Source organism: Phymastichus coffea, unplaced genomic scaffold (genome assembly GCF_024137745.1).
Source record: "Phymastichus coffea isolate CEN01 unplaced genomic scaffold, Cenicafe_Pcof_1.1 PCOF00147, whole genome shotgun sequence".
Lineage (NCBI taxonomy): Eukaryota > Metazoa > Arthropoda > Insecta > Hymenoptera > Eulophidae > Phymastichus > Phymastichus coffea.
In genome coordinates this window covers 71,850-141,753 of record NW_026706958.1, presented here as the reverse complement: position 1 = coordinate 141,753, position 69,904 = coordinate 71,850, and the positions used below count along the sequence as shown (strand labels likewise).

At 35.0% G+C, this 69,904-nt stretch overlaps 8 protein-coding genes and 1 long non-coding RNA gene across 11 annotated transcripts; 4 read left to right on the top strand and 5 right to left on the bottom strand.

Annotated features, from left to right (window-relative positions):
- Positions 1 to 26,701: 26,701 nt before the first annotated feature.
- LOC131672294 (uncharacterized) lies at positions 26,702 to 28,224 on the top strand. Of its 2 annotated transcripts, none has more exons than XR_009302609.1 (3): positions 26,702 to 27,069; positions 27,133 to 27,306; positions 27,387 to 28,224. It is a non-coding gene; the product is annotated as an uncharacterized LOC131672294 (long non-coding RNA). The 2 variants fall into 2 exon arrangements; XR_009302610.1 differs by having other exon boundaries at positions 26,728 to 27,069; positions 27,166 to 27,306.
- A 7,446-nt stretch (positions 28,225 to 35,670) lies between these two features.
- On the top strand, positions 35,671 to 37,626 carry LOC131672292 (protein Peter pan). The gene is made up of 6 exons (XM_058949424.1): positions 35,671 to 35,808; positions 35,890 to 36,170; positions 36,251 to 36,461; positions 36,532 to 36,858; positions 36,932 to 37,262; positions 37,333 to 37,626. The coding sequence occupies exons 1-6, from the start codon at positions 35,791 to 35,793 to the stop codon at positions 37,449 to 37,451; spliced, it is 1,287 nt and encodes a 428-aa protein (XP_058805407.1). The 5' UTR covers positions 35,671 to 35,790; the 3' UTR covers positions 37,452 to 37,626.
- A 114-nt stretch (positions 37,627 to 37,740) lies between these two features.
- LOC131672288 (nuclear pore complex protein Nup85) lies at positions 37,741 to 41,307 on the top strand. 2 transcript variants are annotated; one of them, XM_058949419.1, is made up of 10 exons: positions 37,741 to 37,906; positions 38,085 to 38,190; positions 38,268 to 38,615; positions 38,701 to 39,080; positions 39,141 to 39,469; positions 39,537 to 39,754; positions 39,824 to 40,042; positions 40,117 to 40,216; positions 40,300 to 40,536; positions 40,650 to 41,307. In XM_058949419.1, exons 1-9 carry the CDS (start codon positions 37,877 to 37,879, stop codon positions 40,505 to 40,507), a joined length of 1,938 nt encoding a protein of 645 aa, XP_058805402.1. In that variant the 5' UTR covers positions 37,741 to 37,876; the 3' UTR covers positions 40,508 to 40,536; positions 40,650 to 41,307. The 2 variants fall into 2 exon arrangements, with proteins under 2 accessions (XP_058805402.1, XP_058805401.1); XM_058949418.1 differs by lacking the exon at positions 40,650 to 41,307 and having other exon boundaries at positions 40,300 to 40,600.
- Positions 41,308 to 42,220: 913 nt separating this feature from the next.
- Positions 42,221 to 45,581, top strand: LOC131672284 (regulation of nuclear pre-mRNA domain-containing protein 1B). Its single transcript, XM_058949411.1, has 5 exons — positions 42,221 to 42,824; positions 43,398 to 43,705; positions 43,793 to 43,921; positions 44,191 to 44,466; positions 44,671 to 45,581. The coding sequence occupies exons 1-5, from the start codon at positions 42,674 to 42,676 to the stop codon at positions 44,821 to 44,823; spliced, it is 1,017 nt and encodes a 338-aa protein (XP_058805394.1). The 5' UTR covers positions 42,221 to 42,673; the 3' UTR covers positions 44,824 to 45,581.
- A 134-nt stretch (positions 45,582 to 45,715) lies between these two features.
- LOC131672285 (nuclear envelope phosphatase-regulatory subunit 1 homolog) lies at positions 45,716 to 47,148 on the bottom strand. Its single transcript, XM_058949413.1, has 4 exons — positions 46,956 to 47,148; positions 46,745 to 46,816; positions 46,419 to 46,553; positions 45,716 to 46,333 (listed from the first exon to the last, which is right to left on the bottom strand). Exons 1-4 carry the CDS (start codon positions 46,981 to 46,983, stop codon positions 46,176 to 46,178), a joined length of 393 nt encoding a protein of 130 aa, XP_058805396.1. The 5' UTR covers positions 46,984 to 47,148; the 3' UTR covers positions 45,716 to 46,175.
- A 375-nt stretch (positions 47,149 to 47,523) lies between these two features.
- LOC131672297 (speckle-type POZ protein-like) lies at positions 47,524 to 49,196 on the bottom strand. Its single transcript, XM_058949429.1, has 2 exons — positions 48,058 to 49,196; positions 47,524 to 47,943 (listed from the first exon to the last, which is right to left on the bottom strand). Exons 1-2 carry the CDS (start codon positions 49,111 to 49,113, stop codon positions 47,866 to 47,868), a joined length of 1,134 nt encoding a protein of 377 aa, XP_058805412.1. The 5' UTR covers positions 49,114 to 49,196; the 3' UTR covers positions 47,524 to 47,865.
- Positions 49,197 to 55,682: 6,486 nt separating this feature from the next.
- Positions 55,683 to 58,776, bottom strand: LOC131672296 (odorant receptor 45a-like). Its single transcript, XM_058949428.1, has 8 exons — positions 58,707 to 58,776; positions 57,551 to 57,747; positions 57,101 to 57,323; positions 56,935 to 57,038; positions 56,757 to 56,856; positions 56,436 to 56,546; positions 56,200 to 56,355; positions 55,683 to 55,914 (listed from the first exon to the last, which is right to left on the bottom strand). Exons 2-8 carry the CDS (start codon positions 57,685 to 57,687, stop codon positions 55,846 to 55,848), a joined length of 900 nt encoding a protein of 299 aa, XP_058805411.1. The 5' UTR covers positions 57,688 to 57,747; positions 58,707 to 58,776; the 3' UTR covers positions 55,683 to 55,845.
- Positions 58,777 to 60,789: 2,013 nt separating this feature from the next.
- On the bottom strand, positions 60,790 to 62,953 carry LOC131672295 (odorant receptor 47a-like). Its single transcript, XM_058949427.1, has 9 exons — positions 62,830 to 62,953; positions 62,345 to 62,631; positions 62,022 to 62,218; positions 61,692 to 61,914; positions 61,523 to 61,626; positions 61,360 to 61,459; positions 61,176 to 61,286; positions 60,963 to 61,118; positions 60,790 to 60,860 (listed from the first exon to the last, which is right to left on the bottom strand). Exons 1-9 carry the CDS (start codon positions 62,882 to 62,884, stop codon positions 60,807 to 60,809), a joined length of 1,287 nt encoding a protein of 428 aa, XP_058805410.1. The 5' UTR covers positions 62,885 to 62,953; the 3' UTR covers positions 60,790 to 60,806.
- A 905-nt stretch (positions 62,954 to 63,858) lies between these two features.
- LOC131672301 (thrombospondin type-1 domain-containing protein 4-like) lies at positions 63,859 to 69,311 on the bottom strand. Its single transcript, XM_058949433.1, has 13 exons — positions 69,267 to 69,311; positions 66,756 to 66,903; positions 66,522 to 66,688; positions 66,354 to 66,444; positions 66,239 to 66,290; positions 66,028 to 66,158; positions 65,799 to 65,943; positions 65,326 to 65,596; positions 65,050 to 65,253; positions 64,819 to 64,977; positions 64,575 to 64,751; positions 64,227 to 64,431; positions 63,859 to 64,063 (listed from the first exon to the last, which is right to left on the bottom strand). Exons 1-12 carry the CDS (start codon positions 69,309 to 69,311, stop codon positions 64,234 to 64,236), a joined length of 1,788 nt encoding a protein of 595 aa, XP_058805416.1. The 3' UTR covers positions 63,859 to 64,063; positions 64,227 to 64,233.
- Between the last annotated feature and the right edge of the window lie 593 nt (positions 69,312 to 69,904).

Below are 69,904 nucleotides of genomic sequence, written 5' to 3'. Positions count from 1 at the left end.
GAGTTCCCGTGAAAGATTTCAAGAAGGAGATTTTCAAGGCGAATATCGTTTTTGAGTGGAAACATATTTACATAGAAATGTGATTTAAGACATTGTCAAAGAGCTCAAAGCATCGCGAATATTTCTATTGGCCGCTAGCTATCAAATGTAAATGTAATTTTTTGAGAATAGCTTATACTGTATTTTATTTTTGTATGGAGTTTTATTTTCTTGGTAAATAATCAATTCAAAGATAAAATTTGCAAGCTGATCAATTTAAAATATAAATTATTATTAACTTCCCTATCATCAGATGGAGTTTGACTGCACAATCACGATTTTGATTAATCTCATCAAGAAACTTACCTAATTCGATTTTGCCAAAATTAGATTTGACATAGATTTAGAACAATTTAGACTTTGAATATTAATGAAGTTCCTTGACTTTGAAATAAATTAATTATTTAAAGTAACCTTTAGTAATCACAGTAACAATGTCAACAGATATAAAAACCTTCAAAAATCACTGAATTTACGCGATCAAACTCGTGTTGACTCTTTGTAAACGTACAACAAAAGAAATGAAACGTTTGTCGGAGAACAATATAACAAAACGCAATTGATAGTTGCAGAGCTAGAGACGCAAGCATTTCCTGCAAATCAATGCAATTTATTCCAAAATGTAACGTACATTGTTCGCTATTAAGGGTCGGTTGCCCGTTAAACAGTTATAACTCGTATATTGTTGTTGTTATTATTAGTTCGAGAATTACGTTCGCATACTTGCGCGGTGTTGACTCACTCGATGAGCAGATCGATTTAACAATAGCTGCAACAGAGAGGATTATCGGAAAAAACGACGCCTAACGATAATTCACTCAATTACAATGGATCCACCTAGATAGGCAATGCGACCAACGCTGACGATCGATTGTCGTACAATCCCGTTTACACACAAATTGTTGTTTTGTTGTTATAATACAGGATATAGCATTGCTAGTGTTGTCTTTTAAGTCAAATATTTGACGATATTTTTAATTAATAAATATTCATTTTCACCGTGTAAGATTATTTAGTTGCGAGAATAGCATTTCACACTAAACGAACAAAGGGAGTAAGTCTGGAAATGTTCCCTTGATCAAGTATACCAAGTTTCGTTTAATAAACTAAAATTCGTTCGCCTAATGAAATTTCTACCGTACATTCCGTGTGTAATGAGCGCCAGTCATTAATATTGGTTCACTAATCAAAATGCATAAGTTACTTCACAAAGAAATATTATTATTGGTTGAAATGCTTCGAAAAGCGAAAAGTTTCACGATGCCGAAGTACGTTAAATTACAGAAAATCTGTTTCTACTGTGACATCCTTCGTTTTCTTTTCAGTTCGCAAAAAGTCTAATTACATCTTCACGACTGCAAACAAAAACAGTAAACTCAATTTTCCAGCTCTGTTAAAGAACGCCTTAGTGCTGGTTTGCTTTAAATATTTCTTTCTGTTCTAAGTCTTCCTTGTCCCTTACTAGATTTTTATTCGTTATTCATTACATCAATTAATTGTGATCGATTCCAAGAACAATTTTTAAATACTAAAATATTACTAAGAGATCATATATATTCAGCACAAAAAGATGTAATTACATGGCTCATATAAAACAATAATTCAACGAGGGCATAGTCGAGCTTTCCTGCAGAAAGAGAACAAAAGAGAGAAAAAATTGAGATCTGCCGTGATAGAGAAGAACACACGTCGTATTCGTAGCGAGAAAAAAAGGCAAGAAAGAAAGAAGAAGAAGTATGATCCCGTGTAGAGTTACGAAATTGCCGTTAAAATATTCATGAGCTCGCATGAGACGTCGTGGTGTCTTTCAGCGAGAGGGTGAAATAAAAAAAAATGCGTCCAGTGTAAAATGACCCCACTTTTTTCATGAAACCGAACCGCCGACGTCATATATACTTTGACGTGCTGCGAGGATAGAACTATTTTTTTCTTTTTTACTTGCGTTTGCAATTCTTTTCATCTTGCGTGGGATTTTTTTTTTTCAACTCTACTCCGAGAGATATAAATATGTGCTGCTGTCTCAGTTTTCATTGGAAATGGCCATTTTACAGAAAATAGTCCTTTGCAATATACTGTCGAGTGCACGCTGATAAAAAACCGAAGCACCAGCAGAGAATAAAGGGTTAAGTTACAGCGACGAATTGGAAATTACACTAGAGGTCGTTTAACACAATGTCACGGACGATTCAACTGCGCCCCCTTTCACCCGACAGTTGATAAAGTTGCGGAACAGCAACGAAGTTACACTGCGCGTGCACGACGACGACCTAGTCACCTGCAACTCTGTCATTTACGAGCTTTGATAAGAGGGGAAAGTAATTTTCAAACTGAACCCAGTAGTTGTCAATGCAGCGTTTGACGATATTTTCTCCGCTCGTAGTCCAACTTTTGCCGTGGATTGCAATATACGCGTTTGATCAATACACACCTATTAAACACTGAATTATGCGCTAATTGAGCTGGCCGATATAATTTAGCTCAGCTTTCGCAGTTCTGACGTTATTAATTAGCTTAGCAAGTGCGGATGTATCGATTGGTACGCATACGCACACACGCCGAACTTTGCAGCAAGTTCGCGCTGTTCAAGTATTCAAGCAAACGTGCGCTCATAATTATGGCGTCTTAATTAATTGATTTTGAAATTTGTCAAAACAAAACTTTCCATGGTTTATATCGCAGTTACTTGATCAAACTTCAGATCTTATTGATAGCGACACCAAACTGCAAAGAAATCAGTCTTGTGTGCCTTTTTATTCTGTGAAGAACGACGCGCGAGACTCGTATCCATTGAGAAAAAGAAAGGAAGAAATGGAAGAGGAAAAAGTTTCGCCGAGATTGCTACTACATCAGACTTTTCTTTATTGTCCCACAGGGGATAAACTCTCGGAAGAACTGCGACGTGAAAATTCGATAATCCAAGTACCGATAGCGCTGATATTGGAAATTAACTTTGATTGCGGCTGAAGAGAAGCAAATAATAGGTGAAATCTCTTTCGTACCATTTCGTCATGAATTTTTCATTCTGACACTGTTTCATTTTTCTCTCTCTTTTTTTAAATAATTACGTTGTAAAACACTTCGTTTAAATGGCCTACGTATGAATTTCCATCACACGATGTGCCAGTTAACCTGTATGTGCTCATTTTTTTTATTGTTGCTTAAATATATTTACAATCACGTAAAAATAAACAGTACACTCTACAATATTTATAATCGTAACTCGTAATTAATAGACCAATCGAATGCTCGATTTTATGGAAAGCAATATCTCGGTAGTGTGAAAGCAACTTTAGTAGTAAAACCACACGTATAGTCAGCCGTGACTAGTCCACTCAAGAACTTTACCAAATCAAAATCCAAACTACATATTTCTCCATGAATACATTACAGGAATATACAAACACAGCTATAAATCGTAAATTCGTTTGCACAAAGATAGCTGGCGCATCGGAAATAATTAAATCTACAGCGGTATTCTAAAGTTACGAGAGTGAGAGAGAGAGAGAGTGAGATAGAAACCGACTGCCAACAACTACTCTTGCGATAGTACTACGTCAAGGAAAGCCACTCATTGTCAGTCAGACGCATTGTTGTACAGCACAGTATGCGTTCGCGAAGAGGTCGAGCGAGTATACGACTGATGAATATCTAAACTAGAGATTAGGGCGAATCGTCTTGAGGGATTACTATTTAACTCTGGTCAGTGCCAAACTTTCATTTTGAGTTGATTTTCGTGCATTAATTTTCATCATGGACGTCGTAGTTTTGACTGAAGAATAATTATCAATATTATTTATTTTACGCACCTGCATTTTTTACAACGCATTTCTTTAACGTAGTATCGTTATTTGAATTCTATTTTTCTCCGCTATTTATTTTAGTAAATACGTTCCATATCCGCAACTGATTATTATAAATGCCAAGTGTTTCACACGCAGCAAACAAAATGAACTCGAGCGAGCTTTCCACTTTACACGTGCTCGCAATGCATACAAAGCAATATTTATGATTCGGTACTTTTGCATATACGAAACGTACTCGTGTACATTTCTCTTGCAACGGTTATTTATCCCCCCCCCCCGCGTCTCGTTTAATTTCGTTTTATTTTTGAAATATTTCATTTAGCTTGTACATCACAGGTTTTGAATTCCAATAAAGTATGCAATAGAGGAACTCGAATGTTACGCGATATCCGATGTTACCAATATACACGACGTACTTGCGAGAGTGCATTTGTAGAATTTCAATCGCATGGAAAATCGAAATACAAAAGCAAGGTTCAATGAATTTTTCAAGATTATTGCGTTCGACAGTTGCAAATTATTCCGAAAAGAACATTATTCAGTCGATGCACCGCGAAAATAACGGGCACACACCAGCAGCGTAGCGCTCGAAAAAGAAACGACGACGACGAACCCGCTGCAGCCCTCCGAAAAGTTTCCATTATCCAGTGCAACTGCACGTATCTAGTTTTTGGAGCGAAGCTAATTAATAATCTCCGCTGTTAATTAAGTCACATTAACAAGCGGCCGGGTGTACGCGAAAATGTTACGCTGCTGGGTGACGAAAAAGGCGCACGCGCGCAACGCGATACCCACACACGCGCTACGCGCCACCGAAAGGGTACGAGAGGAAAAAGCTTGTTACTCCCAATTACCGGCCGCTACTGCTGCGCTGCGTTGTCAGAGCAATAAGCGCGAATTGTCGGCTGTTTATTTTCCAGCTTTTACGCAAAGCCAAATTTCATCCGCTGTGGCCGCCACTCAATTTTTTTTATTTTTCCTTTTCTCTTTTATTTTCTTCCTTTGCGCTTGGAATGTGCCGCTTATAAACGGACACAACGATCCACGATCAAATACAGCGAACGCATAAACATAAAGCGATTATGTAGGTGGTCGACTGTCAATGGCTTACCCGCTGGGGAACGTCGTACTGCATAATTGATGTCAACTAAAGCGAACCGTTCGCGCGCGCGTCAATGGTCTTGAATTTTTCTGGCGGTAGTTGATCTTGTACTAAGTGTAGTACATTAACAATATCAATCAAGTTTAAGCTCGTGGTACGCATCAACTAACTGACGACTATATTTATCATATTCGTACATATGTAAATATAATCAGCGTGTAACTCTAAAACCCTATTCACGTCTATGAAAGCACATTCGCATGAATAGCTCGCTCGCGTTCTGTAATATCTTTTGATTGATAGAAATAATTGAGCGTGCAAATTTAATGGCCCAGAGAGCACGAGAGTATGAGAGAGAGAGATGAACGCGAGCGAGCCTCAATAGAGGCATTGTTCAATGGAAATTTGACGAATGAGCCGAGGTAAACCAATAGCACCTCGAATATGACTGACGGGTTTGACATCTATTGATGCGCGCCGTATAATTCAGAATTATAAATTGCCCTTGCTGGATAGTTTTCATTTATTAACAGTTTTTAAAACGGTTATAATTCGTTTACATCGACAGTTAATAATTATTGTGACATGCTGTTATTTGAAATACATTCGCACGTTTTCATCTCGCTGTAACGAGAACTGTCAGTATAAAATTGAAATGGTTTGTATTCCGGTATAAAATGTGAAATAAAGTAGAATAACCATTTGTTGCGATCCCGTTCAATTCGATGACATTTAATATAATCTGTCCATGCCTATCAGTCGGCAATAAAGGGATCGGCAAATTTACACAATCGCAAGGAATATCCGGTGAGATCACGTCGGCAACGAACTCGACAGCCTCGGGGCTGCTGCTGCTGCGGCGGCATCATGTAATAGCCAAATTATCGGAGCGCAAGCTCGGACCAGGGAAATTGGGTTATGAGCTTGTTTATAGGATCGCTAATATTCAAAGGATGCGAGCTTCTATAGATACCTATCAGTACGTGCACGACAATCACAGAGATTAACAAGGAAAATTCAGTTGACGCTCTGGTACGCAAAAAATCTCTGAACTGTTCATCTTTGGATCGTTGATTTTTTTCAGTGAAGCTCCACTCTAAAATATATTTCCAGCTTGACAAGATCACGTACTAGATTTAATAGAAAAAAAATCGAGTGAGAAGCAATTCTGTTTACTTTTTTTTTGTACTCGAACCCGTATAGCTTTTAATGGAAAAATCAAACCAACGAGCGTGTCGCGCGCGGTGGGATGAAAAAAAAAGGAACAGCGAAACCGAAAAACGGCAAGCTGCTGACACGATTCTATTGGGACACTCGTCACCGTCAATAGAATTAATGCAAACACGCCCGCACATACACGCATGAGTATTCGATAGGCGTACCGTGAATTCCGCTGAAATCCGATTCGAACGGGAAGAGAGAGAGAGAGAGAGAGAGAAAATATCACACAATAGCCTATACGAATACAAGTTTCAAATGACTTTTATTCTGATAGTTAGCTACAGATGAAATTCTTTGGTGGATTAAACTGAATGGAAACGGTATATTCCTCGTTAAATCGACAAAAATGGACGCGCTTTTATCGGGACAAAAGGTATTTCATTTCAATTTGGATGGAATTCAGAGCGACAGTGAGAAGCCGAATTTGTAAAAATGTAAATTCGATAGGAGAAACGTGAAAAGCATGAGTTGACTATACACACGCGTAATTAACGACGCCACTCCGAGATATATATATATATATATATATATATATATATATATATATATATATATATAGAGAGAGAGAGAGAGAGAGAGAGAGAGAGAGAGAGAGAGAGAGAGAGAGAGAGATACTTGCTTCGTTAGCCGAAGACGTGCGTCGTGTGAAAACCCGCCGCGCAGATTCCTTGAATTTACTTAGCCTTTACTCGCTTCTCGATACCTGCGTTGATGAAATCCTGTTTCGACTCACCGCTCTGCTCGAAAGTGTATGGGTTTTTCTCTCAAGATTATTGCGTGAGAATATTGAAATTTGTATTTACTCTTGCAGAGAGTCTGATTTGGAAAAGAAGTACGAAGCTGGGGTCAATCGGACGACCGACTGTTTTATGTGCGTGAAAAAATGACGCGAGAACGCTGATATAATGCAGTTTTGGTTGTCGCCTGCTGCAGCGACCGTTGCGGCAAATCAATCGCAACATTTCCTATCTCTATTAGAGTTGAACTAGCGCAAGAGCGAGAGCCAGGGTCACGCTGCGGTAAGCCAAACAAGCTTTTGTTTCCCTAACACATGTTCTGGTTAAATTAAACGTTAGCTATCAATATAAGATGTATATACAGGGTGGCTCGTTTTAATCAACGCACTCGAATATCGAGTATCTCTGTTGCTAAGCCGAAAAAAGAAAACGTTCAGACAAAAGTTATTCAGAACAAAGAGGGTCACTCAACTGCAATAATAATTTTGATTTTGGTGTCAATTTTCAAGGGCATTTAATGATTAAAAGTATTTTTTTAAGTAGGGAACCATATTTCAAAAATTTTATCGCAATTTAATCGAACACTGATTGAATAAATTTTTAGCTTTTCTCGATGTATGAAATGAATTGTATATGTAGGTCGAACAAAATGTTATCTAACGAGTAATACTACCTAATTAATATGACATTTTAATATTTTATTAAATGTTTACCACGTCTTTTAACTTCGGCAACACCCTGTGTATTTAATTACTACGAAAAATAAATAAAAGTTTGATACAACCAGTGAGTGTTCTTTTGCTACGCATAATATGAAGAATTATCTAATTCAATTATACATTGAATATGCACCCCAAACGTGAGAGGCAAGAGGACTCACGACAACCCAATAACCTAAATGTTAAAGGTAGAGATATATGTATATTCGTCATAACGTTGGGATGGAATTCAATATGTAATAAAAGCTAAATATTTAACGAAAATTTAAAACTTATGGAAAAATAATTGGAGGCACGCAGGTTTGGCATTTTTCGGTTAATGTTGAAAATAAACGTCAAACTTTCCGTTAACAGTGTACGGACTGATATTGTAGATTATTGTTCTGTAAATCAGCTCCGAATTTGCATGCGAAATCGTAACATCAATCAGCGAATCGGTTTAGGCTCGCGCTCACGATATCGGAAGCCGTATACAGTTGGTTTTCGCGGATATTACTAATGTAACTTAGATGTACGGTAAACCTGATACACGATACAAATGTTGATCTGAAAACGTGAAATCTACACGAAAGATTAATTAATTAATCTCGCCGTAGGCGTATCCGCGCTCGAATTTGCTTTCGGTGAGACGTTCTTTTTTGCTTTTTCGTCTCCACGGCAATGAAGCAGATTTAACGCCCGCAAACGGCCGTTCGCCGCACGAGAACGTAATTACAAATAGTTTTCAAGTTTTCGCTCTCTCAGCCGTGTTGCTCGAGAACTGGTGCGCGCGCGCGCGCTTTAAAGCGAAAACGCACGAGCGCTTGCACGTTTAGGGTATTTCGCGAAATTCTCTCACGAGCCAAACTGATGCTACGTAACAAATCTAACGATTTATTGTTAGATTGCTTTGGAAATGCATAAGATAGCTGAGAGTGCTTTTTCCTCGATCAGCAGAGCGTAATTTAGCGCATACCGAACGACCAAATAAGGTAAATCCGTTACTTGGCTTGCCATCTTATATGTTGCAAGTATATTTTTTTTTTGGAAAAATCAACATTTTTCGCTAAATTCATTCATTAATCACAAATTATTACGAAAATCGCTATTTTTTTTTATCATTTATGTAACAATTTATTTTATTTTGCGATGAGTTTAAGAGATTCTCTACCGATAAAAATAAGCTATCAAACAACTGTTTCCGTCGTGGGAAAAGCATAGATTACTGGCCATCACGAAAGCTAATTATGATATAGGACAGATGGATCTCAAAACTTGCGTATTAAAAGTCACAGAAAACTTGATTTCGCGAATGAATTGATAACGTAGTAAAAGTTTAAAAAGAACAAAAAGATAGCTTCGAAACCACCAACAAAGCAATTGTATTGTGACCTGGCGATTGTCGAACGAGACCGCATTGCGATTCAGCGATGCGTCCATCGGAACATTCGGCCACGAGAGAAGTCGACGGGATCGCGAATTTCCAAAAGCTCGCGCCGCGTCCGCTCCATAAATCACGAAGAGGAGGAGTACGAGGCGTCATTTTTATCCGCACAGGCAAACACTTGCGCGAAATCGGCCGCGCGCCTGCGGCCATCGCGTACACGCGCAAGCAGGAACCTATGGATCTATTCCCGCCCCGCTAATTCAATTAGCTATTGCAACTCGTTCGACTATGAGCTCTCGTACGCGCGCCTGTGTTCGCGCGGTGTACTCGCGCTTTCTTTTTCTCCCCCATTTCTACCGCCCGTTTGATCAATGCCCAGCTGCGTATTATGCGGAGACGATGTCAAAGCGTCCTCGTAGCACATAAATCAGCGCAACATTCGTTTTGCCGAAAGAGCGCAGCATACAGCATGCAAGGGAATGGAACGGGGGAGGAGAAAGAGCCATGGAAAAGTTTTTAATGATGAATTCACCATGCGAGTCGCATTGCATGGAAATCAAGCGAGCTATTTATCATTTAGCCCTCGATAGCTTGCACGCGCGTGCCACGAGCAGATGAAGCGATATGTGCAGCATATTTTCGTGTCTCTCGTCGGCTGTCGCAAAAAACAACACGACGGACGAGCGCCAATTGTGTTTCCTTCCGACAGGTCATCGCGCGGGGTTGTAGAAAAGCACAGGGTAGCGAATTGTTTGGTGTTTAATATTCTTACGGACGCTCGAGAACCAGCAGAATGACAACAGGTGACGGTGTCAGTGCGTGCTCGGTCTTATAAATAAAACTTTCGATAAAACTTTCCTCTCTCTAGCAAAGTGAACGTATAATAACGCTAAATCAAGAACCATCTTCCGCAGCTCAACAGCCGAATTTTCTAGCGGGAAATCGTATCTATACGCTTTCTCTTTTCAATCGCGAACAATGGCCATTGTACAGCAGCCATAAGTAATATTCGCTTGAAAGGTCCAACGAACGGATAATCCAGAAGACTAACACGTACATCTCGCGGGTAGGTGGCTTCCTATATAATCCCCACAGGGTGAAATGCATATATTTGCTCATAAGCATGTGTAATCAGCGTTTTTGCTTGGTCTGACCGCGCCAACGTTGGATCCCTTAATCCGATATTCAATAATTGCCAATAGCACGTACACATACGGACAAAATTTACTCAAATGCGCAGTGCGCAAACATACGAACGCTCTTGCAACGTGGAAATGCAGCTGATGGCTCTCTACGTGACTATGGTGAATTAATTAATTTTCTTAGCAAAGAGTCGTACAGTCGATTCCTATTTGTTGTAGTGGTCGATGGGTAAATGTCATTTCAATTCCTAATTTTACCTCAATTTCAATAATATCAGACTCGCGTACGTCTAGATATTTCTTTATAAAAATATATTAAAACTATTAAGTAAGCGGTACAAAAAAATCAATTTTCAAGTACAGTAACACATAAACGTGTTCGTTATCAAGCAATTATTGTTAAAAGTTCATCGTAAAATACTAGGCCGTGTTCTATTACTCATCTGCAAACTTCTAACGTAAACGTGAAGTAAAGTAAAAAAGATTTCATGGTCAACCTAATTGCACAGATAAATCTACTTTCAACTAGAAAACATCAACTTAAAAAACGTTTTGCAACAGGTAAATTTGATATTCAATTTAAAAAGGTATCGTATATAAAAATAATATAACCCAATATCAATTATCAAAAGCACTCTGCCGGTTTTACGCATTGATTTGAACGTAAAAATTGAATAACTCAAAATCGCGGAGAACCTACTCGACCGATTCTGGCGGGGCACTACTGACATGCGTCCGACTGTTTCTCTCCGAACCGCGCGGTGCAAGAAAGCGAGAGAGCGCGGCCTTTTCAAATGAATCTTATTGGTTTATACCGGCGACACACGGCCAAAATAGTATTACGAGCGAATGGGTTTCGAGTTTTTCCCCCGAATACACGCCGTTTTGTCTTGATAGCTTTGATAAATACAAAAATTCATCACTGTCCGTGCAGTGGAAATTATGCAGGCGCGCGTGGCGCTGTGGCAGCGCGACGTTTTGAACGATGACATGCTGCGCGCATGGAGCTTTTAATATTTTTCCGTCATTTCCGAAGCTTTTCCACGGGTAGAGTTCAACGTCGTTTTTTATACATATACAAAAATGTACGACGGTCATTTTTAATACTGACGGACTACTTGTAACAACTGACAAAAATAACATGGGAGCGAGATGGAGAAAAAAAAATGTTTCATTTTCTCTCTTACGCGTACGTATATATTCGTTGAAAAGTTCATGAAATATGTAGCGGCATATGTCTCTCGATAAATAACATCATTAAAAACATATTCATATAGATGAAATATTTTTCACGAAATCTCGAGTCAATGCCGCATGTATCACACTGAAATTACTTGTAGACCTAAGTATATTTAGTTAAGCGTACAGTAGTGCGAAAGTATATTTAATCACATGGTTATACGCAATGAATATAAGTCCAGTTATGATCATTATAAATCACGAGTAACAACTTCCATTAAGATAAGAATTTTACGCGTTTACTTCTGACAAGAACTTGGCAGCTACTACTGCGATATGATACTCAACCATTAGTCACTGTCGAGAAAAGTTTTTACGCCTAGAGCGCATATAATTTGTAGTAACAATTATTTTAACAACGTACTGAAAAAGTTGCTTTTAATTGCTTACAACTTTCGTCTGCTTCAGAAATCAATGAATTCTGAAATTTTGAAAAATAAAAAATAAACATTAACACGAACTGAATTTTTCACTATTTTCTCGTTATTTTAATTGACAATTATTTGCTGTTTATTTGAAGATTATGTTTGCTAGTACTTCGCTTAATAATTGCTCACATCTTATGAAAAATGTAAAAAGAACGTTGTTTTATCAAATCTTTTTCCATTTTACATCCCATAATTTATAGGGCGATTAACTGCACTGCTCAGCTACAAGTACCGTCACCAGTTGTCCTTTTCCTCCCTCTCCTTCACGCTTCTTTCGTTTCAGCTTTTCCTCGTCGTAGGATTGTCGAGGCTTTTAATTTACCTCTTAATTCTTTCATTCCTCTTTCAGTAATACTTATTACGTTTAAAGTTTTTATTTGTTTGCCTCTTTCTCTTCACAGCACTTAATTCAAGTCACTATTCGTGCTTTTATTTCGATTGAACTTTCAAACTACGCTTCATTTCCTGCCGATTAAGTAATGACTCTACAGTTTTTCTTTAAAAAAGTAAGCCTCCAGTTAAATGTAAGACCTTTATATTTATAGCCTCAACAAAACTGCCCTTACACGTTCATTTTCTTGAAGAAATAAAAAAATTTTCTTCTTTACAGCTTAACACGTTATGTAAATTTGTTTCAAAAGAATGTATCCTGGAAACGTGTTCTAAAAAAAGACAGCAATATATTCAAACTGCCAAGAGAGTAAGTTGGTGAAAAGATCATAAAACTATCGAATCTTGAAGACTAAATTCCTCGTCTAGACGTACATCTCACCTCAATTTCACCTCTGCCCGTTTCCCTCGAGATCCTCTTTGTTCACCACGCGGAAGCGGCTTCCGCGAGCGCACGTTTCGAGTGAAATTGCGCGGCTTCGGTCGGACGCTGCCGCTGCCGCTGCCGGCAGCAGGCACAGCAGAGGGAGAGAGAGATAGAGAAAAGGCAGGTGCGGCAAGGAAATCCGTCGACTTAATTTTATAAGCGTTCCCGGGGATCCTCTACTATATTCGCTTTTCACAAAAGAAGAAGGAGCAGAAGGAATAAAGATTCGTTTTATACTCGCATGCAGGTGCGAGCTTATTAACATGCCACCACGCGCGAACTCCCCTGGCTATTTATCGCTTCCGCGCGCAGAGTGTGCCGAGTTTACAGCTTGAAAAACTAAAAGTTCGGGACTGAATGCAAATGAAAAGAATTATATTTAGCCTTAATATTCGGATATAAATCTTTGTTATTTTACCGCGGGCAACATTTTTATCTATTAAAATGCGATTCTACTTCGTTAAGTAGTTAAATGACAGTATAACTCTTCCGAAATATAGGGTGAATTAAATTTTCGCTCGTTATTAATTCATTGATCATAATTCGTAATTAAAATTGAGCCACTCGCTTTCCAATAAATAAGCTATCAAATTAATTGAATGTCACCCTGTTTTCAATTGCATATTTATCAATAAATGCCTTCAGTACCATATTTTGTAAACCAATTAACGTGCAATTGTATTTCGCTACTTTCGCACACATTCAAATCATGTAGATTTTTCAACTTTTCATCCTTTTCGATGTGTGAAAAAGGACTAAGGGTAATACACGCCTAACTATGGATTCACGTAAAAACAACACGACCTCAAGAAAATTATAAAAGCGAATTCTTTGTTCTGTAACTACGTCTACATTGATCGTAATCCATACAACAGGCAAACTAGCTTTTGCAATTCATCACGCTTCATAGGCGTTTGACGGTCTTAACTTTGCTCGTTCCGCTCGACGCAAAAATCATGAACTAGACCCTACGCACACAGTAGCACATAGTAGATACTCGGATGCAAAGAATACAAAAAGAGCAGTGAAACGAAGGAGAGAGAAAGAGAGCGATCAGCGTGGAGTTACGATCGGCATCGGAATCAATTTCAAGTTTCGAGAACGGCAAACACGAGCCTCGTAAATATCGGTCTACGCGCTCAACACTTCGGCTCGCAGTTTATTGACACGTGCGCCATGCCACATCGACCTTTTACGGGCCACCGTTATGTCGCCTTTCTCTCTTTTTTTTTATCTTTCCTACAACTCCTAATCGCGATAAGGGGCGATGTAACGAGAAGAGATTTTATTGCAAGGCCGCGAGCTCAGAAATTTATTGCTGGTTCAGAATCACGCCGCGCTTTCATTAACTTTTTTACGACCATAGGAGATGCTCCGAGCGCAAGGCTCCTGGCCTATTGAAATATGCAAAATTGCTACTTGCGAAATCGGCGAAGCTCGAATTTTCATTCCGTTGCCTTTCCATGAAATTACCATCTTCACGTTTGACTTTGCAATTGGAAATTGTAGTTGATTTCGCACATACATATGTATTTTTTTCACATTTCGTTTTGTGAAAATGCCTCCAACGACATTTTAGATAACCTTTTCCGTAATTTGGAAGGGCAACTTCAAAATGAAACAAGATTTTCAAAATTGTTGGCGGTGCATCCGAAGTGAAACATACCAATATGGTGCGCACAATTCCATAACAGCAATAGCTATTGGTCCAACTGAACAATCGACTCGTCAATTAACAAGAGTATAAAGCATTAAATCCCTATGCGAACATTCCATCACAAATGTACATACTCAAAACTGCAAACACAGAAGCAGCCGAGAGGCCAGTAGAAAAATCGAGCGCGGTATACTTTCAAAGATTAATTCGACCAAAAAAAATTGGAGGGGAGGTGGAGTCGGTGAACAATGTTAGAAACAACGAGCTGGAGTGCAATTATTCGAATACTTGGGCATTCGAAGCTACGTGTGTTATACAGAATAATGAAAGCCTCCGTTCAACTCTTCAACTCTCTCTCTCTCTCTCTCTCTCTCTCTTCTATTCCTCTTTGTCAGATGGTGCACGTTTCGTTCGTTTTTCTCCTTTCTTTGTTGCTTCTCATCAAGTATAATTGCTTTTACAATTAACTCCAGAACAAATTAACACATCAAACGTTTCTTTCGCTCTTTTACCTTTTATCTGACTTATTGCCCACAGCCTTTTACATTCAAATTCTGTAGTTCATTTGGTTCAAGTTTTATCGTGGAAAAATAGCGTATAATATTTTAAAGTACATATCACAGCTCTGAGCTCGTTTAATGTTGCGGTCTACTTGAATAAGTTATAAATTAATTCACAGCTAATATAACATAAAATTCTGGAAAATCCGACAAATCGAAATTATTCTACTTACATCTATAAGTGTACGATACCCCCAAAGAGGGTTTACCTCAGATATGCTATATACAAAGCACGATGAATACAATGCGCTATAGTGCCATTTCAAATAGAACACTGACTATGTACACAAGAATGACAAACATTGAAGTACAAATCAGCCTAAAATCCAACGAAATGATCTGTATAGGCACTTGTGTACATGTGTGTACCTGTCGCTTTTGCACCAGAGAGAAAGAAACCTGAGTTGACGAGTTCAATCGACGGTAAAAAGGGCATATCGTAACAATTTTGTGTAATTGTATTACCGACTGATCCGTTGTACATGACACTTGTGTCAGAAACTCTTATAATTTTTTCCCCTAAAGTGGCAGCCGTTCATTTTTCTTTTCTGTAAGCTGCTTTTTCAAAATTTATTATTGGCGTAAGCTATAACATAATTTCTGGATTTATAGGTAAATAAATCCCTATTAAACTTGCCAACACTTTCTAATTAAGTAAATAATTATTAATTTTAATGGCCAAGAGAGCAGAAATGATTTTGAATACGTCGACAAATGTTTTTTATCTAAATTAAACTCAATCGAGAATACAAAACGAAAATAGATGAAGTCATGAAAACCCTGCCACGAAGAGGAAAAAACCAAGGCCATAGCAAAATAACACAAGATGAACAAATCTATAAATATAATAAAAAGAAAAGAGAAGTGCTAATATTTTACAGAGTTTACAAAGTACTCAGGTTAATCATACAAAGAGAAAGAGAGAGAAAGAACGACTAGACTGTTCGCTAACTCAAACTTTTTCTTTTTTTTTCTTTTTCTTTCTTCATAGCCAAATCATTTCCAAGGATAGGCATTTTTATTGGGCCTTACGCGTCGCTGGTTCACTTGCCACAGCCACATTTCCGTAGTGTTTTTCCGTTTCGCTTGCGCTCAACTTGCCTGACGGTCCACGGTTCGGCTTTTCGCCTTCGCCGTTTCCATTTAGGATCAGCTGTGATACTTATTAAACAAGGCTTCCTCATAAGATCTATAGCCTTTAAGGAGTTACCCGTTGAAACTGAAAATTCGGTATCACGGCGACGATCCACACAGAAGTGCGCGTACACGTCCATATACGGTGATGAGCTACGAGAGAGAGAGAGAGACAGAGAGAAATTTTTAAATAAATAAAAATCTCCTATAATCAGGTTTATCGCTTTCCCTTTGTCAGCTAAAATATTCCTCACATTGTATTTTATTCACATGAACTTATTTCATATCGCATTACATTCTCATATTCGTTGATTTACCGCCTAAATCTTATTTGACAACAATATTTTATGCTTAAAACTACGTCGCATTTTTCGAAGCAGAATAATAAGAATATAAGAATAAATTAAAAACCAAGAAAAGCTTTGCGCCGCAAACGCGAACGAAAATGCCTAATTAGAGACAGACCTTAAAAACCTAACGAAAGAGAACGATATTAGCTACACAGACTTAGAATAGTCTACGGCGCACATGCGCGACTCGGTGGATTTTTTCAGTCGAGGGTTCCATTTCTACGACGCAGGTCAGCTCGCCACGTGGTCTTTTTTTTCGAGTGCCTCCAACTCCATATATGCATCTATTTTCCCGTGCCCGCTAATTTAAGTTTTTAACAATTGATGTTAATTTGAAATGAAATTAATTAATAATAATGCAATTATTTCATTTAGTAGCAATCAAATTCAATTGATTGATTAATTAATTACATTAATATATAAAATACATATTACGGTAACTACGCATTGGGATTTCATTATTATATTGAACACGTTAAGTAGACTAGCCGATCCTGTCTAACAAAAAATGTATGAATAAACAAAATCTAATTGGATTATTGCTAGAACGTAATTAACGTAATATTCAATGATATCTACTTTTTCATTTCTTGCGAAACGTTTTCCTTTATTTATAAGATCGCGAATTTTAATTAAATTAAGAGTCAGACAGAAGCATGAAAATAGTAGAAAAACAATTACCAGCAAAAATTGCCTTTATTCGGGCGAAAACTACAAGGAAAGAGCGAGAGAAAGAGAAAAGAAAAGCTTATTTAGTCCACGGGGTTCCTTTCTTTCAAAAGAAATTTTCATCCCTGCTTTTTAAGATGAGCAAAATTACGTCATCCCCGCGCGCTTTAATTAAAAACAGAACTAATTTACAGGTCGTATGAAAGGATGACCCTGTTTTCTTGGCGTTAATTGCTTTATTTATTTATTTTTTTTTTTTTCAAGTTGGCACTCTTCTATCTCTTTTTTTTACTTTGTTTGCTTGTTTTGCTGTTTCAATTAGCCTTTTTTGAAGCTGATTGAATTAATGCGATGTGCAAGCAAGCCGGCTGATTTTTACAAGTTAATTAGTTGAAATTACACAAAATTGATTATATCACTGTCGTCTGCCGTCAAAAGAGGTTGTTCATTATTTTTCACACGAGTCTCTTTTCAGAGTACGCTGTTTTGAACTGCCTGGGCATTCGTTGTTTATAGTTGTACCGACGCGCTAATCAGTGTTTGATCTCTAACATACGACTATACGTGTGCGAAAAACAACATGTTCGTTAACTCGATGTTTGCCATTTATGTGCGTTCCTTAATGATACTTATTTTAGCAATGACAAAATGAAAGAACTGTGATTTTTAACAGTGAAAACTAGTCCCGCTAAAATCGAGCCGCAACATACGTACCGATTAGTATGCAAAGGCGCACACATCTCGACCCTAAGTCGAAGTACAGGCCCTTATAGGTAGCTAACGTCCATGTGAGCGTACACACGTGTGTTTGTGCGAAAGCTCATCGTCGTCTGCAATCTGTCCTCCAGCTGGCACACCATCGAAGGAAGGCACGCTCTCTGACCTTTCGTTAGCCACGTAATTATTCTCGAAGCGTTCGACGTTCACAACTTGCGGACCGAGATCAAACTGTCCACATAAGCTGCGATCGGGTATGTGTATAGCTACATACCCTCCTCTAACTTGCTGTTTTGTATGGGACAGCTCGGTCGTTAGCCTGTTTGGCTCACCTGAATTGAAAGTTAAGCAGCCGACTGGACGTGTTATTGGCCTGGCCGCGATTTTTCCGAAAACAACACAGTACAACGCGCATTTTCAAGTGGAATAAGCACAAATACGGTTGGCTGTAAATGTTACGGTTAGTCGTGTATACTTCAGCTCCTTCAATTCGATTATACGCATCCCAACTGAGAATCTCGAAAACTCCGACGCACGTACAGCAATTTATCACAAAGATGGTCCACCCTCGACATTTAGCGGCTTTCCACTGGTCGCACATTGCCCCACACCGTAGTCAACAAAGTTACACTCATATACAATTGCAAGAGTGATGACAAGTTACACGCCTCGACAATGAAAACCCCGACCTGGTTTTGGAATTTTATGCTAATTAATGGCCGCGTGATTAATAAGGGCAGCTAGAGGTGTTACAATAACGAGGCTTTTCCTGCGTGGCGTAATTGTATGCATGTAAGCTAGGCTGAAACAATGAACGCCGCGCTTTACGTCCGACGAAACGCTCGACACTATGATTTGTGGTTACGCATCTGCGTGGGATAGATGGAATGAGTTTTGTTTTGGACTTGAAAGTTCACGTGTACTTTTTTTTTCGGGAAGAGATTAAAATTAATATGTAAAGTACGAGTTCGTTAGCTGGGCGGTCGATAAATTTTTGAGTCAGAGGCCTTTAGCGAAGCATCCACGAAACAGTAGATCGCGCAGTGACAATAACAAGAAAAAAATATTCACGAGTATGCCAGCGAAACGACTGGATGCAATTTGACGGAGTGAGCGAAAGACGGGAGACGAGGAGGTCCGCTCTTGGGTTGGGTTAAAGGACAATCAAAATCAGAGACACGCTCTTTGGGCGTCGATCAGAATGATGAAATCCTTCGAGACGGCGGCGTGACCAAAACAATGTCCTCCTTTCGATAGATATATACGCAGGCACAGTGAATTATAGTGCCATTGTTGGCGCGCGTCGATAATTAAACGGCACAATGCATGCTGGAAACACACACATACGTCGAACAGCATAAACACACTTGTGCGAGAGAGACCTTGTTAATGAACGTCGCGCATCTCTCGGTTGCTACGGCAAAAGCGTATACTCAGGCAATAGATTGCATCCGCGTATGCTGCCAGGAGAAATGCTGTTTGTTTGCGGCTACGCCTTTGATGGCTTGTCGAGTTGCGTCAAAACCTGTCTCGTCAAAGCTTCAAATACCAAGCAAAGAAGCTACATCATGAGTGATTTATTAATTCCTTGAATAAACGAAAATATATAACATTTTCCATTTCGTCTATAACTGGTTTTTTAATTCGAAATCCGTCTGTTATTAAAATCGACTCCCCCAATATCCAAATTAAATATATCTTTCCCTCGATATTGCCATAGCGTTGAATTAAATGTAAAAAAAAAATGATTGCCAAAGAGTCAAAGAGTTTTCAAATCTATCAGACCAAAAGTTTTCAAAGACAAAAAAATGAATATTGGATGTATAACTGTGTAGCTCGCAGACGTTAGCAAAGGACATATAAACACGCGTCGCATGAATACTACATGGGGATCTGTAATTAATGTCTGATTGATAGAAATAATTGAGCGTGTAAATATAATGATAGAACGTGAGATATACAGTGCGTGCGTCTAAGTTGTTTTCTTTCTTAAATAGTGAAAACCGATGGCCTAGAAGGTGAAAGCAGTTTATTCGTTATCTGATCGACTGAAAGATAGTCATGTGAGAAGCCGTCATTTAATAGCACATATATGTATTGCGTATACTCATGAAAGATTACTACAGATTTGTGTAAACTAATCAAGGTTCGAAAAATGTACCAATATACTTGGCATGAATTTATTATAAACTGATTAATTCAATCGTATTAACCTTAAAATAAAAACAGACTAATATCTCGATATTCATTGAAGAATTGAAGAAATTCATTGAGATATTCATTGAATTTTGCTCTCTGTGAAAGTTTAGCTTTGAATATGCAGAGAAGGCAATAAAAAATAAAAATTGATAGATTATCACAATAAAGCAGTAATTTCGGCTATATTTAGTTACGTAGGATATTAGAATATTTTTTTTAAAGTGCACTAATTACGACCGTAAACGTTTACCATAGTCTATTACTTACATCGTAAAGAATGCGATTATAGAAAATTGTAATGCTTGTAGAACTTATATTACATTTTTATCGTAATTTTAAAACTTTTTGATGGTTTTTCAACACAGAACGTCGAATAATAAAAACATAAAACTTCAATGATAAAATTTAAAAATCATGAATATCGACATAACTGTATATTTATTTACCAATAAATTATACCGTCAGCTATATTTCATATCAAATCATGATGATATTAAATGCATATGTAATTTTCTATTTCACCGGAGAATTTATATTCGTGCATTAAAATAAATAGGAAAAAAGACGAAAAAGATGAGCGCGCGAAGCTAGAAGACATTACTAGTGAAGGAAAACTGACAAAAACCAAGCACGAAACCCTTATTAATCGGAAATTACGTGGCGTCACGGACGGTTATATAATCGGACGCCGTATGCAAAAATCATAAACAAATCGTTAATCGTTTCCTAATTTTCGAAAAGTTTTCATGTAAATATTTAAAATGTTAAAGACGACTCGTGCATATATGTAGTATTACGAATTTTTATTACATTCGTAGACACTAATCAATACATTAGTGCAGTGTAGTATAATTATCGTGGATTTATTGCTACTGTCGGAATAGCACTTTGTTTAAGTGCAAAAACTAACAGTCAACAAATTGAAAATTCCTAAAATTCGATAAATAGCCTCGGAATTAAATGAATTTCATTCCCCAGGCACCTCGTTATAAACGCGTATCACACACCGAATGATCAAATGACCAAGTAGCCTGAAGAGAACAGGAAAAAGTAAACCTAGTCAGCATATCCCAGAGCTTGTAATCAAAATCCACAAACGAGACAGCGCGGAACATCAACTGGCAAATTGCCTCCTCGCTGGCAAACGACTCGAGCAAACAAACCCACGCCTACGCGCACACAGAGCGAGACAGATAGACCGAGTCGTTTGATTCAGCCAAAGCAATAAAGCTTTAATCCGAGAAATCACCATGCCGCCGGTGCACGCGCGCACACACCGTAGAGACAGACTCGCGCCCGCGGGGTGCACGCTAGTGGTGTAATGGCCGAATTAGCGACGGGAAATTGAGTTATGACTTTCGTGACTTCGTTACAGTGAAATTGATGGAAAAAAAGGAAAGCCCGTCTACAGCCGCAGCATACAAAAAGATCTTCTACGGGTTCTCTATTGCCCTTGCACAGCCTCTCGGAATTGTAATTATATACAGCGCCGAATAACAATTACACGCGTGGGATGCAGTGTGGCCGTCCGAAAATCCGACCTTACGTCGGCTTAGAGAGACAATTTTATGCGCGGCTTCATCCCAGAGAAAGAGAGAGAGAGAGAGAGAACGGAAATGCTCGACGTTACATGACTCGCAATGGCTTGCCGCGAGGAAGAGCAGACGTGCGGAATGGAAGGACGCCGAATCAACCTGAGAGACAATTGCGTATTAACGTGGGGAGCTCCGTGTCTGTGCGCGCCGACCGCTCATTTTCCGATTTTCTCGACGTGCAATGAAAAAAATGAGTCGTTTTGAGGTTTATAAAAAGAAGAGATTTGCGCGCAAGTCGCGATCGAATCAGTCCGTATGTCATTCAAGGTCCCTTTCGTTAAGCTGCGTACTTCTATTTACGACTGTATACGTTTCTCTAAGTATAATGCGCAATAAGCGTTTCGTATCATTTCTTTTTGCATTTTATCGCATACGCAATAGCGACGCTACTGTCTGCTGAAATCAGAGTTTTATGTTTTATCGCAAAATTCATTGCTTGTACCTGCACTTGCATGATTTTTTTATACGTTCCTATATTCTATTATTAATACTTGTTTGAAAAAACAGAGTTAAGAATTATCTTTCCTGCGTAATTAGCGATAAAATACTTTCAATTATCGCAGCTTTTACATTGATATTACTGTTTCCTCCAAACTCCCAATATTAAAAAAAAACCCTCTGATAGAAATGTATACTCTTGTTCGCAAAATAATCCTGCTGTACCTTCTCTACTCCATCCTCATACGTTCTTCTCTCTTGGAAATAACACAATCGCATAGCCTGTCCCGAGGGAACGCACAATACACTGCGCATACACAGGAGCAACATGAATTTTTAATTTGACACGCGGCAAAAGAAAGACGCGACAGGCAGCAGCAGCAGCCTCGTCGGCGAAAATTCTTTGGGCTTTTCTCTCGTCCATTTCCCTTCACGCCCGACTCTTCATTTTTTTTTTCTGCTCTTTCTTTCTGCTAGGTGCACACTTTGTGAGCGACAATCCAGGTGCGCGTGCGATTCATTATGACAGAATTAATGCTGACGAGGTGAGCCAACGCCGCGAGAAACGAGTTTTTCGGCGAGCAATTAAAAGTGGCCTTTTGGCCCATGATCCTTTTCTTTTTTCTGTTACTGGTATGTATATGAAAGCTTCGTATGACTAATTTTTTTCTTTCGTGAGTTATAGTTACAAATTTCATTTTTAAACGAAGCATTTATTTTTTGCAGATGTTTCAGTGTTAATTGCGAGAGTAAGATTCTGCCTACTATTTTTTTTATTGAAAAGCCAGATTCGTTTCATGTGCAATTTAATTTCGTCCACTTAAATGAGCAACGTGAAATGTAAGATTACTACAACAAATACGTCAAAGAATTTTTGCCCCTAACAAGAAGAGATATAATCCGTTGCTAATAAAAATGCCGCGAAGTGTAAAAATACTAATTTAACTTTAGTGGCAGAAAATGCGCTTATTACTTAATAAAAGAATGATGAACATATTTTCAATTCTTCATATGAATCGACATAAGTACCCAGACTATGCAATACATTCTTTTCCTATATAATAGTTTACAAGCGTCTTATTACATATTATCTATTATAACAATGCAGTTTTGAATATGACACTAAACAGCTGAGTCTTTGACTATAACTAAAAGTTATTTCAAGGACTAAAGGATATTGAAATGGAGTAATTCGACGCAACGCAAATGACCAAGTATTCGTAGATATTACGAGAGAATTGAACGAACCGTGCATTCTTATGAAGGTTATCTAGATTTAAAAATTTAAAGTAGATGATAAGAACGCACAGCGTTTTTAGTATATTGAGTCGGAAACTATATTCGCAAACACTGAGGTGGGATGAATACGTTGATTGTGAGATTAGCTGCATATACTACGTGTGACGGGATTTCACAAAATAGACTGGGATTTGTGGAAGACTATCGCGCGAGGTATCGTTGCAAAAATATTTTGCAATTACTTACGCACTCGTGTTAGTAATATCTACTACGGTAAGCTATGAAAAGCATTTTTTAAACAACTCAAATAAGTGATTTGTTTCTCTGGAATAAAGTATAGACTTTTATTTTTTACAATAAAAGTATAAGACACGATTGATTTCAAATATTGGCAGCTTCCATCAGAGCGCTTCCACATACGTTACAAAGTTTCTTTTTTTTAAACCTGCGGAAATCAGTCTGCTACGTGTACATGCCAATAGTCCGATCACGAGGTATTTGTGTGAAAATGTCGGTCAGACGCTTTATTGAATCTATGTGATCTAAAGGAATCGCTTTACGTACGCTCAATGCACAAAAATAATTGTCATATATACGCGGACTACTCGACAGAAAGAAAAAAAGAAAAAGCGGAAAGTATCATAAACGTTCCAAAAAAAGAAAAAGGAAACATTTAGCAGTAAGCGCACTTTTTTTAGAGGTGCGGAAAAGTTTTCCCAGAGCAAAGTTTTATCGCTTGGCTGCTTGTAAATCGCAGCGACGATTGGCGAGCATGCACCGTGGCTAGTTAGCGTTCGAAAAATAGTAAACGTCGTCATTTTCAATCGGCCACGAGCTCGGCAGAACCAATTACAAAAATTATTATGTAAAACAATGACAGGTACTACCCAGGCTTGGAGCGAACTTATTACTCTGCCCAGCAAAGAATATCCGCTCGATAATATTTAGAATTTCATTGCCGCAAGCTCGCAAGCTAACAATCGCGATTATCGATCAAACTAATCGGATATTAACGCTAATATCGCATAAACGTAGATAATGATCGATCGCAGAAACTGTGATCTATCTCGTCCAATCGGATAAACTACTGCGTACTAATACGATTACTCGAGAGAATCATTCGTCCGCACTTGGCAAAATCTCCCCTCAAATCAGCAAGAAGAGAGATTTCAAATATGAACAGCCACGAAGATAAAGAGATATTGAGCGGCGCTCAAATCTCCAAAGGATTAAATAGTCTTATCACGACACGTATTAGTTAATCCAACTTCCAAGCTCTATTGTCGATGATAAGTCTGTCATTCATTTCAAATCAATTTTTCAACTTTATCACGCTCGCAAATGTCAAATGAAACGGTTGCGCGATAGCTGCCGAATTTCCGTAATTTTCAAAGTAAAAAGTAAGCATCGCATTCTGCAGACTAATCGAATCGCCGTAACAGTTACGAATCAGAGAGAATCAAGATTGATTCAAGGCGCATAGCTTAGATTCCTTGCGGATGAGTGAGAACGCCGATAAATCCGGGTTCCGCCGAATTAGACGCGAATAAATTACGAAGGATTCGCGCGGTGGGCACGCGCGCACGCTCGCTCCTGGAAATACACGTAAATGCTTTCACGCGAACGCCTCGGCGCAGCGAGGAATCGAGGAAAAATGTATCCTGCCGCTGCGCGCGGGTAACGCGTAAATTTCCAGCTACAAGGAGAACGAATGTTCTCGAGAGAGCGAGAGAGACGCCCTATGATGCAATGTTTCAATTAGCAATGCTATCTGGTTCCAACTACACGGAAATAGTTGGACGAGAACAGTTGAGTGGCACGAACTTCTTTTCTTTTTTATCGCAGAAGAAATACAACTCGCGTTCTTTTCATTTTCATTTGGCATTGTTGATTTTGTTTGTCCGAACAACGATTTCATGCGCGCCATTTTTAAGAATCGGGATAAACAAGCATTCAACGATAACTGCCTGTTTACAAGCTGTTGGGGATTGAGAATTCCTCGGTCAAAAGTGATCGAAGGAAATATCTTGAAACAAATTCGGTTGGGGGAAAAATCGTACAGACGATCGCTCGGAAAGATTGACTTTCACTTGCGAATGTTGGTGATTTCACGAAACAGAGAATGCAAGCTCTGCGTGCCAGGAAATCCAAGTTGACTTTCAATACTTTCAATCCCTGGTCTTATAGATGTTCTTTGTTTCTCGTAAATCGAATTCCTCAGCCGCGTCGGCATCTTAACGCTTCGGCGTTATTAAAAAGCAAATACCTAATTGCACAGCATTTGAACAAATGAAGGGTAAAAAATTCTCATTGGAAGCTAACTTTCTTTGGGCTATATTGTAATAGTAATAAATATTAATTGCATTGCTCGGATACAAGCGAGTTTATCCAGAAACTCATGAAACTCCGCATTTTTTCGTCCGAAATGTGATATTTGATAAACGAGATAACATCTGTAAATATTTAAAGAAACTCGTGAGCCATCGAAATACGTCATCTTCGATCATGCGATAATTAAGACTTTTTTCAATCATTTCTAGTTAGAATTAAACGTTATGAATACTTTACATTTTTCAAACAAACTTGTCTATATTTACACTTACGATGTATTTTTAAATTGATTGCATGTGCCATTATTTATTTAGCCACTGAATGAAACTGGCACTTAAAAGTGGCAGATTTCTAAGATCACATAGACTAGCACCGTTATTTTAGGAAAATCGAAAGCTAATTTATTTAAATTTTCCGAAGAACAAAGTTTTCTAAAAATTACCATATCAACTATCTTTCTTCAAGGCTTGCAAAGCCCACATAATAAATTTCCTCGTGCGGACTTTGCAAACGAAAATCACTTGACGCGATAACGAAATTGAATATCCTCAGTAAAATTGCTCAGAAACTTATTTGGCTAACCACTCCCCGGGTTCATCACTCAAATTCATATCGATCGAAAAGAGAATTCGTGATCACACAGCGACAGTAATTCAACACTGGGCGTTGGCGAGTGTACGCTGGAACTCCGAAAGCCGCCTGAAGGAAAACAATTTTACAGACGTGTTATGGGAGTGCAATGCTCCCTCGGTTTCGAACACCTACAGCTCCGTTCGCGCTGAGGTCATTTTATAAAGGCATCTATTTCATAAATACTGCATTCTTTTTTGTCGCCATCCTTAGATGGTAATATGATCAGTAGAAGTCATCTACGATCGATGATTTCTCTTGCCCATACCCTGTAGATTTTTCTATAACCTCTGACTAAGCTTTACTAAGAAAAGAAAAATGAGTACAAATTATAAATGCGATTGTTCGATTTCTAGACATCGCACAAATCTAACGCACTTGTCAACAACGAAGGTTACACTCTTAAAGCAATGTATATATGGCTTAGTGTCAGAAATCCAGCAACCAAAACAGTCCTATCTGTATGACGCAGACAACTGTGTTTAGAATATGCACACACGCATAGCTAATGAAAAAGCAAGAAAAATTACTATATGTATATATTCTCCATATAATAGCGTACTCGTGGTAATCACGTATACTTCGTCTATACAATACTTATTTACTACGTGTTGAAATTTATTGGTAGACTCGCTATTCCACGTACCTATCTATTTAATCGTGTTCAGTAGTGATGCGGAAAAACTCGCACAAACAAGCTCTTAATGAATTTAAAAACAAAAGATCATAGAATTTGACTGCAAATAGGCCATACACGAATTGAACTAGATCTTCAGCTAAAATCGAAAGGCGATTGTGTTCACAAAGTTGCTTCTACAACTATCGAGCCTTTTATTCTGCAACTTCTTTTCTTACTCTTCAATCTGTTTTTAGACAATAAACTTTTTTTCACAGAAATGCAGAATATATCGCAACAAAGACACTAATTTCAAAATATGTGAGTCAGACTTATTATTATAGATGTCGTATTTATTTAGATTGTAAAATTCAAAATTATTAGGGCATTCGCTTTGTTTACGTTGTCTATACAAAGTATAGAGCGTCTGGCCCTTCGAAACACAGCCAGGCGCGCACATTGTTTCGATTATCGTACTGTAGCTGTCGCATCTGAGATGAATGTTCCTGTAGCTTACCTTTCTTCACTCAGTAGAGTAGCGTTCGTTGCTGTAAACAGGTACGTCTATGTAATAGTTCTGTTGCTTAATACAAGCTATCGTGGGTTCACAGTCATTTTTCTTTTTTATTTCGTTTTAGCTGTTTAATTTGCTAGTCTCTACAACGCATCCAGCAAAAATTAGCAAATCATGACGTCGCCATCGAAAGAAAAGGTTACATTTAAAGATCTGCTCGAGCGTGAGTTGCGCGACGAACGATTCTTCGCAAAAGTCAAGTCTGCATGTAGTTCCCGTGATCTCATAACCGAAACCATCGCGGTTGATACTATTTTTTCATTGATTAAAGAGATCCCTATCATCCAAGAGCTCGTAGATGAACTTGAAAAAATTTCCAACAAATTTATAAGGTACACGGAAATCAAATATATGGTCATCGAAGTGAGTCGTGCGATATCAACGCATATGAAGTTTGATCGTCATGGATGTTTCACACCTGAATGTAAAAAAGCATTGAAAGATCTTTTGAATTCACTTGCCTTATCAATTAAAAAGCAAAGAGATGCAAGAATTGTAGAAGATCTCAAAACAACTACAGAAGATAGCTCTGAAAGACCTAGACCTGAACTTATGTGAATTACTACTAATATATTGAAAAATGTTTTACAGTGCATTTGTGGTAATGTTTGTACTGCGTAGATACAATGTAAACAATATAAAAGTATTTGTATCACTAAACTACTGTTAATTTCCCAAAATATGCCTACATTTAGTCTTCGTTCTGCTTGATAAATGTACGTACAGTCATGTTGTAATATATCTATGGTCATCAAAAGATTAAACTAATAATTTAAAACAAATTTGTACTACTTTCTTGTGTTATAGCTAACTTATCAATTCTGTATAATACTTGTTACATATAATAAACATCTTTTTCAACGAAAAATAGAGCAATAAAATAAATTTGGTTATGAATTTCAGTAAGTGTGTTACGTATAATTTTTATAAAATAATTTTTACATTTTTTTTTACCTCAACAACTATATTTTAACAAATAAAATGCTGATTTTTATTTCTTTATAATTACTTACATTATTTTATTTAACAGTTGTTCAAATTGAAGTTATTAAAATCTTATAATTTAATCAGTGACTCAAAGTAAACATACAACATTCTAAAATCTTTAATAATTTTTATAGTTTGATAATTGAAATTATTCTAGTTTAATAAAATATCGGAACAATGTCTAAGTTTACCCTACGATACAATAAGCTGAAACAAGTAGTATTCATAAGTCATCAGTTTATCCACATTCAAATCTATGTACCATTATATTTTTCAATATTTTATATTTTATTATCTTTTCATTCAGTAACTAGAACTTTAGATTTCATTCCATATTTATATGCATTGAGATAACTTATTATAAATCAAATTGAATTTTCAAAAGTTTTGTCATAATAAATTTATTATCTAATTTTTATTTTTGTACAAAGGACAACTAGTTACACAATCTGATTTGAAAATATAGGTATATTTCAGTTATCGTACTACAACAGATCTTTTTTTTTACAATGAAAAATTTTAGTAATTGATAAACTTTTCACTATGATGTAAACTAATTATTTTATCAATTGAATTTGCGAATAAATCTCAATAGTTAATGCTTTTTATAAATATTTTATTTACATGTTAATATATGAAAAAATGATAATTCAGAAAATAAATATAATATTTCATACATTCACATTAATGCATTTCCAGATTCCATAAGCAGCACTCTTCCACCATTTATGCAAATCCTCAGTTTCTAGAATATTGCCATCTTCATCAAATTTAAAGCAGTAGATCGCATCATCGTTGGCTACAAGGACGGGTTCGATAATTGCCCGAACAAAGTACTGTAAATTAAGATACCTAACACGAATATTGTCTTCTTTATCTATTAGGTCCAAACAATCACGTAACTCTTTCACTTGATAGATCTCCTTAATAGTGTTATCAACGACGGCATCTTTAGAAGCTTGGCGAATGTCATCTTTGTGAAATAACTTGAAGACCTTGACAAGTTGACGTTCCAAAAGAGGACGCAGAGAACATTTTGCGTTCTGGTCTATGTCTGCCATTGTCTTCAAGTTCCGCTTTATTCAATCTCAAAAGTAACTGTAAACAAACGCGATACGTGAACTCCAGTTGCTCATGTAAACGTTTATTTGCAGCTGATTGTTATCATGATTTGATTATGAGATAAAAGCTTCATTTATTTAAGTACTTACACAGAGTTTTTTCTACACTATTCTTTAGCACCTCGCACTTGCTGGACGTCTATTACAGAATGAGAATTTGGTATTATGATTGTCGATAAAAGTACCAGTAGATGTCTCTGCCGTAATATTAGGCGCTGCCTACATAGGAGACATTGGACGTCAGGAAAATAGAATTAAGGACTTCCTAATCTGATCTGATGTCACCTGATGTCACATGAGTACGAAGGGGAAAAATATATTGATCGTTTATCATTTCCTTGTCAAGGGTTTGTCCTCGTCTAAACCAATAATTTGCAAGGCTGGTTTAATAAGCTAATATCTAACACATAATTTATTTTTCTGCCTCCAGCAAGTCCAGCGTCCTGTGGCCTCTTTTATGTAAAAAGTCCCTAAGGAACATCTAACGTCGGACATCTTGAATTCAGTATATCAGTTTTTACACAAGACAAGCATGAAAGCCAACGAGATAAAATTGAAGTATTATTATAAATGTATCAACTAAATATTTTGCGTACAATAATATGATCTGACGAGAGTTGACCAAACAATAACAATTAAAAAAGTTTTCGTTTAAAATGCTCGAATGTTCGACCTCCAATGGCCAATCAGAAATAGAATAACGACCTATTCAATATGGCCGCTTCTAGCAGCCAATATGGTCACGCCCTAACTTCTAACTCTTTTTTTATAAAAAAAAACCGCTAGAAAATAATTGATTTATTTTTCATGTTATATGGCCGATGTTATAGCGTAGGAATATTTTACGAATAACAAAAAAAGAATAAATAAATATAGTAAAATAATATAAAGCTATTATTGAGTAGCAATATGTAAATAATATTCCTTTTCCATTGTTTACTTGAATTCATACTCGATAAGTATTTCTGACATTTATAATCTGCGCGCTACTTCAAATTTAACAAGTCATTTAAACGAAATCTAGATCACGTTTGAATAAATTGTAGTTAAATTGTTTCAAATCCATTTAACAGAGCGCCTTATCGAGTGGCTATAGAAGATAAGAATTAATACATACAACGCCATACCTTCAATTAGATTACCTTTCTAATCAATTGAAATGATCTGCTTGGCATTTATGCGTATATTTGTAATTATATTAATAGGATTAGTAGTGTATTTTAAACAAGGCGCTTAATTTACATATTTCATATGAGAAATTTAATTTATCTTTTAATTAACCTCGCGATTAGTTGCAACAATGCACGACAAATCATTCTCATCGAAAAATACAAAATTTATTTGGTATAAATATATGCGAACATTTGTTTCGGAACCTGACATTATAGTAGGGGTTATGTCAACATGTCATGAAATCATATGTACTTTATAACATATGGCCATACCATATATGGCGAAATAAAGTATAGCGCATTCGTACGAAATATTGACAGCAATGAAAGATGTGCTAACGAACACATGCCTATCTCAAATAGAAATGTTTGCTTGAAGTTAAGCAGAAAGAAAAATGAAGAAAAATGGCTTCAACCATCTACTTTTCACTAAGTGCTTTTGCTTGAAGTACAGACAAGTTCATTGGCATATTTCATTCACTATTATTTAATATTTCATATGAAAACACGGCTTTGCGTCATGCTGCCCATGTATACTAAAGTGCGATTTGCCTTAACTCTGTTTTATGTAACGATGGGCTAAAGACGCGTACCGATCGATGTCAGGTCCCATGTTGGGCTCTTGAAAATTTTATGCAAAAAACGATTACGCTTATCACAGGTAGCATTCTGAGCAGTCGTATCGATAGAAGAGCTTCCCAAAAAATATATACGTTTTATTACGGTACTTGGCTATCTGATCATTCGAAAAATAAATTTTTCCTGAATTTGGAGCTTATCGGTAGCATTCGAATATAATATTAATGTCAGCCGTAAATCCAGCGAATGAGCAAGTGATACAAGCTTCAGAATACGGACGCCTCGCGATGAAAACCTCGAGCTCGTTATGAACATTTGCACAGACTTTTGTATCGGCGAAAACAAGGGCGCGGGAGAAGCGTCGCGCTACAAAATAGAAAGGCGCAGAGTTGCGCGAGCCCGCGCGCACCTGATACCAATGGCAAAATGAAAAAGAAAAATGACGAACGAGATGCCCGCCAGATAATAAAAGCCGCGAGATAGTCGCGAAAAGATACGAGGCGCGCATGGGCACACGTTCGCCCGGCGCGCGCCACCGCCGCGCACTGTACTGTCTGGCCCTTGCGCGATAACGCTTGAAATCGCCCTGGAATTACTCGAGCCAAAAGATAAATAGTTTAAATTCATGCTTTCTATGTTTTTTCCCTTTGTTCTCGGGCGTACTTGTGAAAGTCCATTTGCATAGGCAGGCGAGCTTTTTCCGATGCGCAGCGCGGAAAAAAAGAAAGAGAGAGAGAGAGAGAGAGAGAGCCACGATGCCGAGTTATGCGGTGCGTGAAGCGATTGTACGCATTAAAAATCGTGAATTTTCCACTGCAACCGCTTCGCCCGGAAACCAAAGGCGGGTCGGCACTGTCAATCGCATATTTTTGCTATTTACGCACGGACGGTGATCGTCACGTTCGTTATTTTCCTACATTTCACAGTGAGGCTATTCGCGTGTCGCGCCTATCCGGAGAAATAAAATATTGCTCGGTAATGCGAAGGACGCTGTTTATCGTACGCTTTCGCGTTCGAATATTTCAACCACAATTACGAGAGCATTTTTATGAAATGCGCGTGTATTCGCGTGTAATTAGTCCAACGAAGAATTTCATTTTACTCGACGTACGTGTGCTTTGAATGTGATTTTACTTTGTGCGGCAACGACAAACAAGACTTTAACGTGCAGGCTGAAATTAAGAGTATAATACTCGGATATCCCGTTCTGTTTGATATGAATATAATAATCGCCATGGCCGACCAGCTTGAATCCGCGAGGTTTCCGTCCTGACTTTTACGTAGTAACAGAACGATTAAGGAATGTGTTTAACGCGTTTCCGTGTATCGAATAACGCTAATTAACTTAAACACTTAACAATAGAAATAAATATATATAAGCACTGATTTTCTTGAATTAAATTAAGTGTGATTCGTTTTCAGAAAATGATGAAAATCACGTTTAATTCTAAGCAGCTATACGTTATATAAGAAAAGTTTATCCGAAAATACAAAGTTGCACAGGATCTCGCAGTACAATACGAGGATTATCGGTTCCTCCGGTAAAGCCACTTTCTCGCTTTATCAGAGAGTCGAAGCGCAAAAGCGTCGCAAATCTCTCACCGCTCTCTTCTCTCTCTCTCTCTCTCTCTCTCTCTCTCTCTCTCTCTCTCAGCGAAGCGAGCGAGCTATTCAACAAGAAAACTTTCTCAAAAGTTGGACGCAAACGTCTTGAAACCTTTCGTTGAGGTAAATACGCGCTATTGCATCTCGCGTTTTGCCTCTGCAAGCTTCTTCGGCATTAATTTCTAAGTTCCAACTCTGTCCCGTGCTTCGCTCTCGTTTAATTTGCATTTAATTAATTCAATCGGCATGAATTGAATTTCGCGAGGCCGCAATTGCAGGCCGCCTTTTAGCTTTTTTCTCCCTCCCCCCTCCCGACTATCTTTCGCGAAACGCCGAGCTCTATTGAATTTCACTTTGCGCTCGGTAGTAAATCAGCCGTGTTTACCTTGCAAATACGGCCCTTCGTCCACCGCAGATGGATGTAAGCTCGAGGTATTAATTTTAGATTAACGCTTCTTGTCTTCCCGAAAGCTATGTTTGCAGCGCCTTTGTGTTCTGCCGCGGAGTTACACACGGACTTGTTCCAAATCAGGCGAGTAATTTAAAAGTTTGTTTCCCTCACCATTGCTCGACAGTCGAACAAATGGGTTCAACTTTGATATATTTATTCAATGGGGCGCAAAAAACTCTGCTTTTTCATTTTGCCCAACGTTTGGATAAATTTTTCATGCGGCTGCGTACGATGCCGAATTTAATTTTAATTAAAAGCTCTCGATTTATTCGTTTTACTCGCGTGTCCGCACGCGCCATGGAATTTGTTTAATTAATATACGTATTTAATTATCGAGACTGATACATTTTTAAAAGTTGTGGGGAAAATTGCAAGTTTCAATAAATTTTCATTTATATATTTATTTTCAGTTGGTACATACGAGCACTATTTTAAAAACTGTCAAGGTTCATCAACGTAGTTTTATATTTACAGTATTTTACGCCAACTACAGGTGACGCAAATGAAAAGCGAAATGTTAAAAAAAAGATTGTTTACTATTGACAATTAATCGATAATCGATTTCGCGTGCAAACGCATTACCCGTGTAATACACAAACAAATTTGGAGACAAATCGATTCTCAAAATTAACTATCCGCGAGGTTTACCTTACAAAGTCGTTAGCCACGCCCGCGAAAAATTATAGTAAGTCTATCTCTCTCGAATGCTTAATGAATCAGAACGAAAAAAAAAGCATGAGTTTTAGAAATTTCACGCCAGCAAAGCGAAAGCTGTTAGCAATTCCGCAGACGGTGGAAATTTCGGGGGCGGAGTTGCTATACTCGTCGGAGCTTTTATAAATATATATAGTCTGGTTAATTTGCCTATCGGATGCACGCTGGAGCTTTAGCGTATTAATGAACCGAGTTAGCAATAGAAATTCTCTTTTGAAAGTATATGCGCTCGGCCTTAATTAAAACTATAGCATACATTTCACGCAAAAGCTTCCATTTACAGTTATAAAACTGCCGTGTGCGTGCATACAACGAATAATTCTTAAGTATTACGGTTATTGCTTGCGTACTCTTTTTTATGGTGCTGCTTATTGATGTTGCAGTATCTCTGTTTACAGTTGAATTATACTCGTGATGCTATTTTGCAAGTAAAGAGTATACTTTGAAATCGGCATCAGACTTCCAAGCAACGAATTTATTTTTTATTTTTATCCATGAAAACGTGAAAATTTTAGTAGCGCTTTTGAGCCAAGCACTTTGCATACAAAGCCTTTACGTTTGAAAAATAAAGTATTTCTCTTCAATTATTCGAAACGCTCACGGGCTCAATACAATACTTTCGCAAGGGCAGGGATACTCGAATCGCGACTATCCGCCTTAAATAAAAAAAATTATCTCCCTTAGCTTTTCCAGCATGTATGCGTATCTTCAGTGTAGTGCCTCCCATTTTAGCATGCCCTCTCAAAGCGCTATATACACTGAAAATCGATTCAATATCGTCCATCGCTCCCGCAAAAAAAAAATGAAAAAAAAGAAGAGAAGAGAGAGAGAAAAAAAAGAGGCGCAGCGCAAGAATGGACTATCGCACGTGCTGCTGCATAAGTAAACCTCATCACGGTAAAGGTTCGATGGGTCGCCGTTCGCTATCTAAAAGTGTATAAAAGCTCCCATAAGCGATAAGGATACATCGGGTGTATATTTTCGCGGTCGATTGGCAGCGACGCTCGATAAATCGTCAAATCGGCGCAGAGGATTTTCGGCGTATATGATACGTACGAAGTAGCTCTTGCAAATTTCTCGGCCGTAAGGGGGGAAGGGATCGAGCGGCGTTCGTTACGGTTCACCAGGGAACGCGGCTGTAGCCGTAACGTTGCTCGCGGCCGAGAGAGAGAGAGAGAGAGAGAGAGAGAGAGAGAGAGAGAGAGAACTGCGTTTACTCGGCCAAAGAGGAAATGAGCTATCTGCGCGAGAGGAGAAGCGATAGGGCTCGTAAAAGCCTGTAAAATAAAGACTCGCAAGCTCGCCCGCGTGAGATAGCGCGCACCGCGTTATTGTTTCCGCTCCGTTTACGCTCTGCTCTTCCATTTATTTGACTTCTTCAGGACAATATCCATCTGCGTCTACGTTATGCTACTTAGCTTAGTGCACCAAAAGCCAATTCGGCTCTTACATTTGAGTTCATTGCTGGTTGGGCAGATGGAATTTCAATCGATATATCAATCCAATGATCCTTTCTTACAACAATGAACATATGAACTTGATAACTAGATGGTAAAGTAATTCGAAAACACTGCAATGGTCAATAATAATCATATGTCAGTCATTCTTTTATGAAGGTATAAATTAAATTAATATTCGATATTTTTCAAATCTTTCGTGCATTCTATAGCGCCAACTCACACTTACAGTCGATAAAACAGTGTCGTAAAAACGCGTGTACTGCACTCCGCAGTTCATGCGGGGAGGTTAAGTTTTCATAGATCACGCCGTGAGAACAACCTGAATGATTGCCGTTTTTATAGTAAATTAAATTATTTAAACAACAGTTAATCTGTGAAAATGGGTCGCCATAAAAAGGTAACATACATAAATAAAGACAGCTTTTCGTGATAGAGATTTTTTAATATTTAATTGTGAATGGTTTTTTTTTTGTTTCAGGGACGATGCGTCAGAAAAAATAAGCAAATTGATAACTTAGAAAAAGAAGAGTATGTGAAAGCCCCTCACTCGTTTGTCATTCATAGAGGATTACCTGGGGAACATATAATTGAACTAACTAAAGATTTTCGAAGAGTTATGGAGCCATTTACTGCTAGTGAATTAAAAGAACGTAAAAGAAACACTATCAAAGATTTTATTTCTGTTGCTGGAGTGTTTCATGTGACAAACATGTCTATATTTACAAAGACTGAACTTGGAATGTATCTCAAACTCTGCAGGTATTATTCGATTATTTCAGGATACAGATATCTTATTATTATGCAAAAATGTAATTATAAATATTATTTTTTATTTTTAGAGTACCAAGAGGTCCTACTTTGACATTTAAAATTCACAATTTTGCTTTAGCTAGAGATGTTATTTCAACAATGAAAAAGCAGCTTGTATTTGATGAAGCTTTTAAGCACTCACCATTAATCATTTTGAATAAGTTCAGTGGAGAGGGAATGCAACTGAAACTGATGGCTACAATGTTTCAAAATATGTTTCCAACTATCAATTTAGCTACAGTGAGTGAAGCTCGCATTGACAGCTTTTCTTACTTTTTCGTATGCATTACTAAATTATTTATTGTTCCAGGTCAATTTGAGTAATCTTAGACGTTGTGTTTGTATAAATTATGATCTTGAAACTAAACTAATAGATTTCAGACATTATGCTATCAAAGTTGTTCCGGTTGGTTTATCTAAAGGTGTAAAGAAATTAGTCCAGGCAAAAATACCAAATTTGGCTCGCTGTGAAGACTTTTCTGATTTTATGACAAAGCCAACTTTGTCTGAAAGTGAAGCAGAGGATGATCCATCAAGTCATGTAACTTTACCACAAAAATTGTCTTCTAGAGGAAATCATGAACAAAGCACCAGTGCTATTAGATTGTATGAATTGGGGCCCAGACTTACATTGCAGGTATATCTATGTTACATAAATAGAAAGTAATTTACTGAATCATGATATTGACATCATCATAATTTATTTGCAGTTGATAAAAGTGGAAGATGGATTGTTGGATGGTGAAGTATTATATCACGAACTCATCAGTAAAACTGAAGAGGAAAAATTATTAATCCAGAAAAAGCGTGAAAAGAAACGGAAGTTAAAAGAAAAAAGGAAAAAGATACAAGAAGAAAACAAAAAGAAAAAAGAAGACAAAAAACAAGAATTGAAACAAAAGTCTCTAGAAGGCATTAAAAAGAAGAAAGAAAACGATATTCTCATGCAAAAATATGCTAAAGAATCAGCTGAAGCCACCAATCAAGAAGATGATGATGCTCAGTATTATAGAGAAGAGGTTGGAGAAGAACCAGATAAAGGTATGACAAGTCTAATTTGAAGTATAGTTTACAAAAGGAATTACTTATAATAACAATCTTTTTATTTCAGAACTTTTCCAAAGTACAGTGGGAAACAAAAGACCTCGTTCGTTTGCTCCAAGGTATAAGACGAAAAAAATGAAACTCAGTACTGATAAAGTAAAGAAAAAGGAATTCAAGAAAAAATAGATTAATCTATTTTAATTATTGAAATGTGACTTTGTAAATACACAAACGTTTGTTTTGTAAAAACTATTTTTTAATACAAACTACTTCGTTGAATGCGTGTATATAAGTACACTTCTGATAAGTGAATCGATACTTACATAGCATATTGTTTTTCAATAAAATGTGTCATTAAAAATCAAGTTTTTTCATTTCCGTTTTCCAAATATCCTCACTAGAAATCACTAGGTTCGGTGAAATTTTTCAAGTTGTACACTGTTTGGCGCCACTGCGCTGATTCGCGCTATAACTAAAGTATTTTCTGTGTCGACAAGCATTGCAAGCAATTCGGCATGTGTGCCGTTAAATAAGATGTATTTGTAAATAGTATTTATATGTTTGTGAAAGATCATTATTTAGTTTAAAATTGTTTTTATTAATTTTGAAACATGGCTGATAGAAATACTGCAAAAATTATTGTAAGTCGTACTTTTATTCAAAGATATTTCTAACCTAAATTTTTAAAAACCAGTATAAATTTACATAGATTGTAAGTTCTTAAAATTTTTTAAATTAATTAATTTACAAATTTATATAAAACTAATACAATAGTTTTTAGTTCTCAAATAAGTATTTTATGTTTCAAAAATTTTTCAGGCTATTCCTGATGATATTTGTCAAAAAGCAGGCACAGCAGCAACATGGATTGGCCCTAACAAATTAGCTGTTTTTGGATACAAACACGTTAATATTAATTCAAAAGGTGATTTATATTTCTTTAACGTTTTCTATATTTTTTAGAATTAAAAGTGAAGTTTAAAATAAACAATCGGTTTACAGGGACACAAAGCAATTTTGCTCCATGTGAAGCAAAAGTACATTTTCTCCGACCAGAAGTTATTTTATTCTCACCATCTCTTCGTAAATTAGTAAATGAAAGCAATGGAGTATTCTTATCTGTTCAAAAGATCAGATGTTCACCTACAGCTAATGATTCAAGACCAGAGATGCTTAAATACAGTAAACAGTATCGCTCTATTCTCAGAGCATGTGTAGAAGAACTCCAAGATCTTGCAGAGAAAAGTACACCAGAAAAAAAAACAATGTATGAAAATTTTCAAACAATATTTTACAATGTAGAGTGTGTATGGCATTTGACTGAAATTCTCTATGTTGATGTTATTCCAGGTAATAACTTTATTTAATCCTTTGTAATTTGGGGAAAATTAAAAAAAATAAAAAAGCTAAAATTATTAGTTTCAATGTTTTTTAGGTGACGTTGTTTTACCTCAACTACTTGATTGGGTCAGATTTCACTTTCCTTCTAGGGAAATAATGGCTATGAAAATACTTGCTAGGAAAAAAATTGGTGCAGATCTTGAGGGTATGGAGTATTGGGAAGCAGTAATAGGCTGTGCTTTGCATGGAAAATTGGATATTGCTAGAGCTCTTCTTGCATTACATAGCAAAGCTGACCATAATGCATTTATAGCTGCAGAAAATGCTTTAAGAAATATGCCTGTATACAATGTTTATGGTGGTTATTCTGTAAAAGAATTCACAATAAGATGGAAACAATGGCAAATGAGTCTATCCCAAAGTATTGATAGTAAAATATTTGCTATTGAACCTAACTTAGAGTCACTTATGAAGGTAAATTTTTAGGAACTTAAATAAAAATAGTTTTTAATTTTTGTTTGTTTGTGAATACAGTTAATTGTTGGAAATGAAATTTGGGAGTTTACTAAATACACAGATGCATGGTATGAGCTTCTTGCTGCTAAACTTTTTTACTCTGCTCCTTGCTGTAAGCAACCAGAGCTTGCAAGACATGCTAATAGTATTGCAGTAAAGTGGCAATCCAATAAAAAATCTACACTGTTAACTTTGGATAATATTATTTTGGCATTGATGGAAAGTGACTTGCATCAAGTCATCAAAGAAATTCAATATATGAATGATAATGGATGGTTTGCTGCTCATCTCACAGATTTACTGTTTCACTGTGGTAGACTGAATATAATGGATAAGCATCAAGTCAAGTAAATACCAAATATTTTTTGTTAACTCTAATACAGAAATGTGTCATCCTTCATTCTGTCATTTTAGTGTTACAGACTTACTCCATGAGTCTTTGATATTAGACTATGGAAGTACACTAATGAGCCATCATTCTCTGTGGCAATGTGGTGCAAGTTATTTGGTGCATTGCTCTGATCAGGGAATGTCAAGACTTGAATGTCTCTTAGAAACCTTACCTCTTGGGAATGAAGTTAGAGTCTTAAAAATTATTAATGTTGCAAAGGAAAATCATTTGAATAAGCTTGGTAAAAAACAAAATTTTGTAACCAAAACTAATTATAAAAAACAGAATTTCAATGAAAATATTTTTTTAGCTTCCAGTATATGCAAAATCCAAGGAATAAAATGTATAAAACAAGGACGGCTAGGAAATGCACTTGCTTGGGCTCTTAAAGCACCAGATAGTTACTTTGCCAGTTATATTGCTGATTGTTTTCTGAAACATTATGTTGATCATGCTGATATTCAATGTAGGGATTTGCTTGAAAATTTGGGAAGTTGCATGCTGACAAGCGATCGTCTTACATTCCTTGGTTGGTTCAAATTCTGTCATTCAATTTGTTTATTATCAATCAATGAAAATTATTTTGATTATATTTTTGTTTAGGCAAATATTGCGAGTTTCACCAAATGTATGGTATTGGAGAATTTAAAGAAGCAGCAAGGTTACTTATTTCTCTCGTTGTATCAAATCTAACACCTAAATAGTAAGTCATTGTTTTTAATAACTTTTCTTTTTTTTATCAAAATTTATTGAATACAAGTATTAATTGAATTTTACATTTTTTAGTTTCTGGCCAATACTCTTAACAGATGCCATCCCCCTTCTCGAGACTGACGATCTCGTGTTTACCTCAGAAGACACTTATGAACTGCTAGCAGCTGTTGAAAAACACGGTGAAGATCCGAAATTCGAAGATAAAGTTGATATCTTCCGACTAGCGGCAGCGCGAAATTTAGCGCGAGCATTGATAATTGAGGGCAGTCAACCCGATTAGAAAGAAATTTATAGTCAGCAAGAAAATATGTAAATACTTTTTTTTAATGAAGCAAAATCGACTGATTGACACTTATTTAATTATTGAGCAGAGTTGAATAAAAATTTGTATTTTATTAACAATCATTTATTATAATTTTCAGGTTTATTTTTAGATTTGAAATCAGGAATATTATCCCTTTATAAGTAATATTCATAACATTAATAATAAAAAATCAAATTTTCCTAAATACTCCTAAACAAGCCATTCTAAGGTTTTAGTCTTGGAAAATTTATTTCGTTATGTAATATTGCAACCGGTAATTAATTAATTTATAAATTTAAAAGAAACCGAGTATATTTACACACACAAATATTATTAAAAAAAAATAACATCAAACTTTTACTTCTTGCACGATCGACATTAAATTTCTGTTAAAAAGCCGCAGAACCAATAACAAGAATATCATAATCAACCATCATGAACATGTGAAAACAACAACAAAACGTACAGCGGAAAAGAGGAGCGATGTACACGATGGAAAAGTATGTCAGTGACCTCTCTGTCTCTTACGGGAAATGCCGAACTAATTGATTTTGTGGCCAATCAATCACGCGTGCAACAAACCGCAGAAAACCTACAACATTGCTGTGCGCTTCCATTCACTATCTTTTATCACCATGATAAATGTCTGATGGCCGATGTCCGATATTTCATTATGTACAGGAAAGTTCCTTGATGTAAATCGCAGACTATTTTAAAAACTAATTTATTTATAAGGTATATATAGAAAAATACGTAGGACATTTACATTATAGTAATAATAATTTATCACAAATATTTTCACTTTGAATAAATAATTACTACGTTAATTGAAAATAAAAACGAAGTGTTCCTAAATTCGGCGTTATCTGCCCTTCAAATCATCATGACCTGATATGCTTATTTGCGATGTGTCCATACATATGCCGTCTATGTATTTTGAAAAATCTTGTATGCAATTGAGCGTAAAAAGGCGGGATCAAGAATCTTAACACACACATATGGCGTAGGTGTATGTATATGTATGAATGTGTATATATATATATGCTGAGCACGAAAGAACAAAGTTGTCTGCTATAGAAGCAAGTGGAAACTTTTCTTGAAAATCTGCTGGCAAGTTTTGTATACAAATGAAGTTTTGAGAATATGTATAATAGATTTTAATTTTTACATAAAATATCAATATATACACTAAATTAAAAATTTGACATTGTAATGTTATAATTAGTATTAATTTAAAATATTTGAATAATCATTATATATAATATATAATATATAATATTTAAATTAAGTATTGGTTTCCTAAATTATTATTCAAAAAAGTATTTAATTTATAATATTTAAATAATAAATAATCCGCACGCTTACTGGCATATTATACTAAGACGATATATTTTCTGGCAAGGGCAAAGGCGCATAATTTCAGATAGTAATTTTTGGCGGCTGCATATCGGAACAATTCCATGTGGGCGCCGTATTTGAATTGTTTTTACATTCAAGTGACTATATTAATCATTATTGATAGAATACTGTTAAAGCAGATGACTATTTCTCATAATTATCGACTGATTTTACAATTTTCAAGTATACATCGTAGTATTATTTCACACAAATCAAACATGGCGACATTGCTTGTGTAAATGACATAAAATCCCACTGCAATTTTCTACTCTGGCCTCAGTCTCGCCGGCAACTAATACAGGCTCCTCTCTTTCTACCGTCCCCCTCCCGCCATCGTCAAATCAACTGTATATAACGTATCGTGCACAAAATTTCTATAAGTGCTCTATAGTTATATAGCTAATGTCCAGTACCATGCGTATTATCGGACGCTGGTATAAATTACATATCCATTCTCCGCGTGTGTTCCAGTGAATCTTATATGTACAAACAGATTAGTAAATAAAAAGCAACGATAGGGAATGTTGGCTTATCAACATTAACGTTTGTACTGCAAAATTTTCATTCCACCTTAATGAACTACAGGAAAGATTATTGAATACAAAACATCATTAACAAACAAGCGAGAAACCAAAAAATCAAATTTTCACAAAGTAATCAGTGTTTGGTTGCCTCGGGTTTTCAGTCGTGTTATTGCTATATACGTCATTATATCAGACCTTGTGAAATAAACAACGCCAAAATATGGCTGGGTTTACGGAAGGTGCGCTTGTAAAAAAATTGATGGAGTTAAATCCGTCGCAGCAAAGTATACAAACCCTATCGCTTTGGTTAATTCATCACAGAAAACACCACGCAACCATCGTCAAAGTGTGGTTCAAGGAGCTTTGTAAAGGTTAATTTTATTTCTTTACTTATGATGCTTGCTTCATTTCCAGATACAAATATGTTTTCCAATTCATTGAAAGTATTATTCATGAATTTCAAGAGTAAATACGTTTTTCTTAAAAAATATTTCGTCGTTAAACTCCTAATTGATTTGAGGTTAAACTCTGGAAATATGATTATAAAATTGAAGTATTGATGTACATTTTGGTTCCATTTTATGGTTCTATTTTATGTGACTTACCAAATTTTCGAATTATTTGGATATTATGTGTACAATTATACCTTTTAAAAACATTCTAAATGTTCTAATAAAGCTCAAAATATACGACTGATAGAATTTTTATTTATGATCAACATTCAATAATGCTGTATGATATGAGAATCAATGATTAATTATATTTAAAAGCTAGACAATATTCAGATTAAAATTTAATTAGTTAAAAATTATTGTGGAAAACCTATAAATGTCTATGCTCTACTCTTAGAATCATAGAAGTGTTAATTTGGTTTGTCCTACATGAAATATTAAATAACTTTCTAATTATATTAAAAACATAATGAAATATATTTCTATTTCCAGCCAAAGATAACCGGAAGCTCATGTTCATGTATCTGGCAAATGATGTTATACAAAATAGCAAAAAGAAAGGTCCAGAATTTGGTAAAGAGTTCGAGACTGTACTTCCAAAAGCATTTGAACATATGAAACGCTTTGATGATAAAACAAAAGAAAAACTTGGTAGACTTTTACATATATGGGAAGAAAGAGGTGTATATGACAAATTACAAATAACTGCTATCAAATCAGCGTTTAACTCTATGAGGGACTATAACAGAAAACCTGGAACACCTCCACCTAGAAAGAAGTCTAAAATTGACAATGAAAAGGTACTTATTAATATTTATTAATCGTCTACTGATATAATATCATTCACACCTTGGATATTTTATATTTAATATATGTATATGTTACAGAAAAAAGAAAGAAAGAAGTCAGAGACTGAAGTAGAAGTGGATGGTACCAAAGAATTACATGTAACTTTGAGTCCTAGAACGCCAGGTGGTGACCCACCAGAGACAGAAGAATTGATCAAAGCATTAATGGTTAATATAATTTTTATTGAAAATTTTTTTTTTAATTTTCATATTAGGATATAAAGAAACTAATGAATTATTATACAGCTAATCACTTATATTTGTTTCAAATTTGAGGAAATAAATTATTTCTATATTATTCAGTACTTTTAACACTTTGTTTCGATATTACTTTTTTAAATAATTTTTCTTTCTTTATAAATTTTAGGCTGTATATTTTAATTCATTTTAAAGTAGATGATACAAAATTTAATATACTAATGTTAATAAATTTACAGGATCTTGAAAACACAGCATCCTCTGATGCAGCTGTGAGAGAGCGTATAGCCTCCCTACCTCCTGAAGTATCTGAGGTATCACTTCTCGCAAATTTGGCAGATCGTTCAGCTGCAGATCAACTCAGTGTTGCTGTTAATGAAGCAGCAACTCTTCTTGCTGATTACAATGGTCGATTGCAGGCTGAAATGGAAGACAGAAGAAGACTACTTGCCATGCTTAGAGATTATACAATAGCACAGCGTCAGTTGCTACAACAAGCTCAGTCAACATTAGAGGTATCATTATAATTAAATTTTCAAATTATTATCACGATTCATTGAAGAAGTAAAATTTAAAAAGTATAAATTAATTGAATTACCTTAAATATTCCATAATTTATTTAGCACATTGATTGTAAAGTATTATCAATGTTATAAAACGATGTATAAACTATTGTTTTTGTTTTTACAATTAAGTAATGAATGTACAAACTTTTATAGGACTACAAGGAAAAATTGAAAAAGATATGTGCTGTTAGAGCTGAAGTGAAGTCTCACATTTCAAATCTTCCAGATTTAACACAACTTCCAGATGTTACAGGAGGATTAGCTCCATTGCCTTCAGCTGGGGATCTTTTCTCCCTGCACCATTAAACAAATTAATTTTGTAATTAAGTAGCTTTGATTGAGTATAACTTCATTATGAAGTTGTTAGTTTTGTAATGTTGAATGACGTATTCGGGGATAACCCTATATCAAAAATGTATAAGCTATTTACATTTTCTTTTCTCTTTCTCTTTTTTGTTTTGTTATTCAAGGAAGTATGTTTCTTTAACAAATATATAATTTTTACCATGATGATAGAGTGATTTTTAAAAGGTTGATCCTACTATTAATATGAAAAGCATATGTTATTGAATTCGATAATAACTAAACGGTTAGCATGTGGCATAAACGCATGCAATGTAAATGAATTGTGTGTATTTAATATAAAATCACTACTTGAAAACTATGTAGTTGATACATGAGATTTGCAAGATAAAAACAAGTGTTTTTAACACTTATGAAAGTAGATGAAAATTGATATAAAAGATTAGTTTATTGTTTAACAATTAAGTATTTGCACCTAGAAATGTCATAGTTTCAAGAAAATAATCTTACAATATTCAGAATTTTCTTTTGTATCAATTTTTATACACTCTGTAATATATCAGAGTTTCAAAAATTGTGTAGAATTCTTCTATTATGATGTTTTTAAATCTATCATATTTTGGTATTTGCCTTGTAAATATGTTAGTTAAATTCAATAATCAGGAAATGAAGTTTATTTTAATTTTCATATGTGTATAAGCATTTTATTTTCCCGAAATAATTATGCTTAATTATGTTCAATATTTTTTCTTTAAAGTTGAGAAACAATAAAACATAAGTTATTGATATAATAATAAATACTTTGAAAGTTATTCATTGTTTCATTCATTTTAAACCTAAATTTCTATAAAAATGAGTACCTATGAATGTTTTCTAGACTTAGAAAAGTATTTCGCAGTGAAATTTAAGATGTTAATACTTCACAAATACTGATTATTTATTTATCAAAACATACTTTAGCAATTAAATTTATTGTCTTGTGTCAACATTGTCACCATAAATATTTTTTATACAAGTTCATCCATACATTCGATGATTTAATCACAATATTTAAAAGGTAAATGAATAAATGATCATGACTATAAGGTACTATGTACAAAGCATTTGATAATCTAACATTAAGAAACTCAGCCATAAAATCAAAAGTTATTCTAATATTTGAACAGTCTAACTATAAAAGAAAAAGAAAAATTTATAAAGCTATTATTGACTTTGTTTTTCCATTTTTCACATAAATTCCTATTTCTCACTCCTGGAAAAAGCTGACAAGAGATCTCTCAAACGGCATACATTTTTTCTTAATCCTAACTAACTTTGTATAAAATTATCTATGAACAAATTTGTAATGATTATCTTCATGTATCATGAAGATGAGATGGCCTTGTAGGTTTCAAAATAAGTTTGCCTGTGTCGTCGCAACTCATATTGAAATCTCCTAAAACACTACGAGCTCTTTGAGTTATAATGCTTGGAGCTATTACTCTTCTATGAACACCTAACAAGAATAGTATTACTGTAAACAAATAGAAATGATTAACTTGTATCACATAATTTTCATATGTAAACAATTAACAATTGAAAGAATTAATTTTACTTACCTAATATAAAACTAGCTACTGTGAAAAATGGATGATTCCATAAACTTTGTGTAAATGGTACTGTAGATGTAATTGGATCTGTGAGCCAATACCAAGCACCAACAGCAGTGCATACAGAAATGAATCCCAACAGGACTACAAAAGTAAATTATTTGTTAAATTTTGAAGTTATGCTATTAGTTGATATCAATTATTTATGACAAATTTTCTATGAATCTTGTAAAATACAATTTAATCAAGTTTTTATTGTATGATAAAAAGTATATTTAGAGATTTTAATTTCCGTTAATAATGATAATGCATAAAATAAATGTAAATATACTTACTTCTCCATCGTAATGTAGCAGGTTGCAAGCTTGATATAACCTCGGTCAACCGTCTTTCAAAGGCTTTCAAATCTGAAATCAATCAATTACAATAATTTATCAGTTAACGTGACCTGACATTTTAGTTAGCTTAAAAGGAAAACAGCTATTTGTCAGCATGAATTCGCAAAAATTTGTGATTTTCTTTGAATAGCTAAATTTGAATCCTTACCTTCACAAACAGTTTGGTCAAGCGACATTTTTTTTACTGTTGATGCAATTATATTTTTTCAAATACACATTCTATTTTCATAATTGAAAGTTCTAAATGCTGAGAAAATATAAAGTAATCTGAATAAATTGTGATATAATCTACAATCAAGTATTTATTGACGTATCGCAGACCGCAGTTGTATATGAGTGAATATGGTAAATACTGAACCAAATATATACAGTGAATATAGATGATGTCTAACCCAAACAAAATTATTGAACGATGATATTGCATCTATATTGCCGACTGGGGCGTGAACTTTTGCTACATCTCGTGGCAACAAAAATAAGTTTGAATTATTTAATTGTTTTTAATTTAATTGTTTATATTACGATGTAATATTTATAAATGAAATAAAATTAGGGTTCAAAAGCAATTACAACATTAATTATGTCATTTCTTTGTAAATTTATTAAATAAATTGACAAAATTAGTCGTTTAATATAACTTACAATAAATAATATATCAATACATCATTCTCAAGTTACTTCATTTCTTTGTCAAACAGCACTTTGTAACAATAAATCGTGTGAGAATTTATTTACACAAAAAGTAAGTCAGGTACCTTTTCAGTTTTATTAACATCTTTTTTGGATGAAATTTATCAAGCCTAATATAATTTACAAATAACTCATTGTATAAATCATTCGAATATTTAATAGGCATGTATAATTATTATAAAAAATTAAACTGATAATATGTAATAAATTTATTATACTTAATGCAATAATGGCCATAAACATTATTATTATTATTATTAAATATTTATGAATATCAATAGTACCAAATGTATATTACAAATATACTATCAATTTTTATGAACTTATAAATGTATGTTTTAGCGAAAGCTGTTTGGTACTCTTCTTTGTTACTCTTCTTTGTCAATATTCTCATCAGAATGTTTTCTTTTTCTAACTGGTTGTTCTGGTTTACTGTACGTTGTAACCTGTAGGAATGCATTACTTTATAATATATAATAGAATTTAAAACTATAAGAATGTAATAATATAACTTTTAACTTAAATAATAAAAGTTTTATCGAATTTTATTTATTATATACCATTGTACGAAATGCCTCAGCTATAAGAAGAGGTTGTGATGCAGCTAAAGATTTGAAACTTTCAGTACTTGTTATAGCTTCTCCATTAGATATAATAAAATCTATAGCTTCTTTTTTTAAATTTTGTGCATTGTAACTAGCAGCAATAGTTAACATTTCAACCACATTATCTAAATTCAAGTTTTTACTTATTATATTTTCACACATATTTTTCAGTCCCTCAAGTACATATTCATTGGCAGCAGGTAGAATGTCTTTGGCAAGTTTATTGAGATTTTCAACTTTTCCAGTATAAATATACCGCAACATTTCTTTAACAATCTTCTGATCATAATTATTAATTTCAATAACATTAACTTTCTTCTCCTCTAGATTCTCTTCAAATTTGGTGCAAAATGTAATACTACGTGCTGCTAATATTGTTTTGTGAGCATAAAATTTCTTATCTCCAACGACTAATGATACATCACAGAACTTTTTACTTTTCATCAAAGCTTCTATATCATCAATTATTTTACTTTGGCTTTCAGACAATTTAGGTGGTGCCATAATATTTTCATTGAAAATATTAGTAGTACGACGATTTACATCAATTTCACAATAAATTGTCAACTTATTATCTGGCAGCAAATTGTTACTTTTATCAAATAAAGTATCTCTTGATATGAATTCTCTAAAACCCCAATCACATCCTGGTGTGAACAGACGGTCAGTTTCAGATCCCATTTCATGAGTTTTGGATCTTTTGCTATTAAGAATACAAAACTTATATTTCACTTTAACAACATATTGGTCACAAGATTCTAACTTTAAAAACAAGGAAATAAAATTTTCATAACTTTTATCAAACCCTTTTGGATACAAATCAATGCACCAATTCAATTCGTTATTATTTCCCATAGAGAAAATAGGCGATTTTAATGCATCTCCAGTTTTTTTATGGCAAGCACAAAAATTATTTATTGTCCACATAAAAGTAGGAATACATTTAACTATTTCCACTTTTCCGAAACTATTAATACTATTATTACTCGTACTACTGTTTGATGAACTCATAGTGAAAGTTCTAATTTATGTATACATTTTTCTAACAAATTAATGTAAATTTATTTAATAAGTTTAGTTTAAGACAGCTAAAATATCGCTGCCGGCAACTTTGTTATTGTTTACTCCGTTCAGCTGTCGTCATCTGAAGTTATGTTTAGTTTAGCTAAATATCGAATATCTCGATATGATCAACACGACTTCCAAGTTCAGTTTATATGATGATACGATCCTTAGATCTAATATACAACCGACATAATACAACCTTCGTGATTCCAACATACTAAAAAATGAATTTTAACAAACAATATACGAAAATATCCCGCGTGAAGTTCATGTTACATATCTGTTACTAAAAAAATACCGCATCTTTTATTTTCCAAGTTATTCTTAAATTTTTGTTCTCTTAAATTGCTGCTTTTTTTTCGACAAACGGACACGCCAATCGATTGCGCTTATTTGAATTATACGGAAAATCGACGTGAAACAGCCCTCGTTTTAAAATAAAAATGAAATTATTGTTTTTCACAGCGAATACGACTTACTGCGCATGCATCACACGCTGTAATGCTCCTGCGGACTTGAGCTATTCAAGAAATTAGCTATCCCATAATCCCTGTGGTCAAAAGGGCATTCATTTATCAATGTGATTACATAATTTACACCTACTAACTTTCAGGAATCTGCAAAACAAATAAATTGCGTATATATATATATATATATATATATATATATATATATATATATATATATATATTTACCTTTGAAATAAAAATCAATGTTTTTGATGTATTTTTTACGCAAAATACAATGGCGCTATTGATTTTACCATAGGATCTCCCTGGAAACCGCTAGAAGCGAAAAATACTATTTTCAAGAGGTTTTTATTTATTTAGGATCGTTCCACCAGTTTGATAAATATTAAAATAATATAGGCGCATTTTTGAGGAAAAAAATACATAGCATTTCCAGACAAGAGTCGTTTTTTATTTTTAAAATAAAATTTTTTGAAATTTTTAGAATATTATAAAAATTTTAATTTAACGCCAAATATTTTTCTGATTAGGTAGTTTTGTAGGACTGAAAAAACTCTACACAATGGAAAAGAAACTTTTTAGCTAGCTCCAAAACTCCAATACACAGACTAGGATCCCATTTTATTCCAGATTAATCTAGGGTCTGAAAATCTATCAAAAGAAATTTCTAAACACACTGAATATAACGATCTATTTACTTTTTCGGACGGTTCAAAGGCATATTTGGCCATCTTATCCAGCTAGACTCTTAATACAAGAAGTGCGCGTTACAAATCTGTAAAAAAAATTTATCAGGTCTGTTGAGAAAGAATTAATTTGATGAACACAAATTAAAAATAATGTAAATTTTATGTTCAAAAGCATTGTTGTTAATATGGTGGTACAAATCCGAAGGAGAAAAAGACCGATGTTAAATCAATAAAAAACAGTTGGCAAAACAATATGTAGCAACTTCACAATTAAAACATCAATTAGAATACTTTATTTCCAACATTTCCTATAAAACGTTGAGCAAGCAAACGAATATATTTTATCGTTTAGATAAACCTAATTGCTCGCGTAAAAGTTCAAATCTTCAGCGAGAAAATGGCTTCATCAGAGCATCTGCAATTTATTTCCAAAGCACAAGATGTTTGCAATGGACCGTCGTACAAGATCTTGATCTATAAGTGAAAGAACCGAAAAGATCGAACATCGACGGGGTTAATGTTGTTTCAAGGAACACATTGCAGATCTGGCAGAAAAGTTTGGGTCATCAAAACAAAGCTCACATGAATATTTTACTGAGGAAACATTATAATTGCTTTTATATATCAACGATGATTTTTTTCCGAAGCTTGCGCAGATGATAAACAATACAGCCAACCTTATCATAAGCGCACATAACATGCTAAAGAGTCTGATGGAATAATGCATAAAAACTTATGTAGACCAATGGAATGTAACTCCTTGAGCGAAGCAAAAAATTTTGTATTTTACTTGTAATTATTCTAAACTGCCAATAGTTTATTTCCTTAAAGAAAAGTCAGAAGCAGTCAGAAAAATTGAACAAGTTGTACAACTATGGAAACTCAGCTTAGAAAACCAATGAATGTTTTGTACTATAACGGTGGCAAGGAATTCGATAACAATCAAGTGCGGAAAATTATGTTACCTAATGGAAGTATTTTGGCGATGTCAAACCCCTACACGTCTTCATATAATGATAGCGCGGAGTGCACGAACAGGACGATTGTTGACTTAGCACGAATGATGCTTTTGGCCAAGGACTTCCGGAAAACCGAAAAGTCGGATTCACCATCATCATTTAGACGAGTGCTGCGGGATCACGTGAAATTCAAAGCTCCTGGGCGGTTGGTTTAAATGATGATTGCTGAAACTGCCTATGGAGAATCGAAAATATCAAGAAGCAATGTAATCCAAAGAAAAGCATAGATGAAAAGGCGCTGTAGAGGAAGAAATGGACTCTTTAGTCGAAAATTCTACATGAGAATTTTTACCTTTGACTCGATCGTTTTCACAATAGTTTCGCATGCCGCACGATCAACTTTGTCATAGACTTTCATCGCCACTTCATAGTTATTGGGTTGGGTTATTGTCTTTACAGTAGTATTCATGCTGTCCGCCAACGCCACTGGTTTCATTAGCTTGTCTATGCATACTTCGTGAGCTCCTTCAATTCCGCGCACCAAATTCGTTACAGCTCTTCACGGATGACAAGCCGCTATCCTTCGCAGTAAACCAACCTCTACAAAAGACTTTACCGAGAGAGTAACAACAGCTGGAATACATCTCCCAACTTCCTATTACTCTGACATATACCAAAGAAGTGGATAACGTTGTGACTGACACACTCCAAGATCGAAACGATCACGATACCTACTGTCCTCGATTTAGCAATGCTGGCTCAGCATCGGGCATTCTAACCAGACTTTCCTCATCTGCTTATCTTACCAACAATATCCCTGCAAACGCTCAACCTTGACGGCCGAGACCTGCACTCCTCGACCGAGAGAAACCTCATCAAACCCAACAGTCCTAAGCACTTTCGCGAACAAGCTTTCAACTTTATCCTCGGTCTGTCTCACCTCAGCATTCGCCTCACCCAGCATTCGCATCACCACGCAGAAATACTTCTGGCCCGGGATACATAAGGACATCGGTCGCTGGACTCAGAACTGCGTAGCCTGTCGACACTCCAAAGTCTCCAACAATCCGCTTCACCTTCACAGGGAAGTCAACCGATCATTCCTATCATTCAGCCTTGTTCTTCTTTCAACCAGTCCTTGTCTCTAATGGGGGAGTAACTGTGGGGGTACACCAATTGGTCTCAGCACAGCATTCTCTGAAGCAGGCGCTTGTTCCCCTCTCTAACTTCTTGCTCTTGCAGCAGCATCAAACTAGTGTAACCATGGTGCGTGGAGCATCAAAGCTAGTCAGTGTCTCTATATGCCAGCCTAGTCTCAGCCACGAAGTTCTCCTTTGCCTCTGTCGGTCATATCTTTCTGTAAAATTGGATATAAACAAATAAATAGCTGCTATCACCCAGTCCTCGTATTACCTTTTTTTTCCTTGGCGTCTACCTTTCGTCGAGAGTTAGATAAGTGAGTTATGGCGAGAGTGATAACACGAAAAAGTACATAGCAAGCGTGACTCGAGAATCTCGCCAACTATCTTCGCTATTAGTTCCAAGCATAGTACCCATTGTGAATCTAACTCCAGAGGACCGCCGCATGGGAGATCAACGTTCTGTCTACTGTAATATCTTCGGTTGGTATCCGGCACAGACTTTGATCGACTGCTATGAAAGCCCCTATACTGTGATCAACAGCTCCCGTCGCGTAGTGATATTAAGTTCTAATAGTATACCATAAATGTAGCGTAACTAAAAGATTGGTAGGGTGCGCCATAATGACAGATAGAGGGAAATAAGAAGCGAATTGAATAACTAGTACTCTAATATAAGAGAGGTAAAACTACTTACTCTTGTGACCGCTTATGTTCCCCCCTCGTTGCTGCTTCTTGGCAGGTGAGCTGACTTCCTGACTTCGTACCTCTAGCCGCCGCCCTCAAAAAGAGTGTCAAAGGCACCTTCTTGGAGAGAGCATCTCAATGCCCTCCCTCCCCCCTCCCATCATTTTTATGATGACTGTCTTTAGTGACAAGCTGGATCCAGGTGCTCACAAATGGCATGTGTGAGAGGAAGAAGAATGCATTGCACAGATCTTTTGAAGACAAAAGGGTTCGTTATAACAGGAAAAAAGGATGAATTCTTAGTTCTTAAATTGTTATTATCTCGAAACGTTGCTTTCACCTTGGAGTGCCGTTGTCTCTATAAAGATATTACAGAGCTGAAGCTCGATCTGTCAGAATAAAAGTGTAACGAATTGTGTACATATCAATTGTGATTGAAATGGCCTTGGAGCGATTTGTGGGAATGATTTTTCGGGTTGATTCGATTTTAAGTTTAATGTGATCTAGACCAGTTGAGTCAAGCGGACCTTAAGTTCAAATTCAGCGAACCTCAAAACCACTGGAAATACTAATCGTCTTCTTTCAAAGGATTTTTTTCTGAATTGGATCTTTCAAAATGTTATTAGTTAGTTATAGATTAATCAAATTATTATCAAAAGTATATCATACTGTGAGGTGCTCATCAAAAATCATAATTTGATTTTTATAAGTATTCGTTAAATGATGTAATATTAGTTTTAACACAATAGAGTTTTCTGCATACAGAGCATACGCGTCCATTAATTTTGTCGCGCGGTCAGGTACTGTATAGGAACAAAATATAGTTCTTCAGAATGTTACGAAATTTAAATTGATGCTCTTTAAAACTTGTTAAATCAAAAAGCGAATTTGTAAATGATATATATAGTGACTGTAATGTGAGATTCGTAATGACGCAACATGTATTAAGAAATAAAGATATATGAGAACTGAGAGACCCGAGTAAAGAATACCACGTCACAAAAATACAATTTATATATTTGATATAGTAAAAAAGTGTATTTAAGACAGAAATACATTACTATTAGCATCGAAGATGTTTATGCTGCGATTTCCGTAACAATATTGCTGTTGTCCCTTCAACACGAAGCCTAGGTTTGCAGAAAATTAGTGAATAATTAAGACAACGCTCACCGATAGATCGTTGCAAGTGCACCATGTTTCTAGATACTTGCGAACTATAATGATGCTCTCGCATATTTTCCGCTAGCAAATGGTACTTCCATATGTACGCTCCCTTACACACTTGCGATCCTACGGGTGATTTATTCACAAGAGAGTAGCTCCAACATCGTTGCACCTTTGCTAGAAAAAAAGTTTATATTTTATTCAACACTCGCAAGAACATCGATGTGTATTATTATCTTGTATCTGTCTCTCCTCTGCAGCGCAGAAATTTCCTTTTTTTTCTGTGCGACAGAAAACTTTCTTTTGATGCGAAAATACGGACGCTATTATATCCAAGAAAATAGAAGTATAGAAAACTTTGTGATACTTCGAATCGAAAGGAAAGATATGGCAAGAGAATTATATGCGATTTGTACATTGAAAAACGAAAAAGATGAACAAGAAACATATTCGTTTAGAAAGTTAGATAAAAAATTAATGAAAAACTTTTTGATAAATTGAAAAAGGATAATGAAATTAAACTAAAATTTCATGAAACTCAACCCCAACATATTAGATCAGAAAATTAGTCAACAGGAGCTCTGAAAATCAAATTTGTAAAAGGGTTTCAGAGAATATCAATACTGTTAATATCCAAGAAATATACTTGCAAGTGATCTTCCAGTTACCTATAGATAAATAAAATAAAATTTTATCAAAAGTTTATTCAAACTTTTTTAGCATGAAAAAGTGCGCATATAAATATCTTAAAAATATTAATGTGCACAATGTAGAAAAACTCAAAAATATTATTTTCTTATTTAGGATGACTCTACAATCAATGATGTTTTAAAAGCATGGTTTGAAAAATAATGTTCTGGGCGGTTAATAAGCGAAGTAGAGTAGAACAATAACAGAGAAGAAACAATTGAAATAGGACGTGCGCCAAATAAAACGTTTTACCTATGGCATTTCATACTTCTTTCTTTCCCTTATCTTCTATGTATTTCACAGTCATGCGCCAACGCCATTTTCACTCAAGTTTCAATTTTTACGACCTTCGCACTCAAACACGCCCAGCGCATGCAAAGGGTAATGTATGGACGACCAAGTGTCGTTCGCGAGAAAATCAGCTCGGACTGACGAGCTGCATGCGTTCGGATGTTTGCGTACCAGTTTCCGTCCACCTCCTCGTAAAATACCAAGTAAAATTTATTTGATTTGCTTCTTAAAATGAAAAGAGGCTTGAAAAGATGTAAAACGTGAATACGGCTTATAAATAAATACAATGCGATTTATGCGTTTTAATAGTTGAGAAAATATGTAAGCGTAGTTATAATCAAAGAACATAGCAGACTACTTTTCTGATGATGATATAAATAAAAAAATATAGAGAGACTTTTGCAAATTTATGACCAACACAACAATGTAACATCTACAAAAACATCTCTAGAATATCAAATTATTATCTAGATTATATTTGCAACATGTTAACATTACAAAATAAAATTTATAAACGATAAACTTGCAGATTTATTTCACGAAATTCGCAATCTTTAGTAGGGGCTAAATTGTTCAGATAAAAAATTTAAAAACTAGCTGATCTTTGGTTTGTAGTTCGTAGCATCATATAATAAGACACAGCTGTGTTCCCGATCTGAAATAAATCAAAGACATGAATAATAACATTCATATTTGAATCCAAAAACAGTATGACTAATGGAAAGAAATAGAACAAAGGTTGTTATACAAGGAAATAACTAATTTTTAATTTCTTAGAAAAAAATGAGATTTTCTGAAAAAAAATTATTCTCTGATCAATATCAGTTTCTAAGATCGACCTAAATTTTTTTTCAAATATAATCTAAACTTGCTAAGATGTTCAATTTTTTATACTGCTTACAAGTATGAATTAAGTTGTATGTCGTAATAGAATAAATACCTTAATCAACTGTTCATGTGTCAAGGTAAATAATCCATAAGCAGTATAGTAAATAGGTTTTTGTGTTTTCATCAGTAGTATTTGAATATACGTTCTAATGTCTCGATTTTGATTTTCCCATCCACACTCATATATTGTGTTAGATATGGATAGACACTATTGAAATAAATAATATTCTTCAAAGATTTTGTAATATGAATTTGTAGAATTGATGCTAACACATACAATATACGGACCGTTTGCGTTAAGGTTTCAGCGAATACGTAATATACTGTTATTTGCAAAAATGTATTCATTGTTATAAAAGTGTTATATGCAGCTTCCATATAAATTCCTGCAGTCACCTGCTGTTTATATTAACTGGTATATATATATATACACACACACACACACACACACACACACACACACACACACACACACACACACACACACACACACACCAGTATAAAAATATCCTTTATATATATATATATATATATATATATATATATATATATATATATAAAGGATATTTTTTTCAGAAATTGATTCTTTATTTATGTACAATATTTTACCTTTTCTATTACAAATACATTAACACAAATAATCATTGAGGCAACTATAGCATTCACAAAGATGATTGGGCTAAAAATCCGTTCTAATTCTTCAGTAACACTGAAAAATTAGATATTATTTTTTTTTCTGTTGTAATAAATCCATTTATAATGCACATGACATTTTGAATGCCTGTACCGTAAAATCATTCGATGTCGATGTACTAAAATAATTAAATTTCTTTTCAAATTTATTTCGTTGGTATCGTGCTTTACCTGAGAATTTATATCGTTCTCCAGAATCTATTTAAATAGAATTGAGTTTTTCTTATTTATTAATATAATTTATATAGCTTTAAAAGTACCTCAAACTGTATAGTCAACTGAGTTATCAAAGAAGCAAATAACGTATCACCGGTGACCCAACAGGTGGCTAAACCAATCAGTATCCAGAATTCTTGACACAGAATAGGCCAGTAAATTAGTGGAGAATTAATATCGAATGGATATTCTATTATGAATACTCTCACTGAATAATCATAGGTGTAATTTAATGACTTTCGAGTTAAATATTGAGAGAGCATGTACCTATAAAAAAGATAAAAATGTTAATTAATACAGCGGTATGTTGAAATCTAAGGCTACAAATATCATGCTTATAAAAAAAATAGTGATAATATTTCTCCAATTTTTCTTTCATACAATATAAAGGAAACACATTTTAACAATAATTTTATGATAGCAATATGTAGTACAAACTATATGTTCAGTTACAACAAAATCACATTGCGTTATTTTAAATCGAATGTACTCACTGTAGAGGTGGAAAACCAAACGCTACAGTAAGTCCTACCATCATGAAAATATAAACTTTGATGAATATCATAGTATTCTTTGCCCGTTTGATAATTTTGTTACGGCATTCCCCTTTCGGACGATGAAGATTCCACATTTTTGACAGGTTATTTAACAAAATTTGCACTTTACTTTTATTCTGCACCAAGCAAACGCCCTAAACTTAAAGAAGGTTTTTGAAATATCTGTACTTACATATTATTAAATAAAAAAAACAAATCTAAAATAAACATTCTCTCTCTGAATTCCCTTATAAAAATGGGATGGATGTCATGTTGAAGCATTTTATTCGTGATCTGGTTAGCTGAGATGTTACGGAATATATTGTTATGTGGCATCGAACAAGCGTGTGTATAGATTCAAGTTGATTCATATTTTTTTTAGTAATAAAAATTGACATAATTAATTCTGGTCATTTTGAAGACAATGAAAAATAAAATGAAATCTATAAAAAGTAGACTACAGTATTATTACTTTAACACTCATTATATGAAACTATCAGCGAGTAAATTATTTTGTAAAAACAAGGGGTTATGCTTTGAATTAGTTTTAATTATTTTCTATATTACTAATCGACAATCTGATTTTTGAATGTGTAATATTAAAATACATATGTCACAATATTTATACAAAGAGTAGGATAAACATTTAAAAATAATTTGAACCGTGTAGTTGGAAAGAACTAAAAGATTATTATTTATTGCAGTGTCGAATATGATGAATCATGAATATGAAAGCGTGGAACTAGTTGACTAATATATATTTTTCCGCTTTGGTATGTGTTTTGTAAAAAAAATTGAAAAAATCTACATTTAAAAAAGTATTGGTGTTAAATATGTTAATCAATATAACTAGAAATGAAGAAAAATGATAAAGAGTGAGCGAAGAGCACCCGACATCACTAATTTGATAAAAAATTCAAAAATTACTTAAAGACTTTTTTGTTGTCATTCGTCAACGTTTATATTGTTAACAAAACTTTTTATCGATAACATTTGTACTAAAGAACTCACATTAGATTCGAGTAGTTTCCTCGTTAAAATTTAAAAAGGACGTCACAAAATATAACGTTTAATAGTGTTGACATATATTATAAAAATATTTTCTGAAACTTACCTTACTAGCACAACAGATATTGGAGAAGATATTTGTATATATAAGAGCTACAGTGTCCTTGTCAGTCGACCATATACGGACACTCCAGAGAAATTGTAGAGTGCCACACGTGGCGGAAAACATTACTGTAATTATGGTTAAAATGGGAATCTTGGCTAAAAGTCCAAATTTTTTGAAATCTTGTTTGCCATTCAATCCAACAAATATATTTATTAATGACAGCATAGTTATGTTCACATTCAAGTATGTTTCCAAATCATCTACTGTATATTTTCTGGTTTTTTCTACAATAAAGCAATTGTCACTCCCGTTAAATTTATCTATAAATTTTCGTAATCAGTCTATGAATATAAAAATTGTTAAACTTGAGGTAGAATATAAATAATTTATCATTGTGATAATAATTTATGGACACATAATAATATCTCATTACGAATAATTTTATAAATACAAAGCTATTTTAAGTTTGATAGTATTCATTCTAAAATATAATTACGTCACCTTTGTCACCAAATACCTTCATGTTTCACTTTTCTTACTGCGACAATACTGAAAAAAAATGAAGAAGTGATGAACTAGCATAAGCAGTTGCTATATAATTGATTGTCCACTTTGCTGGAATAGCAGCGCCTAAGCGCATAAATACCCATCTATCTGTTCATTTATTTACATCTATGCTCCATAAAAACTTTGTATACATCTGCAGAAAATTGATACTTTCTCACACGATGTTCATACTTTATTCACTTATTGAGACATCGCAGCGTTTTTTTTTTTCGTAGCAGAAAAGAATAAAAATGAAGTATGTTTAATTGTTTATAATATATATGAAAACGGTTGTAGCGTAAGTGTCACAATGAATTTAATTTTGTTTAAAAAACTTTTGCAAAATCAGATCTAAAATAATGATGTTTATGAATATTGAAAAACATTGAACCCAAATCATCTCACAATACACAAAATTAATAACAGGATCGAAGAATTTCAATCTGAACCTAAAAATAATTGGAGCATATTGCAGAAAAGTAACCGAAGAAGTTAAGTACTCTGATAAACAGTTGAATATCAAATGTATGACTAAATAAAAAAAATGTTTAAAGTAAAACCAACTGGACATAGAGATTCCATATTCTACGTACTAAACATCAAGCCGACATATTAATTCTTAAGTAATTCTAGAATTGAGATATATATGTTACGACTCAAATTCGGACTCTGGCTAATGCTAGTCTTAGCCGGCTAGGTCTAGCCAACAATTTTGAATCAACTTCGGCTAAAACCAAATTTAATCCAGCCTAAGCTTTATCGAAACACATGTAACTGATATTGATTTCACTATAAATAAAAATCACATAAATAATAAATCAAGAAAATTAGTTGTTTTGTGGTCAGATCATACAATATAACAAACATTTCTTCATTTTTAATGTAGTGTAGTATTGATGATTTACTCTCGAAGTTACTAGTAATTACGAAAGTTAGGTTCTGAGTTTAACCTAAAGTCATTTATTTCCTTTACCTTTTTTCACGAGAACGGCAAGTTGTGAATGTCTATTAAACAAACGTCATAACGTTTCAAACGTCGTCATGTAATTTCATAAAAACAGTGATTTCTCATGCTTCCAAATCTGAATCAATTAACTCATCATACTATAAGGCAGATATGTAAATACTATTACACTTTTTAACACTGACTAATTTTTGCAGGTCTTCATTGAAATTGGTTTTCATTTGATTAACTTTTGTTATTTTGACGGCTTAGAGCATTAGTAAAGAAGGCGTGTGCGAGAACTACTAATAATAAGAACGTAATAATATATAAACAAACAGCAATAGCGACACATGCTTGGTTACAGCTAGCCCTACTTGACTAAAGTCCGACATTAGCAATTTAGACTTGTATTCCAGCGTTTTTGAATCCTAACCGGCTTGAGGTAACTCAAGCCAATGCCGTAATGTATATATACCATGCAGCAAGAACAATATTATTTTTAAATTTTAATATAATGTAGAAAAAAGTAAATACAATTAGTGAATTTTTATAAAATGATTTTTTATGTCCAATATAACTATTCTATACGTTATTTTATCGTTGAATCATTATTCACTTGTAGTCCGCAGCATCATATAATAAGATAAAGCAGTGTTAACAATCTGGAAAATAAAAATTGACAAATTTAATAATATAATATAATTTACACACGTCACTATCAAGTGAACATAATGAGCTGAAAAAATCATCATAATATTACATACTTTTGTTAATTGCTCATGAGATAATATAAAAAATCCATAAGCTTTACAATAGAATGGCTTTTGGGTTTTCATCAATAATATTTGAACGCATATTTTGAATTCTTGATTTTTATCAGACCATTCACAATCATATATGGCATTGGATATCGATGAAACCTATCAAAATAAAATTTAGTGAAATATAGTAAGAAAATAATAAGAGTCAAAATTTACATGTTGTGTGAGAGTTTCAGCATATACACAGTAAACGATAATCTGCAAAAACGTGTTAGCAGCAAGGAAAAAATGATAACCTCCATCAAAATATTTGCCTACGGCTACATACTGTAAATATATTGCTACTGTTGTGTTATGTATATGTTAACTGTAGAATTATTAGATTGGAATATATATTCACCTCTTGTACCATATAAGTATTGACACAGATATTCATCGATGATACTACAACTGTTATAAAAATTACTGGGCTGAAAACACGTTCTACTTCTTTGCATACTCTATAAAATATTTTGAATTTGAAAAAATCTTATCTGATAAAAATAATAAAACTATGAACGTACCTTAAAATTTCACGGTGTCTATTTACAAAAGTGAACAGATTTTTTTTCAGACGTACTTCGTTTGTTTCACGATTAATTAAATTATTAATGTCGTGCTCTAAAATCTTTTGACAACCAAATGAAAACATTGAATTTAATAATATATCCTAAATAAAGCTTGTATCGATACCTCGAATTGAATAGATAGGTGCGTTGTCAATGAAGCGAACAGGGTATCACAAGAGACCCAGCATAAAGTCAAACCGAAAAGTATCCAAAATTCATGACAAAGAATTAAATAATAAATCCATCCAGTGTTCACGTCGAAAGGATATCTTAAAGGAAAGATCCTTATTGAATAATCTAACGTTGTGTTTGATGTTTTATGTCCGATATATTGTATCAGCATATATCTAAAGTTCACGATAAAAATATTTACTTGTGATATAAGCGTAAGTTAGCGTTAAAGACTTGCAACTAGTTTTTTTACGTAAAACATTATTTAGTCACACGTACTCACTGTAAAGGCGGTACACCAAAATTAGCAATAAGTGCGACTGTCATCCAAATGTAACCTTTCACGAAAGATACCGTTTTCTTAGCACGATTAATAATTCTTTTACGACATTCACCTTCTGACCGATAACTATTCCACATTTTTGAAATGTCATGTAATATTGCCTGTAAATCTTTTGCTGCGACCGACAGACAAAAACCCTGAAATAGTTTTTTTTTTCAAATATTAGATCAAATCGCTTAAATATTGAATATTAACAAACTTTTTATTGCGTCAATTTATAACTAAAATTTTTTTAAAAAAACGTTGATGATTGACAATTATACCTTACTAACACAGCTAACATTAGAAAATATGTTTGTGCTCAACGTCGTAGCCAATTGCCTATCGTAAGATAACGATTGAACCATCCATACAAATTGACCGAAAGCGCCCGTTACAGAAATTATTATTGTGATGATTGTCAATACTGGCACTTTGGCAAATATACCAAACTTTTCAAAGTTCTTTGTGTCTTCTAAGTCGATGAGTATATTCATTGCTAAGAGCATCTTGATGTTCAAGTGCAAATAAGATTTAAGATTATCGTCTGCGCCATTTGCGACTGTGCTTTCTATCACGAAAACAAAAAAAATAAATAAATGACAAAATTCACATTCATTGCGAACTACTAATCTTTGAATTTTATTATGAATCAAACAAGAGAAAAAGACATCGTAGTATTGTCTGTTTGTCAAGTGAACAATGTTTCAAGTATTTAATATCCCTAGAAACCTTAAGAATATCGTGAAACTTGCAAACTAAAAATTACTTTCGAAATTTGATGGCATATTTTGAACGCCAGTTTTCCATCCCAAAATCTTCATATTATGGTTTTCGGATTGACACTAACGTGATAGCGCAAACGTACAACTGCGGCTGTAAGTGCTTCGAGCTCTCGGATCTATTATGTATAAAACTTCTCCGTGTGCTAAGCTCTCCAGGGTGAGTGTGTTTCCGCATGTTTGTGGTATTGCGACTTAATAAATCACAAGCTCCTAGAATATTTCCGCTTGCGGTCATCGTAATTGGTGTTTACATAATTTATGCAAACCTCAAAACACCGATGTGCTTGTTGTACGAGCCGAAAGAAAACTTTGCCAATCCATGCGCATGGCATGAAACTTTTGGTTTTACAGCCCTACATTAATGTATCTATCTATGAGATTCACATTGGATTTCTCAGAAGAAAGTACAAATAAATATACTACGTTCTAGTATTTTGCAAAAGTTAATTTATAAAATGTACGAATTTATTTGAGATTTAGAATATACTGACATATAGTACATATATAGTTGCAAAAGCAGTACATTGTATATAAATAATAATCGTGAATAGACTGTAGTTTTCCAAAGAATAAAAGTATTGAAAGATTTTGTAAGTGATTGCATTTCTACGTAAACAGTATTATGCATTATAAATTTATTTGCGATAAGTTGGTAATCAGGAAAGTAAATTTTGGAATAATAAAATTTACGTAATTGAAGATATAATAGATAAGTTACTAAAAACATTTTACAAAGGAAATAAATAAATAACAGCAAACGACTTCAAGCTACACATGATACTTTTATTGCAATAGAAAATAACTAAAACGTATATTAAAAAACATTCTTCAAAATAAGTTTGTGCTTATTGTCATAAAATATAAAATAAATTTATAATACCTTGTTGTACAAAACTTAAATTTAATAAATGCGTCATATAAAATTTCTAAAATTTATTTATCTTTTAATGGGCATAGCAAAAAATTTTACAATGACATGTATACTTATAAAATATTTAAACCTTACCTTGTGAATGATGAATTATTAATTAAATGATTGATTGGTATGTATTAATATTCATTTTTTAGTTCAGGAAATTACAGTTGTAGTATAAATTAAATTATAGTGTCGGCAAATTTACCAACAACGACATTTGTAACGTTGAAACTGGCATTTCTGCTTTAACTCGTTATTCCATAGAATTTTCCAGCAATCCGGCATATTCTGATAGGTATCTTCTAAAAACATGCGAACTAAACTAGAAAATTTTACTTTATACGCTCATTATATATGTAATTTAGAAGCACATATCTTCCAATAATAATTGTGAACCTAATATTATTGGAAATGAGCGATGTCTTTTTGCAAGAAAATTTATATAAATACATGATCTGTACTCACTAGAGACTTATTGATTTTCCATATTAGCAATTGCATTCGTCTCTTCAGTATTTAGTTTTTCACACGGTGCGTCATTGCAGCTTCTTTCGCTGGGCGGCCGTTTTTCACCGTCGCACTCCAGTTCGCTTGCATTTATCGGCATGCCGTCTGGTCTAATGCATTTGACCTCTCGTTTTTGAGTTCCTGTTCCGCAGCTTAGCGAACACTAAACGTGATGAGGTTTTGTTTAAACGACCGAGTTCACTATCTGACTAGTTTGATAAGTGATACGCATTGGATTTTTTGTGCGTTCGCTTAAAAAAATTATGATTAAAAATCTAACTTTTGTATGAAATGTTGCTTCAATACCTGAGTCCAATCTGACGTAAACCACGTAGCATTGCATGGCGGACCCGTACAGGATCGCATAGTTTCTGGTTTCTCTCTGGAGCAATTGACAGGGTCAACTATTTTTAGAACTCCCAGTAACCTGTAGACGCAAACGGTTTCCCGTGTTGCGATGCCAGTGTCGCATGACGACGAGCACTGTAAAAAGTTAAAAACATTGTAGAAACCATATCAGATTATTAAAATCTTTGGAAATTACTCATACCTTCGTCCAAGGTCCAGAAAACCATTGACCGCAGTTATGACTACTGACGCAAGTTTTGTTCATGGGAGGCATATTGTCGAGACTGCAAGTCTTATTTCTCAAAAAACTCTCACAATACAATCGACGCGTAAGCGTTCCTCTTTCACACTCCGAAGAACACTACAATTCAATAACCAAAAATCAAAGTTATAATTTAAATTAGAAAAAATGATATATCGCAGGTATACATACTTCCTTGGGCCAAGCACTGTACAACCACGGACTATCTACAAGAGCTTCAGGAATTTCGTTTTCAATCTGAGCTATTGAGATGCAACTATCTACGTTGCATGGTTCTTCGCTGGCCGGTTTATCGACCATATTGCAAACTTTTCCATAGGCCGTGATGCAAGTGACCACTCGAGTTCTCCGACCTCGTCCACACGTTACTGAACACTGGCGTAATACAAAACATATTTCTGGCATTATTCAAGACAAATAAATAACGAAACACAAAAGTTTGCTTACAGAGGACCATTTCTCGACCTTCCAGTGTGGGATAGAACCAATATATTGTCTAGTGGTGAGGCTTGGTTTTGGCGTGGTCATGTGCACTTCGCAACTGGGCATGTGACAAACTTCTTTCATGGTTATTGTAGTAGGACGCTTTGCAGGGCAATACTTAGCATCCAAGTTTGTGCTCAACTTATCCGACATCTCTTGCACGCACAGCAGCTGACGAGTTCTGATACCGTTGCCACATGTCGTCGAACACTTGTTCCATTTGCCGGTTTCCCATCTAAATATGAGTTAAAAATATTGGAGATAAATATTTTGATATATATATACTTCAATGTTAAAAGACAATGTAGGATCATAAAGCTTTGTATGCATGATTTTCTTGCGTGACAGCAGTTTTTCATAATTTTAAATTTTATAATGAATTTTATAAATAAATTAAGCTCAAAAGTACGAAATAACGTCATTTATGATGAACTTACCGTGGTGGACAAGGTTGGCTATTACATGGGAGTGTCACATTGTTAGGCTTTTGAAGATTTTTGGCGTTGAGGCATTTTTTGTCAGATATTCGCCGTGGTTCGTCTCCACGCCGTCGTACGCAGACATATTTTTTAGTTCGGTAACCTTTGCCAAGGAGAGGCCATATTTCAATGTTGATTTTTCATTCATGGAATTGAGAACTGACATGGTGACGCAATAATTACTCACCACCGCCACATGATTTGCTACATTTGCTAAATCCAGCAGCTTTCCACGTGAATTTTCTCCTTCTCTTTATTCTTGGAATCGGTGTGGACGATTGTTCGTTGTCGTCTGGTATAACGTTAGGCAAGATTGTACTGCAAAATTAATAGAATTTCAACTATAATGCAATACTACATAAAAGTAGCTTGCTGGAATGGAAAAAACAAAAATTTACCTCAAAAAATGTGCCGTTGAAGGAGATTGAAGATTTGACGGTGTTATTTCAGCTACGAATATTTGTTTTAATAAATAGCTATTCATTTGTGAGGGAATTAAATAACTAAAATTACCGAAATTTCTTTGTGTAGTCGTCTCACTTTTCAGATTATCGGGTATTTTATATTGATACTTCACTTTTGGTAGGATCCCATTATAGATCAACTGCAAAAAGTAATGATCACACTCTAATAACTTTGTTAACCAGTTTTACAGAAAATCTATTCAAAATCGAAACAAACCATAACATCAACAGGCGAATCTAAAGGCCCGGGTGAATAGAATTTTTCAGCAATACGTTCATTATGCCTTGTGTATACAAAAAATGTACCAGCTCCCTTGTATTTCTCTGATTTATTAATGGTGTATTTCCCATTGAATAAGTACGTATTGTTGTCTAACCTTACCGCTGTAACAAAACACCAAAGTAATAAGCACCTCTCTACTGGGACTGATGCTAAACGATCGAAAATTACCTAAAAAATTTCCCTGTTCCGCGAGATCTATTACATAAATAGCCGTAGCTCCTTTGGGAATAGTAGTGATCGCGTAGTAACCTGGATCACTCAAATTTTTCGTCCAAATTCGTTCGATATCCTTCACCGCTCCAAACACCACTGGGTACTGAAGAAAAATTGGAATAACAACAACGACACAAAAACGTCTATAAATCACAATAGCGACTAAATCATCCGTGACAGAGTTCGTAGAATGGCGAAAAAAAAAAAATTTCAATAATAATGTGCGAGAACAGAAAAAAGAAGGCGACACAATTGCAACGAATGGGAAATGATTGGGTCGCGCGGCCAACGAAGGTGTGACGAGATGAGCGTTCGCGATTTTGGAGGGCGATGAGTCGAGACGAAAACAAAACGCGCAAGCGCCAATGAGTGCGATAATGAGGAAGAATGGAAACGCGTCGCGCCCATATATATGCCTTTCGGCGCCGACGTCGCACACTACTTGCGCATGTGATTAAAGCTGACGCGCGCGTGTGCGCATTATGTAGGACTTGCCCCTTACTTTGATCGACTGTTTGCTTTCGATTATATTTACCTGTCCGATGCACTCGACGCGTGCGCTCAACGAGTATCATGCTTGTGTTTTATTCACGATGGTTTAGGATTATAATGCAGTTTTTTTGTGTCGATGTGTACGGGCGAATGATCGAAAGTTATTGCTCGAGCGTTCAGTACTATGATTAACGTGAAGATACGCGACGAATGCAACAAAGAAAAATTGTAGCTTGGCAAGGTAAACTTTTCGAGGCGAGTATGTACATACGTCGGCGCGCAATTCCTACGGTCGAAAAACCCGTCTTAAGTAATCTTTTGTCGCAGCCGTATAGGTCAAGTGCACAACTGCATATTCCACGTACAAGATACATTATTTGTACGTTTGCTAAGCGCTTGAAAGTCCTCCACAGACACATTATTTTGCGGACGCATGTCTATCTCTAAGTGGCATTGCTTATCAATAGTCGACACCTCGTTAACGTGCATTTCGATAATTTTTCCCACATCTCCAGCACATCTGCCAGTATGCGCGTAGACGTAATAATTTTCACTCACACTGTGATTTATGACACTCGATATGTTTGGATGTCCAAGACTTAATTGTGAGTCGTTTATATGAGAATGTCCAAGATCCGATGACACAACGTAACGTAAGCCCGAAGCTGAGTTTATCCAGGAATCGCGCTTCATTCTCGGTAAATACGCTATCAATCGTTGACCCCAAATTTTGGGATAAATGTCAACACCGTGCACGTTTCGTTCGTGGCGCGCGATGAGCGAGGATAGACGATATAATCAACGATGCTCCTCTGCTAGCTGATCGATTATTCATTGAAAGTGAAGACATAGACAGAAAAACATTCACCCGCGCGACTCTCCAGCTCCTCGAGACGTTGCATTTGGTACAATATTGCCATCGTATACGAATCGTGCGTCTGTGATAGTTCAGAGGCGTCTTATGTTTGTTAAGGATATTTTTTTCCTTGTTTTTCTTTTTTCTTTCGAATCACAGTACTTTTCACGAAAATGACGGTAGCTTGTTCATTCGGTATGGCAAATTGATAAAATTGACACGCTTTCAAATGTATCTGTACAAATGATAAAAAATGTATTTTTTACGATTTTTTACGAACTCTTTCATTAGAAAGGATTCCACGTGAAAGTTTGACAGATGCATATTCAAGCAATCGATACATATTACAATTCGTAATCGCGCTACCACATCGCATTCCTTTTCCGGTCAGAAGAGACGCTAAGATTCAACTTCCGGCTAGCTTCGGCGCGAGGCATTGGAACGAAAGAGATGACTACGTTTAATATCGACGACTGAGTTATTGCAGCGGGACCGAATTAATCTCGTGGAAACATATGACCAAACAAGCGTACTCGAAAATGATAGATGCTCCTTAAATTGGCTGCGTACTTTTTTAACTGGCGAACAACGGACGTTTGATTAATTAATAAAATTTACCCATCAATATCAAACGATCAAATATCTTCGTGAGTTGTAAGTAAAAATATGTATAATGCTTTTGGATTTTGATTCGTTCGTCCGGTGAACATTTTTATCTCGAAAGACCAGGAGTGCCGCGGCCCGACGCGCTCCATATCTTCGTAATTACACTCAAAGACATCCACTCTGCCCCAAACTCTTATTCTCGTATCTCTATAATGAGTCGAATGTTTAGTATCGCATTTTTGAAACGTTACTGATGAAATTTTTACTTTTATTTGAAGAAAGCAACCATCAGTTTTTAAAATATTTCAAAATATGTCAAATAAAAATTTTCCTAGATAAAAGCATAAATTGCAAAAAAATTAGAAACCAGAGCTTTTTAAAGAAGCGCTCAAATTTCTAAATGAAACTCACTTTCGTTGTAATGTAACGCATGCGAATGGTCAAGCGACGCGCAATCTAAGCGCATTACACAGAACAGATAAAAAAGGAAAGAAAAAGAAATCTCGACTTACTGTCAGCAGTAATACAAGCACACGGCATAAGTTCCGTGGTGGCATCCTGAGAGCTGCTAATATTCAACAGAAAGAAATATATGTGACGCGGAATAGAAACTCCTTGATCGCGCGTTCTTGGATTTTATTCGTGCTTCCACTTCATTTCTTCGGCCGTCCACTTACTTATCATGTTCTTTTTTCGACTACCACTCCAAACTCCTTACCAGCTTCCTACATGGTTCTTTCAAAAGCTTACCCGTACAGGAGGAAAAACCCGCTGAAAAGATTAATAAATATTGTGTTTTCAATGCGAAACTTGTGACGATGAAAGAAAGCTTTTATATAATAATCATTGGTCGATTTTTTTAAGTTTTAAGTTATTTCGCGAGTGATGATTTTGTAATTATTATTACTACTCAAAATTATATTTTCCAATAGGATTCACACGATGAAAATTACTTTTTACACTTCGACAAAATTCTTCACGGCGCTCTTGAAATATTAGTGTACAAACGCAAATTCAGATGATGATTTAATAACAAAAGGTTTCATTCTTCAAAAAACAATGTTATTAAACCTACTAACAAATTCCTCTAGTTGATGTTGTGCGCTACACACCGCGCACTCACTGATTTCTTATTGAAAATCATTAACCG

What these genes read in the sequence shown, in the direction of transcription:
- LOC131672301 (XM_058949433.1), bottom strand. Translation starts at nt 69,311, where the DNA reads ATGCCACCACGGAACTTATGCCGTGTGCTTGTATTACTGCTGACA. An exon ending in TGCTTGTATTACTGCTGACA is followed by an intron (nt 66,904 to 69,266) that starts GTAAGTCGAGAT and finishes ATTTTTCTTCAG; the next exon opens with TACCCAGTGGTGTTTGGAGC. An exon ending in ATTCGCCTGTTGATGTTATG is followed by an intron (nt 66,445 to 66,521) that starts GTTTGTTTCGAT and finishes TACTTTTTGCAG; the next exon opens with TTGATCTATAATGGGATCCT.
- LOC131672296 (XM_058949428.1), bottom strand. Translation starts at nt 57,687, where the DNA reads ATGTGGAATCTTCATCGTCCGAAAGGGGAATGCCGTAACAAAATTATC. An exon ending in TTTGGTTTTCCACCTCTACA is followed by an intron (nt 57,324 to 57,550) that starts GTGAGTACATTC and finishes TCTTTTTTATAG; the next exon opens with GTACATGCTCTCTCAATATT. An exon ending in CGACATCGAATGATTTTACG is followed by an intron (nt 56,857 to 56,934) that starts GTACAGGCATTC and finishes CTAATTTTTCAG; the next exon opens with TGTTACTGAAGAATTAGAAC.
- LOC131672288 (XM_058949419.1), top strand. Translation starts at nt 37,877, where the DNA reads ATGGCTGATAGAAATACTGCAAAAATTATT. An exon ending in ATGGATAAGCATCAAGTCAA is followed by an intron (nt 39,470 to 39,536) that starts GTAAATACCAAA and finishes CTGTCATTTTAG; the next exon opens with TGTTACAGACTTACTCCATG. An exon ending in AAATCATTTGAATAAGCTTG is followed by an intron (nt 39,755 to 39,823) that starts GTAAAAAACAAA and finishes ATATTTTTTTAG; the next exon opens with CTTCCAGTATATGCAAAATC.
- LOC131672285 (XM_058949413.1), bottom strand. Translation starts at nt 46,983, where the DNA reads ATGTCGCTTGACCAAACTGTTTGTGAAG. An exon ending in TGACCAAACTGTTTGTGAAG is followed by an intron (nt 46,817 to 46,955) that starts GTAAGGATTCAA and finishes GATTGATTTCAG; the next exon opens with ATTTGAAAGCCTTTGAAAGA. An exon ending in AGTAGCTAGTTTTATATTAG is followed by an intron (nt 46,334 to 46,418) that starts GTAAGTAAAATT and finishes ATTTGTTTACAG; the next exon opens with TAATACTATTCTTGTTAGGT.
- LOC131672295 (XM_058949427.1), bottom strand. Translation starts at nt 62,884, where the DNA reads ATGAAGATTTTGGGATGGAAAACTGGCGTTCAAAATATGCCATCAAAT. An exon ending in AGACACCGTGAAATTTTAAG is followed by an intron (nt 61,460 to 61,522) that starts GTACGTTCATAG and finishes AATATTTTATAG; the next exon opens with AGTATGCAAAGAAGTAGAAC. An exon ending in CTCATGAGCAATTAACAAAA is followed by an intron (nt 60,861 to 60,962) that starts GTATGTAATATT and finishes TTTATTTTCCAG; the next exon opens with ATTGTTAACACTGCTTTATC.
- LOC131672292 (XM_058949424.1), top strand. An exon ending in ATGTATCTCAAACTCTGCAG is followed by an intron (nt 36,171 to 36,250) that starts GTATTATTCGAT and finishes TTTTATTTTTAG; the next exon opens with AGTACCAAGAGGTCCTACTT. An exon ending in GGCCCAGACTTACATTGCAG is followed by an intron (nt 36,859 to 36,931) that starts GTATATCTATGT and finishes ATTTATTTGCAG; the next exon opens with TTGATAAAAGTGGAAGATGG.
- LOC131672284 (XM_058949411.1), top strand. Translation starts at nt 42,674, where the DNA reads ATGGCTGGGTTTACGGAAGGTGCGCTTGTAAAAAAATTGATGGAGTTA. An exon ending in GTTCAAGGAGCTTTGTAAAG is followed by an intron (nt 42,825 to 43,397) that starts GTTAATTTTATT and finishes TTCTATTTCCAG; the next exon opens with CCAAAGATAACCGGAAGCTC. An exon ending in AATTGATCAAAGCATTAATG is followed by an intron (nt 43,922 to 44,190) that starts GTTAATATAATT and finishes ATAAATTTACAG; the next exon opens with GATCTTGAAAACACAGCATC.
- LOC131672297 (XM_058949429.1), bottom strand. Translation starts at nt 49,113, where the DNA reads ATGAGTTCATCAAACAGTAGTACGAGTAATAATAGTATTAATAGTTTC. An exon ending in CTGAGGCATTTCGTACAATG is followed by an intron (nt 47,944 to 48,057) that starts GTATATAATAAA and finishes GCATTCCTACAG; the next exon opens with GTTACAACGTACAGTAAACC.